At 38.0% G+C, this 72,089-nt stretch overlaps 2 pseudogenes; both read left to right on the forward strand.

The window, feature by feature from the left end:
• Positions 1–5,510: 5,510 nt before the first annotated feature.
• Positions 5,511–9,116, forward strand: LOC114086052 (dapper homolog 1-like; annotated as a pseudogene).
• Positions 9,117–9,999: 883 nt separating this feature from the next.
• LOC139701348 (dapper homolog 1-like) lies at positions 10,000–46,938 on the forward strand (annotated as a pseudogene).
• The last annotated feature ends 25,151 nt before the right edge of the window (positions 46,939–72,089 follow it).

A 72,089-nucleotide genomic window follows, 5' to 3' on the forward strand; every position in this document is an offset into this window, starting at 1 on the left:
TATTTTCATATTTTGATTTTATAAAAGTGACATTATAAATAAGTCTAGAAAAGATGAACTATTCGTTAAATGGTGGTAGATCACAAAAGAAATAATTCTGATTGATTTAAGACCTAAATGTGAAAAGTAAAATTCTGAAATGTTTTGCTGTATTAGATCATATTGCAGAAAAAACAACCTTACATATGAAAAAGACACAAAAACAATGACAAATCAAGCCACATTATGTTTTTTCAAAGGTTTTTCTTTTAAATATACAGACTGAAATTTTTATGAATGAAATGGTATGAAATCTGAAACTTAATTCAAAATAATTCAGGAAGCAAGGGGAGGAATCAATGAGGGGCAAAGTAGTGAGAAGAAGGCTGGGAATAGGTTGGGTATAAATCAAGTAAGATTGGACATAATAATTGTTAAAGCTAGGTGATGGACACACAGGGGTATACTATGCAGTTCTTTCTACTCTGGTATACATTTGAAATTCTCCATTTAAAGTTTTTAGCTGGGCACAGTGGCACATGCCTATAATCCCACCATCTTGGTAGGCTGAGGCAGGAGAACTACAAGTTCAAGACCAGCCTCAGCAATTAGCCAGGCCCTAAGCAATTTACCAAGACCCTTTCTCAAAATAAAAAAAAATGCAGGGGGGTGCTGGGGATTGGCTCAGTGGTTAAGCACCCCTAGGCTTAATCCCCAGTACCAAGGGAAAAAAAAAGATTTTTTAATATTCTTTTTTAGTTATACATGGGCACAATATCTTTATTTTGTTTATTTATTTTTATGTGGTGCTGAGGATAGAACCCACAGTCTCACACGTGCGAGGCGGGCGCTCTACTGCTGAGCCACAACCCCAGCCCAAAAAAAAGGTTTTAAACAAGAGTCAGGAAAGAAGAGATAATGCTTAAGAACAAAGTCAAAATACAGACTGGGCGAGTATTTTTGTAACACATATGACTAACAAAGGTAACTTCAACATACAAAGATCAACAATGTACTAATAAAAAATGACAATAAAACATCTGGGCATGGTGGCGCATGCCTGTAATCCCAGCGGCTCAGGAGGCTGAGACAGGAGGATAGCGAATTCAAAGCCAGCCTCATCAATGATGAGGCACTAAACAACTCAGTGAGACCCTGTCTCTAAATAAAATACAAAATAGAGCTGGGATGCGGTTCAGTGGTCAAGTGTCCCTGAGTTCAATCCCCAGTACCCCCCAAAAAATGACAATAAAACAATAACCAAAATATTTGAATAGGTAGTTCACAGAGTAAGAAATTTAAATGAGTAAAATACAAAATATGCTCAAATATCAACTGCTCTTACAATCCAGAAGTTGTAAGTTTAAATATAATTTTACCATGAAATAGTCTATATAAAGCCAACTGTAAAAATTTTATAACAAAATAAAAATAAAAAAGATTGGGGGTAGAGCTCAATGGTAGAGCACCCCTGAGTTATATCTCTACTATCACAATAATAATAATAATAATGTCTCATAAGATTAAGTGACAGTGAGGATTTGGAGCTATAATAGCCTTTGTGAGTAATTTGGAAAGCTAGTTGACCATATATAGTGAAGTTGATTGAGCGCCTATTCAATAATCCAAGATTCCACATGTTTCTATATACCCTGGCAAAACTCTCCCACATGTGCCCAAGTAAATATGTACATGTGTTTATTACAACACTGAAATCATGAAAAAATAGAAATAAATTTCATTTCTATCAATTTAGGAGTAGACAAATATCTAACAATAGTAAATCTTCAGTGGATTCAAATACATATGAGAATGATGCATACCAACTTTAGTATATTGGTTTTATCTGCAAATGGAAGTAGGGTGAAGAAGATGAAGCTTTAACTAAAGAATGTTTTATTTCATTATATTTTTAAAGAATAAAGTCACCAAGGCCAATGCTAATATGGTGCTCTTTTGTAATAAAGGATATGTGTTGGTTATTCTGTTTTTTTCATGATTTTTAATGATCTTTAACAAAACATTTTAAACCCAACAAATCCACCTTTTTTTACTTATACTACGCCAAATGATAAGTGAGACCTTTTTATCTTGTTTCTCATGAAAATAACTATTTTGGTTTTGGCAGAGAATATGTTCCAAGGTCCACAGTGGATGCCTGAAATCACGGGCAGTACTGAGCTGTATAATTTAATGCCATTCCCATCTTAACTAATAACCACTTATGTACACTGTGGCCGTAGCTTTTCCATTTGGAGGTTTGACAGTAAAATTAGCACAAATTTCTTTTTTTCCTTCCTCACAACTTCATGGATTAGAAGATCTGTTCTTAACCTTAGCAACCTCAGTATGTGATTTTTTGCTAAGTCAAGAACATATTCTCCTAAAGGAAGCACTTCACAGCTTCTCTTTGGCACATGCTAATTGTCAGCATTATTATTCTTGCATTCAGGAACCATTATCAAGAAAAATAAGGGTTACATGAACACAAGCAATGCAATATCACATTTGGTTTGATAATCAAGATAGGTACTGCCTGGCATGGTGGCTCTGCCTGTAATCCCAGTGGCTCAGGAGGCTGAGGCAGGAGGACCGCAAGTTCAAAGCTAGCCTCAGTAACTTAGCAAAGGCCATAAGCAATTCAGTGAGACCCTGTCTCAAAATAAAAAATAAAAAGGGCTGGGGATGTGGCTCAGTGGTTAAGCATCCCTGGGTTCAATCCCCGGTACCTCCCCCAAACAAAATAGCTACTGACTGACAAGTGGGTATAGCAGCACAGATATACTGTACAGAGGGGTGATCCATGTCCTGGGCAAGATGGAACAATATAGGGCAAGATTTCATCACACTACTCAGAATGACACACAAATTAAAACTTATGAGTTGTTTATTACAGCTAACTGATAGAAAATGAACCTGGATAAACAGGAATTACTTTAAATAGGACAAAAAAAATCACATATCAACTACATGACTTGAACATTGTTAAATTGTCCTTTAAAATAATTCATCTAGAAAAATAAAGCTAAAGGCAATTTTTTCTCTATCTTCATTACAATGGACTGAATGTTTATGTCCCTCCAAAATTCATACGTTGAAATTTTAATCTACAATGTGATGGTCTTAGCAGGTGGGCTTTTGGGAGGTGATGAGGTCATGAGGGTGGAGCCTCCACAAATGGGATTAGTGCCCTTAGAGAAGAAAGCCCAGAGTGCTTTACTGCCCTCTTTCTGCTCTGAGGATACAATGAGAAGTCAGCATTTTGCAGCCCAGAAAAGTGCTTTCTCTGAACCTGACCATGCTGGCCCCCTTATTTTAGACTTCTAGCTTCCAGAACTGTGAGAAATAAATTTCTGTTATTTAAGCCACCTATTCTATGGTACTTTGTTATAGACACTCAAACTAAGACATTCATCTTGACATTTGCCTTGGCATTTGTAAGAGCCTAGAGTCTCATGAATGTATAATTACAAAATAATTTTAGCATTTTAAGCCTAGACTTAGCATTTAATCCAACATTCACTCAGGAATTTTTCAAAAAAAAAAAAAATCGACCACAAGCAAAAAGACAGACTGGGAAATGTCTGGGGCAGAAGGCATGGTAGCTTCTAATTTCCTAGGGACAATCCCTTTTATTATTGCTATTGCAAGCTATTCTAATACAATGCTATTATTTTAATATTAATTTTGAGCATTGTCTTTTATGTTAATTTAAGAAAATCATTGGAATAGCTAGTACCCACTTGAAGAAAATACCAGTGGAGGTTACTGGGACCTTAATACCATGTCTTAAGAATCCTAGGGGTGGAATGAAATTAGAGATGGCCCTCTAATGCAATTACATATAAATCAGCATCCTCAAGTAGCTTTATTACATTTTACCCCAGCTGGTAAAATATTCTCTACTCCATCCCCAACAGATATAAACATATGACCTAAGCAAATTTCAGTTTTGCAATATCAGGATAAAGAACAAGTAATTGGGTCACAAAAGCATTATGCAGAGCCCCAGGAATGTCTCTACTGATGTCAGCTATTGATGTCCACTCAAGAGCTCAGACCTGGTTTCAGGCTTAAGAGGGTTGTCAGAAAATGTGAAATACAGATAGGACTGGCAAGGTATGAAATTTATCACAGGTTTCTCCTTCTCCAGAATTAAAGCTGTCAGTCAGGCAGGGGGAAGACAAATGCGACATGAGCTCTGAAATGCTCTTTTTTATTTATACACTTCAGCAGTTCATTGTTGCCTTAGCTCCTGGAGGTTAAAACTAATGAGAAGATGAATAATTTCATGTAAGTAAAGAATATGAAAATTGGATATGTTTGAAATAGTCATTATATAAAATATAGTTGTTTTATTACTTTTAACTTTTGTATGGTAGACTATCTTGCTAATTCAATAAAAAACTTTATGAAGGTGAATGAATAAGGTTTGTAAGTTTCTTTAAACTCCTTGGATGAAAGATGCTATATAAAACCAAAGCATACTATGCTGCCCAAAGTGTACTATTTTATTTCATAAACTGCAGTATAAAAAGCTGTGAATAAAATCTCTCGGTGGGTTTGAGAGGATGATCATTACCTTCCTAGACCCGGTAATAGATCTCCCAGCTTCTGTGCAAACAGCAACTCCTGTTGCTTGTTGCTGCCCAAGTTTTGAATACTCACAGGCAAATACTGACAGGACAAATTTTATTTTTTATTTTCTGGCAGTGCTGAGGATTGAACTCAGGGCTTCACACATGCTGGGCAAGCACTTTACCACTGAGGCACTTTCCAAGCCATTATTTTGTTTTTTATTGCAGTGCTAGAGACTGAACCCAGGGCTTCACACATGGTAGGCAAGTGCTTTACCACTGAGCAACATCCCCAACACAACAGGTCAAGTTTTTGGGGGGTTGTTTGGTGGGTGTGTGTGTGTGTGTGTGTGTGAGTGTGTGTATGTGTGTGTATGTATGTAAATAGGTATGTACTCAAGTGGGAAATAAGTCATGAATAAGATGAATGGATGTTTGATTAAATGTAAGCTTATGGACAACATTTATTTATGACTTGCATGTATTGCATTTCTGAAGCCAGTATATTATTTTTTTAAATAGGCAATGGCGGGGGGTGGGTAACTTATTTTCAGGGTCCAGAAATTGAAAAGAAAAATTTGTGCCTTCTCATCTTGTGACATCACTGAAATTTATATGTAATGCTCCAGAATTAAATCACTCAACAAAGATAAATTGAGTGCCTTTAAGAAATTCTCACATCCTAATCCCTGTGTTTGTTGAATTGGAAAGTTTAATACAAGTTTATTACCCTGACTGCATTCAGACAGTGATGAAGGAACATAAAACATGTTTGCATCAAAAGTTAAATAACTAGAACAGACAACAGTATATGTCACAAGATGCCAAAATGAGTAATCTGAGCTGTTAAGACTGTGTATTCAGAGGCAGGAGAAGACAAAGAATCAGGGGCAAATGGGCCAACAGAGTCATAGAACTGACTATAAAAGAGTTTTCAGTGAGGGAATCGGAGAGATGAGGTTAGAAATGTAGTTGGAGGGCTGGGGTTGTGGCTCAGTGGTAGAGCTCTCACCTCACATGTGTGAGACCCTGGGTTCGATCTTCAGCACCATATAAAAATAAATAAGTGAAATAAAGGTATTGTGTCCAACTACAACTGAAAAATAAATATTTTTTAAAAATAGAAATATAGTTGGATAATACACTAAATTGAAATAATATTATAGTTTTTCACTATCTTCCTCAAATATAATTATCTACAATTATTTAGTTTGTCTTTAGTTTAAGTCTCTAAATATGAATATGCATGCTGCCCAGGACAGAGACACACAGTTGGTCTTGCTTTTGCAATAAGTACAAAAGAACAGGTGGTGACAAGATCTTAGTTGTTGATGATGATAATTTTTAAAGTGTTATTTTACTTTACATTGGATTTTTTCCTGACTTCTCTTCATCCAACAGGCTCATATCACTGTCAGCAGCCCCCAAACACTTGAATATATTTGCTATTTGAACTTTCTCTTTCTCTCTATCTCTTCAGTACTGGGGGGTTGAACCCAGAGACACTCTACCACTGAGCCACATTCACAGCCCTTTTTATTTTTATATTTTGAGACAGAGTCTCACTAAGTTGCTAAGGCTGACCTCAAAGTTGCATTCCTCCCACATCAACCTCCCAAGTAGCTGAGATTATAGGTGTGTGCTACCGCACCCAGCTGCTATATCTCTTTCTAATTCTTTCTATCTTAGTCTAGACCACTGTAGGCAGTCTTGAAAGTTTGATTTAAAACAAAATTAAGCAGATGTGGAGAAACCAGAACCCTCATATATTACTGGTGGTAAAATAGTGCAGTAGCTATGGAAAACAATTTGGCAGTTCCTTAAAATATTAAATATAGTGTTACCCTATGACCTGGCACTTCCAATCCTAAGTATATACTTAAGAGAAATGAAAACATATGTCTACATAAAAACTTATACTTGAATGTTCCTACAGAATTATTCATAGTCACAGTAGCCAGAAAGCAAACACCACCCAAATGTCCATCAAATGGTGAATGAATAAAGAAAATGATATGATATAGCTATACAATGGAATATTATTCAACCATAAGAAGGAAGAAGTACTGATGTATGCTATACAGAGATAAACCTTAAAAACATGTTAAGTAAAAGAAGTCAGTTATAAAAGACAACATATGATTCCATTTATATAAAATGTCCAGAATAGGTAACTCTATACAGTTGGAAAGCAGATTAGTGGTTGCCAGGGACTGAGGATCAGGGGGAGTTGGGTAGAATGTGGAATGAAGTGTATGATTCCGTTTATATGAAATGTCCAGAAAAGGCAAATCTACAGAGACGGAGAGTAGATTAGTGGTTGCCAGGGCTGAGGGGCAGAGGGAGTTGGGTAGAATGGGGAGTGACTGTTGAAAGGCTTATTTTGGGAGTGATGAAAACATTCTAAAATTGCAGTAGCAATGGTTATACTCTAAATATATTGTGAATGTGAATATACTAAAAAGTATTGACTTGTACATTTTAAATGAGTAAATTGTATGTTATGAGAATTGTATCTCAATAAAACTTTTTAAAATCGAACACATTATAATGACATGAAGGAAATGCTCATGGTACAGCATAAAGGGACACCAGTTGCACAGTAGAACCAGATTTCCTTCCTTTTTTGCAACCCTTGCAGCCACAGCAGCCAGCTTGGCAAGAACTGTCTGAGAAGAGGAGATGCTGGCTTATTGAATCAACTGTAAGAACTCCACAAGCAAATAAGTAACCTCACACTGGATGTAGAAAAGACATCAGAAGAGCAACTGGAGACAGGCAGCTGGCCTAGCTCAGGGTTTTATGAGCTGAGTGATGGGGCTTCAGGATCCCTTCCCAGTTCCTCTAATCCAGTGTTCAGTATTTATCCAATTGTTATTCCAACACCAGCATTTACAGCCCGTTGAAGGCAACCTTGACTATCTCAAATGGTTGCCCCAAATCTACAGATCTCTTAAGATGGCTAAACTATAAAGAAGGCCACTGTGAACACCAGGCTTCGAGAGCAATTTACCATAACCCCCTCCATACCAAGATTTATTCTATTTTCTGTGTGTGTGATGCTGGGGATAGAACCTAGAGCTTTGGGTATGCTAGGCAAATTCTCTCCACTGAGTTATACTTCCAACCTGTACCACAATTCCCTTGATGTCACTGCATATGTAAATCCTAAGTACCAGTGTGATTTGGTATCTAAAAATGGAAATGATATATATCACCACACCAGTCCACTTCATGCTGTGGCTGTGTAGAGCCTAATGTTTCTCCTTTGTGTGATGGGGACCATAGCAATGACATTTGTGTTGGATCTGAACTAGATGCCACCAAAAGTTCCTTACCATCTTATAGAGAGCAGGCTGTGCCTAATCTGAGTTACTCCATTTTGTAAAGCAGTAGTTTGTCACAAACTACTCCATTTTGAGTACATGTACCAAGGCAAACTGACTCTAAGTCTTATTTGTGTAAGTAAACCACCATCTGCCCACCACAACCATAAGGCACAAATTGATGGATAACTCCTAAGTGCCAATTTATAAAAGTAAATCAAGGAGTACCTGAGCATGGGAGCATCCCAAATTATCAGGAACAACAGACCTGGGAGCTTATCAACCTCACCAGATACAACCCCTTCACCTAAGACCCATAAAAGGAGGAATCCTTTAAGACATTACCTGGTCACCTGAACAATCTTCAGAAGCCTTTCCCAGGAAAATCACCACAGCAACTAACCTCTGATTTACTGTCCCATGGAGCTTCAGCGGAGTCTGATTTCTCCTGTCCGTGACAATCATGCACAGCCCACTCCAAGATGACACTCTGAAACTTCCATCTGCTTGAGCCCTCTGCTTTGACAACTCTGCAGAACTGGTTCATTAAAACCCTTATCTGACCACCTACAGTTAACTCTGAATTCATCTCTATCTCCGCCTATGCTCTTGGCACAGATCCAACTTTAACTCTTTCTTAGTCTTTCTGTGACCTATTATGTGTGACTTGAGTGTTAGGATTGCAATAAAAGAACTTGTGTTTGCTTGGCTTGTTGACTATCATGTGAATAATAAGTATTCTGTGAACTGCTTCCACTGAAAGTGGTGTAGCGTGTTATTCAATAAATCCTGACATTGTAGAAAGACACAAATGTTTTTAATCTATGTTAATGGCATAGCTCACTCACAACACATCTCCAACCAGGCTAAGGTCTGCTTCCTATTCTCCATCCAGTAAGAAAATGGTACATTCTGAGCCTGATGCAGAAAACAACACACCCTTCAAAGGGTCCAACAAACCCAGGACCCAAATGATAGCTGATCCCATATAAGGGCATCTGTAGGATGGGAGCGAGTGTGTCAGGGCTACTGGGGACATCTAACAATGGCAATGGTGTGAACCCTTAAGAATTTGAAATAACTATGTTTGCTCTCTGGCAAAATATCCTCTTTGCACAATAGGGCATTCTCCCCACTGAAGCAATCCTCAAAAGAATCAAACGCAGAACAACTGAAGAGAAAGAGGTTGCCCCCACTAGAGAGCTGCTGGCCAGGTGCTGTTACCGCTGTTTAGAGTGGAAAATAGAAGGCTTTATTGAAAGACTTCTCCCGGAGGAAGAAGGGGACCCCAAAAGGGGATATCCGTGGATGGGGGAGGTCTTCCCTTTTTTATCCTAAGGTCTTCTTTTGGTCTTCCCATTCATGTCCTTTGTTTCCCTTTATCTTGCAGTGATAGAATGCAGGTAGGAAGGCCAAAAGGTGGAAGATATAGGTGGGCTGGAGAAGTAATCTGGGCAGGAAGGGCCTGGGGCGGCTTTTGATTAGCACTTCCCAGTTTGCTGGGAGCTGTTTCATTAACAGTTCCTTAGGACCCATTCTGGGCCTTGGGGACATTAATATTTCAATTCCCCAGGTGCGGCTCTGTTTTCCTGGACTCATTCTCAACAATGGTCTCCATTTTCTTTATCTTTCTTAGACCCGATTTACCTAACTACATTATACCTATCTGTAAATCTGGCTTTAGTGCTGCCTTGGAATTCAAAAGCAAGAATCTGCCCCTGCCAAGGTAGCCTCCCAATATTATTTTGCACGGTGTCCCACCACTGGGACTGGGAGGTCTCTTAAAGAAAGCAATCCATCTCAGCTGTCTCTCCAAAAGAGGATCCTGGCAAAGCACTCCAGCCCCAAGAGTACAAAGATGCGCAGCCCCTGAAAAATGAGCCGTTTAAAAACACCCTGCGGGCTGTCCCTCCACCCGCTGCTCCTCCATTGCTGCCTCCAGCTTTCCCTGTGGAGGAGAGACTTACCTTGGTTTTCCAAAGCATGGGCCCCCTTCGTCAAGCCTTGAGGAAGGGAGTCTGGTCAAAGCTCAGTTCATCCTCAGGCAGCAGCCAGGAATCAGGCAAGGCCACAGGAATGCGGGCTTTGCAAATGCTGTGCAGCCAAACCTTACTAGCATGGAGAACAATTTGCCAACAGGAAGAAACCCCGAGCAGGGAGCAAAAAGTGTTAGCTATAAATAAGAAACTCAAGAAAATCTCTTCCGTGTGTAGGAAGAGCGGTGCAGGCCGCAGACGTCTTCCCAACAGGACCTGCGCCACGGGAAGCCACAGGGCCAGAAATAAGGCACTCCATATTGCTTGAGACGGCAGCCGGTGGTGGCCAAACCTAATCATAAGCTAAAGGAAGGAGGAAGTCCTAGACTGAGATTTCCTACAAAGATGCCCCGAGGATGGTGTAGAGGGCTCGCGGGGGGCAAGTAGGCATGTACCCTGTGTTTGTGCCTTGGAACTATGCCAGCTCTACACCTACGTAGCCAGTGACAACAAGTATTTTGAGTGTAAATCTGTCTTCCAGTCCCAGGTGGTGGACACTGTTACACTATCCACGATAAATCCAGTGGGAGCGAGGGCAAGTTCATGAGCTAGAGCACCAACACCAGCAATATGAGGAAAGCAGGAGCTGGGCGCGGTGGCGCTTGCCTGTAATCCCAGAGGCTCTGGAGTCTGAGGCAGGAGGATCCTGAGTTCAAAGCCAGCCTCAGCAACAACCAGGCCCTAAGCAACTGAGTGACACCTTGTCTCTAAATAAAATACAAAATAGGGCTGGGGATGTGGCTCAGTGGTTAAGCGCCTTTAAATTCAATCCCCAGTACCAAAAACTAAAAAAAAAAAAAAAAATGAAAAATGAGGAAAGAGGGGGCTTAATTTGGTCCCAGTTTGTCCAGACTCTTCCCATTCAAATGGTCATGGCCCCAGACCTTCACAAACCGCCCCCCACAAAAACCTTTGTCAAAATTAAGGCCTTGCATAACTTTAATAAGAAAGTCCTCCATTTTTGGTCTCTCTTTTTTAAATAGTGTATTATAGTTTTACATAATAGTGGAGTTCATTTTGAGACAATTATACACACATAGAATATAATTTGCTCCACTTCTGGCCCCAGTACTTCCTTTTACCCTCCCCTCCCCCCCTTTCCCTTCCTCTATTGGTCTTCCTTTTATTTATTTAGTGTTTTTTTTAATTGGTGCTTTATAGTTGATCTGTGTCTTTGAAACTGTGACAACTCTCTGAGTAACATTGATGTAGGAAATGTTTATTTCCCTAATTTTAAGGGAAGTGGGGAGATAATATGTTAATTTTTGTATAATACTTTCATAGTATCCTTTTCTTTTATTAAGATAAAACCAAGGAAAATTGTGCCTCATCTTCATTATGTAAGGACACTAGTGCCTTTAATGGAAGGTAAAGGATATTTTACTAGTTAGATGTTCATATTGAGATATTAATAGTGGTGACAATGAATGGGTTTCATGATACCAGTTTATTTTAATTTTTCTGAGTATCTGGCAAGGTACAGGTTTTGATGTTCAAGTTTCATTTGCATGAGACCTTTTGATCCCAATGTCAGGTGGATGGAATTTTAGGACATACATTTGCCCCTTGATTCTTTATGATCGTGTCTCTGCACAGAATTTCCTGTTGAGGGGCATTAGGTACAATTGTATGAAGTATGTACAAGAGGTAGTCATTGTTCTGCAAAATTTGTTATGATATAGTCTACATTGCTCAGAACTGTTCTATTTACTAGGCTCAGAACTTGTAGGACAGATCCTAAATCCAGAGATGGAAACCTGCATAGGGATGCTGGGCATACCTTAAAAGGATTCATAAAAACTTTTGCCATACTTGGGGCCAAGGCCCTATCACAGTAACCCCTTCTTGGGCCATATAAACAACATTTTGGTGCCTTTTCCTCCATCCCTAATTTGTAGCCAATTCAAACATTTGCCTCTGAAAAAAACTTACTTTTGGGATAAAATTATGATCCTCTGATACAGAGAAATTCACTCTTAATAAAATAAGCTATGGGCATGACTCCAAGTGTAGAATTGCTCAGTGAGCATGTGCTACCTGAGCATTGGCCTGAATACTAGGACAATCCAGTCTAGATTGGACCACTGACCCTAAATGGAGGGCTTAAAAAATTGGGGGATAGCTGGGCATGGTGGTGCACTCCTGTAAACCCAGCAACTCGGGAGGCTGAGGCAGGAGAATTGTGAGTTCAAATCCAGCCTCAGCAACTTAGTAAGACTCTGAAGTAACTTAATGGAACCTTATCTCAAAATAAGAAAATAAAAAGGGCTGGGGATGTGGCTCAGTGGTTAAGCACCCCTGGGTTCAATCCCTAGTACTAAAAAAAGGGTGTTTTTTTTATAAATATTACTGTATAAAATTGCTTTTTATACCAATGTATAATTTTTATATCAATACATGCATATTTTGTTCATGAGTAGTGGATATTTTTATATTCCTGTTAAGTTCCTATATGATAGAAACAGTATGTGTTTTATACATATCATTGGGTAAATTTAATAAAACACATTATATGCTATGACAAATTATTTGTTTTACTGCTGAAAATTTTTAAAATAAACATCTAACAAAGTAAGACTTTTAAAAAGCTTCTTGCTTTAGCGTTTTTCCCCCTTCTGACAGTCTTGTTCTCTAGTTTATAGCCATGCAGTGGCTATTATTTTATGCCATGTATTTTCCTCTATATTTTCCCTGGGTCACATATTTTAATTCTAGGCACTTCTGGAATTTTCTTAACAACTATCTTAAGTTTGATTTCTCTTCTGCAGAAATGATAAAAGGGAAATAACTGTGCTGTTATAAGTTCCTCTTTATGCTTGGAAATAAAAGTTGGTTTCTTACCAAACATGATATCAGGGAAATGACATCATCTTTTTAAACTGAAAATCCAATGTTTCCAGTATAAGCTGAGACTTTATTTTTTAAGTGAAATGAGATTATAAAATATATCTGTGTTTTTTAAACAAACCTATTAGAATGTACACTTCCAAGAAGTTCTAGCATTTTCCAGGTAATCTCTTTATGAAGCCTTGCTTTAATGCCAATGTTGATGAGATCATTGTTCAAACATTTTTGAAATTCATATTGTTACGTTTGCCTCCATAACTGTGATGTGTGATTTTCAAAATATCCCAAATGTCAATATATTCTTATTCTCTAATGGTGATTAAAATTTTGGAAATAGTCACCCATGTTTGACAAATAAGTCAAAAGATCAATCTGGAGAGTATTTTTTAATGTCAAAAATGATATACTACTCTAGGGCAATGAAACTTTTCTTTCCAGGATAAATCTAAAGGTACTTTATAAAATGAGTTTCAAAAACTAATCTGATTAGTGACAGTCTTGTTGGAATAAGGCTCTAGCTTCTCACCAACAGTGCCATGGATTTTACACAGATTACTTTAATAAGTCCGTTCAATAGTTTTGCAGGGTAAAAATTATCCCCTTTCTATTGATAAGGAAACAAGACCTGAGAAGTTAAACAACATGCCCAAGAAAGCCCAGCTGCCTGAGGCAGAACTGTTCTGCAAATTTCCAATCTGCTGGTTCTCCATGAGGCCAAGTGGGTAATAAACACTGTCATTCTTAGTTTTTAAACTTAGTTACTTTGCTTTATTCTGAGCAGTTTAATTTTTTTTAATTTCCAAATTCTACCTGCTATGTGCATGTCTAAGCTTGAAATTGGGCCAAGTCTTCCTCAAAGATCTGGAACTTTTCTGCCCTTTCTAGCTTCCTTTCCCATCCCCTCATTTCAGATATAGAGCTATAATGTTAAGTCTAACCTGAAAAATTTTAAGCACAGCTCCTTTCTCCAATAATAACACCAAGGGCTTCACATTTATCCTAAGTATCACAAATTCAGTCAATGGAATCCAGATTAATGAGGGCTCATCATTTTTCTTCGCTGAGTTATTTGGAAAGCCCTCAGTGCCATGCATCATCCAACGCTATGTTTTTCAACTTATAAAATCTAAAAATACAGCCTAAGGAAGCAGGGCCAAAGAAAGGCATTAAGAAAATAATGAAACCTGTAATAAAATTAAAACCATGAATATAACTAGGGGAACTATCCATCCATAGGATGAATATATAGTGTAAATGAATTAAGAGTTAAGAAATCAATGAGGTCTATTAATTGAGTTGATTCCTATAATCTGGTAAAATTCAAATAGCATCTTTTTATTGGCCCATGGGTTGCCTGAATGAACACTGCTAGAGGTTTTGGCAAGCAAGACTCAAAATAAGCCAATACTTAAATATTTCCAGCAGGACCATGTTGAGGGTAGTGTAACTACAACTTTGCTTTAGAGCAGCGGGTTCCAAGAATTACTAAGAGTAATAATAATAGCAACCACTTACATAATACCCCCATTCCTCTGTATCCTCAAAGGATTCATCCCTGCAGATACCAAAGTTTTCCAATGCTCAAATTCCATATATAAAAATGGTGTAGTATTGGCATACAACCTATGTACATCCTCCCATATACTGCAAATCCTCCCTAGATAATTTATACCTCCCAACACAGTGTAAATGCTATGTAAATGGTTGCATACTATATTGTTGAGGGAATTAAAATGAAAAAAAGTCTATGCATATTCAGTACAAATGGAATTTCCCCTTCAAATATTTTGATTCATATTTGGTTGGAGCTGTAGATGTAGAACCTGTAAATAGGGAGGACTGTCTAATACTACCTATGTGTCAAATACTAAGTTTATCCACTTAATCTTCACAGTTGTACAGTGGGTGACATTATAATCATCAACATTTTACAGGTGAATAGATGGAGAAACAATTTAAGTGATTTGCCCAGGGTCACATAGCTAGTGAGTAATGAAAACCAGAATTTAAATATGTTCTGCCAGGTGTGGTGGTGCACAGCTGTAATCCCAGTGGCTCAGGAGGCTGAAGCAGGAGGATTGTGAGTTTGAGTTCAAAGCTAGCCTCAGCAACTTCTTCGGCCCTAAGCAACTTAGGAAGACACTGTCTCGAAAACAAAACAAATATATATATATATATATATATATATATAGTGGGGGGCCCTAGGGATGTGGCTTAGTGGGTGAGAGCCCCTCGGTTCAATCCCTGGTACATAAATAAATAAATAAATATGTTCTAAATCCTCAATCTGTAATGCCCTCCCTTAATGCTATGCTGCCTCTTGTGTGAATTTGCTTGGTTAGAGAGGACAGAGCTGGAAACTAAGGACAGTCTCTTTACCGTGAGACCAAAAGATTTTGCCCAGCAGTATATTCATAAATTCATCTGGGGAAAAACCGAAATCTTTAAACATAGATGATTGGAACCAATCACCATTTTCCTCTACTCTTAGGCACAGTATGATCTTAATGATTAAAATGACTAAATAAGTATGTTCAGGAAGAAATCACAAAGGCCAGTTTTCAAAATCCCAAAATTCACCAATTCTCTTATGAAGAAATATAAAGTGATTCTAAAGGACTATATGTGATTTCCAGCTAATCTGAATTTAATCTATCACCACCTGTCCCTTTTCAGTAAATGTGCCCATAGTGATTACTTACTTACATGTTGGTGGAAATTTAAGTCACTCTTCTAAAATTATATTATGTTTAAGTCACTTTTTCAAAAGAATTTATATTCAATTTATATTGAAATAATTTCAAACATACTCAGTTGCAAAAATAGTAGAATGAAATTCCAAACATTCTTCACCCACATTCAATAATTAACATTTTGCCACATATATGTCTGGTTTTTGTTGCTATAACAAAACACTTGATGCTGGGTAGCTTATGAAGATATCATATTTATGTTGCTTATAGTTTTGGAGGCTTAAAGTCCAAGATCAGGGGGTCCTATCTGTTTGGCCTCTAGTTAACCCCACCTTGGCTGCATCACAACATGAGATGGCCTCACTCTGAGAATGCACGTGAGAGGAATAAATGACATAGTGAAATAGGAGGCCAAAGAGCTTCAGGGGTCAGACATACTGTTTTATAATTGCTCATTATGCAAGATCAGCATTAAACCCTTCTGGAGGCAGTGTCTCCATGACCTGGCCACCTCCCCAGAGGCCCCACCTCTTAAAGCTCCCACCACCTCTAACATTGCCACACTGAGGACCAAGCTTCCAACACAGGAATCCCTGGGGGACAAACCACATTCAAATTGAAACATACATTTATGTTATCATTGTCTTTCTTTTTTTCTCTATTTTTTCTGAACCATTTGAAAATACACTATAGACATCATTCTCCTTTACATGTTAACTCTTCAATATGCATCTTCTAAGACCCAACATAATCTCTTACATGATCACTGCTCAATTATTAAAATCAGAGAACTTAATATTGATATAATGCTATTAATCTGATATAAATCTATATCCAAATTTTACTAATTGTCCTAATAATAACCTTCAAAACACTTTCTCCCGTTTGATCCAAAATTCAATTCAAGATCAGTTTGCAATTGATCAGGCATCTCTTTGGTCTCCTTTAATTTAGAACAGCTCTCTAACATTTCTTTGTTTTCATGACATCAACATTTTTTAATAGTTCAGGCCAGTTATTTGGTAGAATGTCTTTCAATTTAGTATTAGCTAAGGTTTCCCCCAGGTTATTCTTTGGGTTATTTATTTTCAGCAGGAATACCACATAGATGGCATTTATACTGTAAATTCTCTAAGGATGATAAAGACAATATGTAATGCTATTTAAGGACTCTATCAGGCAAATAATTATTTTTTGAAGGAGAGAGAAGTTCGCCATGCTACCTATATTTGAAGCCAATATTATTTCTGTATGGTGTATTCATCATGATCAAAAGAACAGTATACTTTAACAAGAGCATACTGTAATTACTGTCATGCAGTAATTACAGGAATATTTTGGTTCAACATAAAACCTATCTAAATTTAAGAGCCAAGAAAAAGATGTCTTCAATGTTGTGAACTTCCTAGCTCTGTACATCTTTTTTCTGGGGGGAGTCAGGAAGGTCACTTAGGCACAAGACAAGAACCGGACTAGATGACTTCTAAGGTACTTTCTAAGTCTGATCTGTGTTCCAGAAGGTTTATATCTGGGATCTTTCCAGCTTTCTAAGTGCAGGTCAGGATATCACTCTGAATCAATAGGAAATTTTTTAGTATATTAAGAGTCTACATGTAATCTGAAAAGATGCCTAATTTCACTGAAAATTAAAGAAATGTAAATTAAGACTATGTTGAATACCCCGGAGATTGACAAAAAACTATAAAAGTTTAAATGACAAGCTCTGTTGGTGAGAATTGCAAAAAGAGACCTTTTTGTGTTTGACCTATGGGGATGCAAATTGGTATACAACCTCTTTGTAAGATAATTTAGCAATAGCTATCAAATTTTTAAAAATTCATTTACCCTTAAATCAGCAATTAAATTTAAAAAGTTTATTCTCCAGATATACTTGCTGTTATGGTTCAATTATGGTTTGAGTGTTCCCACCACCAAGTCTTCATGTATTGAAGTTAAATCCACATTGTGAGGTATTAAGAGGATGGAAATTTATTCTGACTGTACTTTTTAGAGGTAGGGCCTTTGAGAGGTGATTAGACTTAGATAAGGGTGGAGCCCCCATGATTGCATACTGGTTGTCTTATGAGAAGAGAGAGATACCAGAAAAACACATACATAACATGTACACCCTAGGTATGTTTCTTGCCATGTGATACTCTGTGCTGCCTCAGAACTCTGCCAGCCTCTGCCAGCAAGAAGGCCTTCACCAGATGGAACCCTTGACCTTGAACTTCCAGACCTGTGAGCTAAACAACCACTTTTCTTTATAACTCACCCAGACTGTGGTATTGTGATATTAGCAACAGAAAATGGACTGATGCTCTCTTGCACATGTGTAAAATGATATAAGTAAAAGATTACTCAATGCACAGTATTTATAACTGCAAAAGATCAAAAACAATGTAAATGTCCATCATAGGGAACTGGTATATAGATATAGTTATAGATACAGATAGATAGATAGATAGATAGATAGATAACAGATATATATGTATAGATAGATATAGATATATACCAGATGTCTATATCTCCAATGAAATACCATGCAGACATTTAGAAAGAAGGAAGGAGAACTCTTTATGTACTGACTTAGAAAGAGCTCTAAAATATATTAAGCGGAAAAAATGTAACAGCTTTTATATGCAGGACAGATTTTATAGTATTCTATCTTTGATATAAAAGGGTAGGACTACATGTGTTTTGTTATTGTTTTGTTTTGCTTTTGTGGTACTGGGGATTAAGCACAGGACTGCCCTACCATGAGCTACATCCTCAGCCCTTTTTATTTTGAGACAGGGTCTTGCTAACTTGCCCAGGTTGGCCTCAAACTTGTACTCCTCCTGACTCAGTTTCCTGAGTAGCTGAGAAAACAGGTGCATAACACTACTTCTGGCTTCACATTTTCTTGTATGTCCACATATAAACTAAGATGAGTTGTAAGGGCAATCAATATCTTGGCAGATGGGGGACAAGAATTAGCAAGAGGCTTTTTACTTGCATATCCTATTGTGTTTTATGGTTTTTGAATCATATGAATATATGACCTATTCAAAAATTAAATTTTAAAATAAGTACTGTGGGGGTGAAGTTGTGGCTCAGTGGTAGCGCACTTGCCTAGCATGTGTGAGGCACTGGTTTGGATCCTCAGCAACACATAAAAATAAGTAAATTAAATAAATAAATAAATACTGTCTATAACCACCTCACTTAAGTAAATATATACACAGAATGAAAAGAAAATGGTAAAACAAACCCAAACTAAAAAGAATCTGTTTTTCTTCCTGTCTACCTGGATTTGTGAATTCTAGAGGCAACTAGCATTAAAGAGTCTTTCTCTTTTACATGTGATAGCATGAGTCACAGGTTATCAAAAGATATTCTCATTTTCAGGAGAGAGAGAAAGAGAGAGAGAGAGAGAGAGAGAGAGAGAGAGAGACACCTAATTTTTTTTTTCTGCTGATGCTTTACGCAAATTCCATTGGTTCTCTTTTATATTTTCTGTGATCCCCCACCCCCTCCAATTTCTGGGTGCTTTACTTATAATGGCCTACTCTATGGCGCTCATAGGCTTTAGAGCTACTTTGCCTACTTAGAGAGCAAGAAATGCCTGAGAGTTTGCTTCCCCTGGGGGTAGCTTTAGCCAATAACTGACTAGTACAAGAGTGTGACATCTAGCTCCTTGCCTCTGTTCCAAATAAACTTTGGAGGTGTGATTTACATTCCAGAACTCTCCACAGCATCCAGCTGAGCTGGTACTTTGTTTAAAATTACACCCTTAGTTTGCTTCTGCTTTTTCCATGCCCTACCTCTCTTGTTCCCTTAGTGGTTTCTCCCAGGGGTACTTCCTATCACTTGTGTATGAATCCCTTTCTGGAGAACCCGAGCAAAGACATACAGTTTATCAGATTTTCAATGACTATAACATGAATCAAAAAAAAATTGATTTTTCCTGTGATAGATTTGAGAAAGTGGGATATCTTTATTATAAGTTCCAACCCCACCTTTGATACATTTTAAATCCTCCACAGTATATACTTCATTATGCAATTTTTATGGTACGTAATAATTTTAGTACCTCATGCCTACAAGCAAATGGGTTTTGCTACATACCTAATCATATAACCAATTTAGTTAACATAGAAGTTCTTTCCCTAAGGTCCAATATTTTTAAAGAGCATAAATGAAAACAACAATGCTTTAGGTAGACCAAGTACAGAGGTAACAAAAGAAAAAACTCTAATATCTTTTTGGGTTATCCACTAGCCTTCTGAAACATGACACCAGATTATCCCTATCATTGGTTTTGCCTGCCTACCTAAGGATGTCATTAAAGCTCACAACAGAATGCAGCTAATTTAAGAATTGTGTATTTGCATTTCTAACTGATTTTTGCTTTTACAAAGACACAGGTTTCCCGAGAAAATTTCTCTGTTTCCCCTTTCCCTATAAACATCACCTGAGGATCTGGAATCTTCCTACAGGTAAGGGCTTTGGTCAAATGTTTGGTCATTTCAGAAGCATCCACAATTCAGCAAAAATGGGAGAGAACATTCGTGTCCTTTTTAGACTTGTAGTTGGAGACAGAAAGGATTAAGATCTAAAACAGAGGGTCTTCAAATTGCAGCCTAGAAGCCAAATCTAGCCCACTGTCTGTTTTTGTACTGTCCTGTGAGTTAAGAATAATTTTTATATTTTAAATTATTTTTTAAAAATGAAAAGAATATCATTTTGTGACATGTAAAAATTATGTGAAATTCAAATTTCACTGCCCATAAATAAAGTTTTATTGGAACACAGCTTCACTCATTTGTTTATATATTTTCTAGCACTGCTTTCATTCTACAAGGGTCCCCACTGAATAGTTGCAACAGAGATAGTGTGGCTCTCAGTGGTAGGCAGATTAATGGTCACCCATAGCCTTATCCCCAGAATTTGTAATAGCTTACTGTACTTTGGCAAAAGGGACTTTTTTTTTTTTTGGTACTGGGGAGTTTATCCAGGGACACTCAACCACGGAACAACATCACCAACCCTTTTTTTGGTTTTATTTAGAGACAGGATCTCATTGAGTTGCTCAGGGTCTTGCTAAGTTGCTGCGGCCGGCTTTGAACTAGCGATCCTCCTGCCTCAGCCTCCCAAACCACTGGGATTACAGGTGTGTGCCACAATGCTTGGTGGCAAAAGGGACTTTTCAGGTACAGTTAAGATTATAGACCTTGAGATAGAAAAAGTATCCTGGATTATCCATGTAAAACAAATCTAATCATATGAACTATTAAAAGCAGAGAACTTCCTTCAGCTAGCATCAGGATGACAAAAGGGAAAGTCAAAGAGATCCAAAGGCTGAGAAAGATTTGATATGCTGTTGCTGGTTTGAAGATGAAGGGGGCAATGTGACAAGGAACACAGGCTGCCTTAAGGAGAGGAAAGAAGCTGATAGCAAACAAGGAAATGAGGGCTTCCAGCCACATTAAAGTGGATTCTGCCAGCAAGCTGAATTATCTTGGAAGCAGATTCTCTTCTCAGAGCCTCCAGGAACATGGCCCTGCCAACATCTTGAGGTTTTTGTTTTGTTTTGTTTTTTTGATGCACTAGCCAGCTGAGCCCCAAAGAGATTAATTTCTGACCAAAAAAGTGTGAGCTTAGAAATTGTTATTATTTTAAGCCACTATGTTTGTAGGTATTCGTTATAGCAACAATAGGAAACTATTATGTCCTCAAAGCCTAAAATATAAACTGTCTGGCCCTTTTCACATAAATTTGGCAAAATCTTGATCTGGATTCTTGCCATTCAAATTGTGGGTTTGTTTGTTTGTTTGTTTGTTTAGTACCAGAGATCAAACCCAGGGATGCTTAATCATTGAACTACATCCCCAGTCCTTTTTTAAAATTTTTTATTATGAGACAGGGTCTTACTAAGTTGTTTAGGGCCTTGCTAAATTGCCAAAGCTGGCTTTGAACTTGTGAACCTCCTGCCTCGGCCTCCCTTGCTGTTGGGATTATAGCCATGTGCCACCACGCCCGGCTTAAATTGTGGATCTTCAGCACTGGTACCATCTTGGACCTTGTTAGACCTGCAGAATCTCAGACATTATCAAGATCTACTGAATCAAAATCTGCATCTTAACAAGATCCCCAGGAGATGCTTTTGTGTATTAAAATTTGAGAAGCACTGGTCTGGAGTTCACCTTGCTGTTGTCTTACCTTAGACAAGAAGTTCTTAGCTACCTGTAAGAAATGAGCAGAAATGCACACAAAAATAATAATGGCAGGGGAAAGCTGGTTATTTCTTTTTTCTTTCTTTTTTTTAAATTTTGGTACCAGGGATTGACCCAGGGGCACTTAAAAACTGAGTCACTTCCCCAGCCCTTTTAAAAATATTTTATTTCGTGGCAGGGTCTTGCTGAGTTGCTTAGGGCCTCACTAAATTGTTGAGGCTGGCTTTGAACTCACGAACCTCCTACCTCAGCCTCTCAAGTCACTGGGATTACAGGTGTATGCTACTACACCCAGCTTAGCTGGCTGTTTCTTGGTTATCCTCACAATCACAAACATCCTCATCTTCATCCTCAGCATGATCATCACCACATTCATCATGCCAAAGATGCATCAAGCACAAGCTTCTGGTCTCTCTTGCAAATGCTTGTTGAATATATACTTGAATCTGTCAACTCCCTAGAAGACCATTATGTTAGTTCCCTAGGGCTGCTGTCACAAAATAACACGACCAGGTGACTTAAAACAACAGACATTTATTCTCTCACAGTTCTGGAGGCCAGAAGTCAGAATCAAGATATCAGCTAGGTTGGTTCCTTCTGGAGGCTCTCAGGGATAATATATTCCATGCCTCTCCCTTAACTTCTTGTGGTTGTCCATGATCCTTGGGGTGCCTTGGCTTGAACAGCCATTACTCTAATCTGGGCCTGAGTCTTCTTATCAGCTTTTCCTCTGTATCTTTAATCTCTCTCTCTGCCTTTCTTTTTAAGGATACCTGTTGTTAGATTCAGGGATCACCATAAATTTGGAATAATCTCATGTTGAGATCCTTAACTTAAATACATATATTTCCAAATAAGGTCACATTCACAGGACTCAACCATATCTTTTGGAGGCTGATATTCAGCCCACTACCACCACCATAAATACCATAAGGAGATTGAGCAATGCTAAATTGATTCACTGCAGTGAGAAAGAACAGCATTTTGACATTCTTCATAGGGTCTCAAAATGGGAAGTGAGCAGAGGATAGTAAGAGAGTTTTGAGGCATGGGGTAGGTAATTTTGAGAGTAGACTTGCAAGGTAGAGTATTGATTGGGAGTAGGCAAAGCTCATGACATCATAAATCTACATTAGACAGCACAGCAAAGAAAGCCTAAGGAGCAAGCTGTTCACATATCAGTCTGGGTTTGGACAAAGATAAACCTATTCCAGGCCTCAAGCTTGGCCTCTGTACAGCAACATCCTTGCTGGAAGATAAGACCACAAGTTGTGGTCTTTCTATCACTTGTTCCCAAGCAAGAATGCGTATGTCTAAAAATTTTCTTTTCTTTTTCTTTTTTTTGTAATGCTGGGGATGGAACCTTGGGCCCATCCCTGTCTCTCATTCTTCAGTTGGCAGTATTAATATAATAGATATATCTATGAAAAAATGTATGTTCTATCCACTTATTCATAAGCATTGCTTTATACACAGGATATTCAAAGTTTTAAATGTTTTTGTAGTTGTAGATGGACAGAATTCCTTTATTTTATTTGTTTATTTTTATGTGGTGCTGAGGATTGAACCCAGTGTCTCACACATGCTAGGCAAGTGCTCAGCTGCTGAGCTACAGCTACAGCCCAGGATATTCAATTTTTTTACTTATTTATTATCCATTTTTTTTCTACTAGATGTGGTAAGTACATTTTTCTTGCTGACCACTCCATCCCTAGAACTGTGCCTGCCACAAATTCAGTGCTTGAGAAATATTTGTAGAAGAGATGAAAATAGACTATTGCCATTTGGACAAATACATTAAACTACTGTAGGATAGATAGATAGATAGATAGATAGATAGATAGATAGATAGAGATAGATAGATAGATAGATAGATAGATAGAGATATAGGCAGAAGTCTCTTGCTCATTTATATCTTGCTGGCCAAATAAGTCAATTTCTAGATAAAATCTATTAAAGTCCTAATGGTTATGATAGTAGGGGTTTATTGGAAGAGAAAAGAAGTAATAGAGGTTTGAAATCAAAATATATAATTTCGTTACTATTCTAGTCTTAAAAGATTTAAGATATGATGCACCTTAATGGCACCTAAACTGCAGGATAAAAATGAACCTCCCAGCCCAAATCACCACATTAATGATGCAGGCTATTTTTCATAACAAAAAAAATAGAAGCTGGGCTACATGATCATCTTTGCAGCAGCCAGTATGCATTAAGGCAGAGAAAATTATTGTGCTGATTGATTTTAATTTAACACAACTCTGTCTTTAATAAATGAAATTTTCTCAAAAGAAATCTAAAATATCTTAGAGAGGTTGTCAAGAGAGGAGAGAACTAAGCTTTGCAGGAAAAACCATAGAACGATGTTCTTATGAGGAATTCTGAAAAGCATTAAAATTGACTAATTCATTAGAAGAGCCTTTTGTGAGCTTATTACAGATTCTTCATTATTACAGAGCTTCCAAAAGAAATTAAAGGGCTTTTTAATGTGAAATGAGCAGTACAACTTGCTTTGATGTTTCCCAAACACCTGATTTTTGAAAATAGCATAAGTAGATATAAAAACTATACCTATTTTCAGCTTTCCCAATGATTTGAAATGTTACTTTGCTTGATTCGGATAGTTCAGCAATTTGTTCATTTCATTTTGTTCCATAAAATCTTTATCTCATACACAAAATATATTATTATTGTGTGCAAACATGCTTTATTAACTTCCAACATCCTCCAAGTTTGCAATGCAACTATATCCTTCTGTTCCATTAGCACTCATCATAATTCCCTCATTCTTTCACAGTCTTTCTTAGTTCAGTCAAACTAAGTTTTATATCTAAGCCAACCATTTCCTCCTAACATTCCTTTATGGAATTGCCTCTTTACCTTACTCCTTATTTGCTTTTCAAACCAGTCTTAATTTCCTTCTGGTTCCCACATTAATTAATGAGTTCAAATTTTTTAAAGGGTCTTCATTTTCTTCATCATTTAGTTGCTATTGGATGAACTCCATGGTTATCTGATGTTCTTAAAGATTTAAGTGTGGTAGAACCAGTCTTAGTGCAAACCTTGCATCTTCTTTTAACAAGTCTTAGCTTATAGCCTCTCAGGATGATATACATCTGCCATCCAGTCATGGTTAAGAAAAAATTATATAAAACTTGGAGATAAAGCAAAAAGGTGTACATCCTTTCAATATTGGATGGAGAAGAGGGCTCACTCAAGGGTTATCTAGGGCAATGAACCCTCTTCATTCACTTCAATATAGGTTAATCAGAAGTTACATGAAAAAGAATTTTCTCCAGGAGCAATGCAAATAATTTCTGCCCAGTAGAAAAGATAACCATAAAAGTTATACTTTTAATTATACTTTTTGCAGGGGTATTGTTTGTTTTCCTGTAGAAAAGTTTTATATCTAAGCTAACCATTTCTTTCTAACATTCTTCCTTTTTATTTATTTAATTACTTTTTCGTGGTGCTGGGGATTGAACCCAGGGCCTTGTGCATGGGAGGCAAGCACTCTACCAACTGAGCTATCTGCCCAGCCTCTCCTCCCACCATTCTTTATGAAATTGCCTGAATATACATTGCTCCTTCTTTGCTCTTCAAACCAGGCTTAATTTCTTTCCAGTTCCCACATTAATGAAAGAGTTGGATAAAATTTTTAGCATGTATTCATTTTACATATGCATAAGAGTCTGATTTTTTATAAAACATTTTTTTAGTTGTAGATGGATACAATACCTTTATTTTACTTGTTTATTTTTATGTGGTGCCAGGGATCAAACCCAGTGCCTCATAAATGCTAGGCAAGCACTCTTCCACTGAGTCATAACCCTGGCCCCTGATTCTTTTTTTTTTTTTATTAGAACTTAGTGCCCCTAACACCTTGCACCCCCTCCAAGAGGCAAGTGTTCTGGAGCCCTTTGGAAAAGAAAGCAGAGCAGAACAACTTCAATATGAAAAACAGAATGAAAAATCACTGAAGTAAGGAAACAATACCTTAAGTCTCTGGAAAGAAAAAAAATAATCACCATAGAGACCATGTGACAAAAAATGACTTCTATTTAACCCCTCTTCCCTTCTGGTTGCTGAAGAAAGGGAGGGCACCAGGTTCAAGCAGTAGAAAAGGATAAGGGAATGCACTATTTATAGACAAGAGGCGTTATGGTTTAGCTTTGAGATATCCCCCCAAATCTCATGTGTGTTACAATGCAAGAGGGTTTAGAGGTGAAATGGTTGAGTTATTAGAGTTTTCACCTAATCAGTAAATTAATCTGATAGGGATTAACTGGTGGTAATGTAGGCAGGTAGGGTGTGGCTAGAGGAGGTGTGTTATCAGGGGTATGCCTTGCAGTATATATTTTGTTCTTAGTGAGAGGAAATCTCTCTCTCCTTCTTCTCCTTCTCCTTCTCCTTCCTGTTTCAGTGTCCTGAGCTGTTTTCCTCTTACCATACTCTTCTGCCATGATGTTCTCCCTCACCTCGGGCCCCAAAGAATGGAGTCAGCTGTCTATGGACTAAGACCTCTGAAACCATGAGCCCCTAAATAAACCTTTCTTTCTCTAATAGTTCTTGTCAAGTCTTTTGGTCTCAGCAGCACAAAATTTGACTAAAACAAAAGGTATTTCATTACAACTCTTTTCTCCTTTTGTTGAAACACATGGGATCCTTTAGCTGACAAGATGGAGCATTCATTTCCTTTTATCTTACTAATGGGGGGGTCACTGCTCAATTTCCTGAGGTACACTCTGATCTTCCTGCCTATCCCCATTTTCCAAGGTTACTCAAGTCATATTTCAGGATAGAATAAGCATCTGGTTATTATCTACTAGTGTCAGACAAGTGGGGACAAGGCATGTCCTCTCCCTTTAAGGAAGTCACAGTCTTAGAGAGAGTGCAATGAAGTAAAATGGACACAGGCCAGTGGAGGACAGAGAGATGGTCTGAAAGGATCTACTGGAATTTGAATAAGACAAAAATACCTTAGATTAAAATTTAAAAAGAGGGGAGTGGGGCTAGGGTTGTGGCTCAGCGGTAGAGTGCTTGCCTAGCATGTGCGAGGCAATGGGTTGGATCCTCAGCATCACATAAAAATAAATAAATGAAATAAAGACATTGTGTCCAACTACAACTAAAAAAATATTTTTAAAAAAATGTAAAGAGGGGAGGGGATTGAAAAATTTTACTCTAAGAAATAAAAGGAGTGGGCTAAAGCCCAGTTGGATTTTCAGTTATTTTTCTAAGAAGTGAGTCAGGAATCTGTGGATCAGGCAGTCTTAGGTCCATTTTGTACCGCTATAACAATACCATAGACTGGGTGATTTATAATGAAAGGAAATTTATTATTGGCTCACAATTTTGGAGAGTAGAAAATCCAAGATTGAGTGGCTGGCATCTGGCAAGGAACTTCTCTCTGCATTATCCCATGACAGAAGAGTAAAGTGAGGAACTGAATTCATTTATAAGGAACCCACTCCTGCAATAATGGCACTAATACATTCATGAGGGTGGAGCCCACATGGCCTGATCACCTCTCATTAGGCCCATCCCTGAATACTATTGCTCTGAGCATTAACTTTCCAAAACATGCCTTTTGGGGACAACACATTCATGCCATAGCAAGTACCCTAACTTTATATAAGATCCCTTAAGCCTTTTTTTCAGATGGAGGCTCAGACAACATAGGAAGCAAGTTTCAGGGCCCCAGGAGTTGAAAGAAGACGTGAAGCACAGTTGGGATAGTAGACATGATTTATTTGGAGACAGCAATAGTTGCTAGCCAGCCCCTAGCTCCAGCTCTCAGCCTCCTGAATTTTTCCATAGGCCTTTTCTATGTGCAGGTCAGACAAAGAAGGCACAGGGCCTGCAAGTTACATAAATGGGCACATGCTCACAAGCAAATATTTATGAGCTTCAGAAATATGATGAATAAAGGTGTTCGTGACCTTGCCTACATACTAAAAATATAGCCCACCAAAGCCTCAGCCAGGGAGCCTAACTATAGCCATCTTGGGACTGCCCAACAGCCTTATACCATTTGTTCATTTGGGATATATATATATATATATATATATATATATATATATATATATATATATAATATGTACATAGTTTGAATACATATATGTGAGTGTGTGTGTGTGTGTGTGTGTGTGTGTGTATATATATATATATATATTTTTTTTTTTTGCAGGGGTTAGAAGGGATTGAACCTAGGGGTGCTTAACCACTGAGATACATCTCCAGTCCTTTTGTATTAATCCTTTTTATTTTGAGACAGGGTCTCACTAAGTTGCTTAGGGCCTTACTAAGTTGCTGAGGCTGGCTTTTGAACTTGCAATCCTCCTGCCTCAGCCTCCTGAGATCCTGGGCATGCACTATTACGCCTTAAGTGGCAAATATTTTCTGAGGGGACCAAATTTGTGTTATTTTAAATTCTTCCAATTAGTAAGAATCAAAAACACACTCTTAAATAAATTAATCTCATGTGCCAAACTTTCACTTCCTGTTCAATTTTAGGGGGTTAAGATGGGGAGCCAAGCCCTAAGGGACCTATCAGTGGGACAGCATCTTTGGAGAGAAGACAAAACCCAGACCTGATCCTATGAAGTGATTGGAAAGACTGGAATTCAGTCTGAGGCAAAGAAACATGCCCTTAGAATACAAATAATCTGCCAAATGACCCTCCATTGTATCAAGGAGCTTGCCTCTCCCTACCATATACACACTTTAGGCTGCCCAAGCCTTCTTCCTACTATTACTTTGAGGTTCATTTTAACAAACCTGTTGTTCATTTGTTCTGCTATGAAAGTATACAAACTCAGAAATAAAGAGAAATGCAAAATAGAAATCAACCATAATATCTCTCACAGAGGTAGCACTCAGTATTTTGGTGTATTTTTTATATACCTGTGTTAGTTTGCTAGGGTTACAGAAACAAAATGCTACAAACTGGGTGACTTAAACTAAAAGAAATTTGTTGTCTCTTCTGAGGCTGGAAGGCTAAAATCAAGGAGGTAGTAGAGATGGTTCCTTTTGGGGATGATCGGGGAGGGATCCATTCCAGGCTTCTCTCCTTGACTTGCAGATGGTCACCTCTCTGTGCATGTCTCATCACATTGTTTTGCCACTGTGCATGTATATCTCTCTATCCAAATTTCCTCTTTTTATAATGACGCAAGTTGTATTGGGTCAGGGTCCACCCTAATGAATTCATTTTAATCTGTTACCTTTATAAAGACCCTATCTCCCAATAAGGTGACATTCTATGTTACTAGCATTAGGATGCCGATATACATTTTTGTGTAGAACACAATTCACTTCCTAATAACACCTGCCATATTGTCTGTGCTGATTGTTCTGTTTGCCTCCAGGTTCCTATCTCTTAGCTTTTCTCTATGCTCAGAGATGCTGTTCTCTATGGATGACATCAATGGCCTCTCTCCCTCTGGCATCCAGTTGGGTTGAACCAATAGGAAGCACTGACCAAAGATTAGAGGGCAGAAGAGGGAGAGATTTGATATCCATTTGCTCCATTTCTGCCCCTCCTTGTCCCTTCAGGCCTAGGGATGGTATGGGTTTTTCTCTATTACTAGTCTCTGAAGAACTCAACATCTCTTTTGGTGTCTCTTTAACCCTATCCACACTTTAAAAAAAATAATGTTGTTGCATTTTTCTATACATTTATTTTATTTATATGTAGTGCTGAGGATTGAACCCAATGCCTCACACATGGTAGGCAAGCACTCTATCAGTGAGCTAGAGGCCCAGCCCCCCTATTCACACTTTTGAAGTAATTTTAAATGCTTCTTCGTTAAATCCTTTGGTAATTACATAAATTTTCTAATAGGATGTTTACCAATACTTTGACATGCATATTTTATGTTGTTGGTAGCATTTGTTAAGAAAACATGCACAACATTGGAAATAATGCAAAGGAAAGGCATGTTCTCTCAATGTCATAGTGGGAGTGTTGTATAACAGAATTATTGAATTCTCTAGAAGTTATCTGTGTTTGACTTGATTATTTATTATATGATTAGAGCCAAGACACTGTGAAGTTATATATTAACTTGTAGATTATTTCTGTCTGGTAGAAAAGATAACCCCAAAGGTTATGGTTTTATTTCTCTATGACTCATTAATCAGTTTTATATCTTACATAGCTCCTACTCTAACATTCTTTTTATTAATGAATATAAATATCTAGTTCATTAAATACTTTTGAACCAGACATACCAGCTCTCTCATACCCTTACTAATAAATCAAAGAAATCTTTGATATATGTTTATTCTATATTTATAAGTTTTGATTTTAATTTTTGAAAATTATGCCTTGACATACTTGACATGGTTTTACAATATATTTTTTATACCTAACATATCATAACTAATTCCACTTGACCATTCTCCAAATGCTGGGGATTTCAGTTGTTTCAAGTCTTTAGCTATTACACCTAAGCTTTGCTGATGCTATTTACTTTTAACTATATTTAACATGTAGGCAAATATCTGTGGAAAGAAGAATGATATAAAGTTTGTACTGGGCCTTCACCTCTCAGGCTCATGATGGTCCTGCTCTCCTTTATATCCCTGACCTGTATTTCATTCTACCTCATCTCCACCATAGCCACAAAATACTTCTGGGACTTAGAGCCAACCTGGGGCATTGTCACTATTTGGTTTAGATATGAGCTGTCCCCTGAAAGCTCATGTGTGAGACAATATAAGAAAGTTTAAAGGTGAAATGATTGGGTTATGAGAACTTTAACCTAATTAGTGCATGAATCCACTGATAACAGATTAACTGGGTGGTAACTGTAGGCAGGTTGGGTGTGTCTGGAGGTGGCAGGTCTCTGGGGGCATGACTTTGGGGTTTATAATTTGTCCCTGGTGAGCAGAGCTTATTCTCTCTGCTTCCTTGTTGCCATGTCCTGAGCTGCTTTCCTCCTCTGTGCCCTTTGGCATGATGTTTTGCCTCACCTCAGACTCAAAGCTGTGGAGTTGGCTGATTGTGGAATGAACCTGAAACCGTGAGCCAAAATAAATTTTTCCTTCTCAAAACTGTTCTCATCAGATTTTTGATCAGAGCAATGAAAGAGCCAAATAACACAGCCTGAGCACACTTCTTGTTAACAGTAGTACCTGACATGAGCAAGTCCTAGCTGTGTATAGTCACTGTGCTGAGTGCCACATATGCATGATCTCTTTGGGTCCTCTTGACTACCTGCCATCCAGGTCCTATTGTTATTTCTCTTTTCTCTATGTAAGGAGGCTAAGTAGGAATTTAAGCCCAGGTCTAACCATAAAGTCATGCTCTTACATGCTGAGATAGGAGTTCTTATATTGAATACCTTATGTATTGAATATCTGACTGAATGAATAAAATGAGTGGTTAAGACCCTCCTGAGAGAGCTCAGCTGGATGACCAGAGTAACAGTCTCACAAATTGGGCACAGTCCTGCCTGGGGCTGCCTTCTCAGACTTCTTAGCCTCTCTATTTACATGCTACTACATGTTCTGCTAACTTGTCTTCTGGTTCAGATAAACTTTTTCCTCAAAGTGCCAGATGGTAAAGATTTTAGACTTTGTAAACCAAATATAGTCTCTGTCATATACTCTTTTATTTTTACTCTAAAAATGTGAGAACCATTAGCTCATGTGTCATTAAAAACACACCATGAACTAGATTATTCTGTAGGTTTTAGTTTACTGACCGGTGTTCAATCTCACTGATTCTCCCTACATATTGTCTAATCTACTGTTAAATCCAACCACTGCATTCTTAATTTTGGTTATTGTCATCTTTAAGTTATGAAATTTCTATTTGGTTCTTTTGAAGAGTTGCCAGTTTTCTGCCAAAATGTTTAATTATTTTATCTCCTTGGACATAAGAAGGCTATTTATTTTAAAGTTGGCATCTCATAATTCTAAGGGCTGTAGCCAGTGTCCATCAGTTTCTATTTTCTGTAATTTCTGCCTTGTTTTTCACTTATAGCACCTTTCCTTCTTATGTGTCTCATTATTTTTCATTGAATGCTAGACATTATATTTGTAAAATTGTTTGCAGAAATAATTTGATGCATGGGTGTCCTCTTTCTCCAGAGAAGATTTATGTTTGCTCCAGTATGGTGTCTGGGCATGCCAGCAGTTTGGAATGCAAAGTAGCACTAGCACACTAGGATTTACTTAAGCCAAGATCCATGATTAAGAGATTTTAGGCTGAGCAATAGCTCAGTAGCTCTTGGGAGAGTCTATTTCTGGCTATATGACATAGCCCTTTAGGGTAAAGCCCCCAAATTCCCTTATTTTCTCTACAGGTTCCTTAGTTTGGCAAGGCTATGAAAAGTGCCACTTGCTCTTCAGCATACTTACTGGAATTAGTATTAGAATCCAAGAGAAAAGCAGTTTCATGGGTTGCCTTCTTCTCCTAGATCCTGGGCAGGTAGATCTAGTTAGCTCTCTTGTGCCTTTACAGACTTTTCCTAGTCTACCCTTCTGGAAGTAGGGGCTAGAGATAATTTTTTTTATTAGGGATTAAATCCAGAGGCACTTAATCACTGAACCACATCCCCAGCCTTTTTTGTGTTTTATTTTGAGATAGGGTTTTACTAAATTGCTTAGGGCTTTGCTAAATTGCTGAGGCTGGCCTTGAACTGGCAATCCTCCTGTTTTAGCAAGCCTAGTTGCTGGGATTACAGGCATGCACCACCACACCCAGCCTGAGATAAATTCTTTATGTGAAGGAAATTTGGACTTTATCATTGAAAGAGATATTTGAAAATAGGCTTATACTGTCCTGAAAAAAATGTCAAAGTAAATGCATCAAGCAAACAAAGAGAATCTACGAACACATGCCTACTAATTTAGTTTATATTTCCTACTATAGCACATTTCATTATACAACAACTGTTGAAATATTTAAGAAATAAGCCAGACATGGTGGTGCATGCTATAATCCCTGCAGCTTGGGAGGCTGAGGTAGAAGGTTTGCAAGTTTGAGGTCAACCTTAGCAACTTGGCTAGGCCCTAAACACTTAGCAAGACCCTGTCTCAAAATAAAAAAACTATAATAATAAAAATAAAAAAGGGCTGGGGATGTGGCTCAGTGGTAAAGTGCCCCTGGGTTCAATTCCCAGTACCAAAAAAGAAAAAGAAAAAAGAAAGTAAAATATCTGTAGGTTACTATTAATTATCTATATTGTAATATACCATAAAATCAATAAGAACTGATTATACATTTTGAGGTTCTTAAAAATTTAACATTAAACAAAACAAATAAAAATAATGTTTCTTTTGTGACACATAATCTTGAAATGGAATCTAACAGATTCTTGGATTTTTAAAAATTAAGAGTTCTTGACTTTTAAAATTTTTATACTAAAGACCTTTTTCCTCTTAGTCTGCCAAATAAGAGATGTTCACATATTCTTCAAACTTGCTATGTTGGGTGGACAGGTTTTGTTTCATTAAAGTCTTTTATATAGCATCCTGTATTCTTCCTGTACACACATGAAGTAGGCTACTCTAAGAACACAACAAAATATTAAAAATATTCTATTATCTAGTGTTACTGGGAGACAAATGAGAAATACTCCTCACTCAGAAGTCAGAGTGAGGGCTGAGGTTGTAGCTCAGTGGTAGAGTGCTTGCCTAGCATGTTTGAGGCCCTGGGTTCGATTCCCCAGGACTGCCAAAAATTAAATAAAGGAAGTCAGGGGGAGACCCTGACTAGGGAGCGGTCTTAACCATATGAATATTGATTACTCTCCAGCTTGGGAGGAAGAAATATCATAACAAAGTCATCCCAGAGGACATGGAAGGTGAAAGGTTATGAAAAATAATATTGCTACAAGACAGCTCCCAGGAAAGACAGTGTTACTCAGGAGGAAGAAGGGAAATTAGCCAAACATTAAACTTCTCCTGGTAAATTTTTTCTCAGTAACAATGGGCCCCAAGGGAAGAAAGCAAACTTTTATCCCTTCCTGGGTTCATCCCCAGCATCTCCACCAAAGCAAACATTCACCCCTTCCCAACCACAATGGGCCCTCAAGGGAGGAGGCAGATACTGAAATGCTGGGCCCTAAACTTTGACCTTCACCCACTGCCAATTAGTCCTGAACAAACTGCACAGTAAATTGGGAAACAATGAATCCCAGAAGAAGTAGGAAAGCAGTGGGTGGAATATGAGATTTCATCCCTCAGGATCTGAGCTCCTATCTCCTCCCCTTAACAATGAGTTTCAAACTTTTTACAACTGCCTTCCTGAGTTAAAGTTTTAATCTGCACAGCTAGTTCCCTGACTGTCCATTTGGCATATCTGCAGTTTCCAATGATTAATTCACCCTCATTGTAAACTATAAAATTCAGACTCCTTCTGTAACCCACAGGCCATTTTCATACCCAGAAAATGAGCTCTTCCCGTGCCTGATTGACAAACTCCACTGCAGAATAAAGGAAAGCTTGCTGATCCATTTGAGGTCCACTTCTGTCCCAGTTATTTGTATTTTCATTATGGTGCTGAACCCATGTTGGTTATTTTTGCTTACAGAAGGAATCCACACAGTATTTGCCCAGCAACTGTTTATTCTCCCCCTGCCCTGAACTTATCTTTGAGGGACACATGCCAACTGTGCTCTTCATCATTGTCTGGAAGAAAATCTCTTTGTTTATGAGAATAAAGGCAAAGGTCTTTTAAAACTTGTTCTTTGGAGTTCCTTCTCCTCACCTAGACCAGTGATTGGAGTGAAAGATATGAACAAGATCCTTCCAATCTTCATAGGGACAATTTCCAGTCCTGTGACTATCATCTTCTTGATTCTCCACTACCTATGCGATCTTTTTCTGACACTAACACAGTTTGTGTTAGTCAACTTTTCACTGCTGTGACCAAAATAACTGACAAGAATAACTAAGAGGAGGAAAAGTTTATTTTGGCTCACCATTTCAGAGATTCAGTCCATGGTCAGCTGACTCTATAATCTGGGCCTGAGGTGAGATCATGGTCGAAGGGCATGGCAGAAGAAAACTGCTTAGCTCATGGCACCAAGAAAGCAGAGAGAGAACATGTATGGATCCAGGGACAAGATATAATCCTCAAGAGTGTACCCCCACCCAGTGATTTATGTCCTCCAGCCACACTCCACCTGTCTACAGTTATCACCAGTAATCTATTCAAATGGATTAATCCATTGATTAGTTTACAGCTCTCATGATTTAATCATTTCACCTCTGAACATTTCTGCAATGCCTAACCCATGAGCTTTTTGGGAACACTTCATATCCAAACCATAATACATACCTAGCAGCCAAAGTCTGGATCTTGCCACATGACTCTAATATGTTAAGCCTCCCTTGTCATGCCTAATCTACTTCCTCATCACTTTTTTAAAATATATTTTTTATTTGTTCTAATGAGTTACACATGACAGTAGAATGCATTTTGACACATCATACATAAATGGAGTATAACTCCTCATTCATCTGTTTGTACATGATGTAGAGTTACGCAGGTCATATAATCATATATGCACACAGGGTACTAATGTCCAGTTCATTCTGCTATCATTCCTACCCTCATGCCCTCTCTCCTCCCTTCACTCCCCTCTGTCAAGTCAAAAATACGTCTATTCTTCCCCGATATCCCATCACTTTTTGACAGGTACTGGTCTGATATTTCATTATTTTTTTCTCTACTGGGCATTCTTTCTCCTGGCCTATATTTGCCTGGTCATTTTAAGGTGAACAAATAAGATGGGCAGACATTTTCTAAAAATTTCCTTCTTTCCCAGCATCTCCCTGATGTTGGGCATACCATCTGTCATGTGACAGAGCTATCTTGTGTGTGAATGAAGTGGATTTGCATCTGTTAGACAAGAGGCAAGAACTTGAAGTAATGTTTCAAGTATTCTTTCAATTTTTAGCATTACTTAGAATCTGGTGATTTTTTTCCCATTTTTACAGGTATAATTTACATGCATCAAATTCATTTTTTAGTGTACAGTTCTGTGAGTTTTGAAAAATGCATAGAGTCATAAAGTTACTACTATATGACTGAAACATAGAAGAGTTCTAAGACCCCAAAGATCCCTGGGACCCTATCATAGTCAGCCTCTCTCCCAATTCCTAGCCCTTGACAACTACTAATATGTTTACCATTCCTATATTTTTGTCTCTTGCAGATTGTCATATAAATAGAATCATAAATTATATAAATATTTGTGTCTTGGTTCCTCCATTAACCATGATACACTTGAGATTGCTCCACATTTTTTGCAAGTATTGTAGTATTTTTTAAATTACTGAATAGTGTTCTATTATATTTACGTGCCTCAGTTAGTATAAATATTCACTCATTGTGGGACATTTGAGTTGCTTCTAGTTGTTAACAATTATGAATAAAGTCTAGGTTCATTAATGAAAAGGTTTTGGGGTGAACATAAAATTTTATCATAAAGAAATGACCCAGCAATATTTAATATCTAGAAAGTATATTGTTGGGTCACATACCTATTTAATCTTTTTTTATTTGTTCTTATTACTTAGATGACAGTAGAATGTATTTTGACATATTATACATAAATGGAGTATAACTTATCATTCTTCTGGTTGTACATGATATAGAATTACATTGGTTTTGTAATCACATATACACATAGGAAAGTAATGTCCAATTAATTCTACCATCTTTTCTGTTCCCATTCCCCCTCCCTTCTTCTTTAGCTGCATCCCCTTATTGTGAGTTAGCATCCACATATCAGAGAGAACATTCAGCCTTTGGGTTTTTTTGTTTTGTTTTGTTTGTATTGGCTTATTTCATTTAGCATGATAGTCTCCAGTTCCATCCATTTACAGGTAAATGCCATAAATTCATTTCTCTTTGTGGCTGACTAGTGTTCTATTATGTATATATACCACATTTTATTTATTCATTCATTTGTTGAAGGGCACCTAAGGTTGTTTCCATAGCTTGGCTATTGTGAATTGAGCTGCTATAAATATTGATGTGGCCGCATCACTATAGTATGCTAATTTTAAGACATTTGAGTATATACTGAGGAGTGGGATAACTGGGTCAAATGGTGGTTCCATTCCAAGTTTTCTGAAGAATGTCCAAAATGCTTCCCAGAGTGGTTGCACCAATTTACAATCCCACCAGCAATGTCTGAGTATAACTTTTCCCCCACATCCTTGCCAACATCTATTGTTATTTGGGAAATACCTGTTTAATATTATGAGAAATTACCAAACCACATTCCAGGGTGGCTATATCATTTTGCATTCCCATCATCACATTATGAGAGTTTCAGTTGCTCCTCATCCTCATCAGCACTTGTCATTGTCATTATTTTTTAAATGGTTATTCATTATAATAGGAATATGGTGATATTTCCTCATGAGTTTCATATAAATTTCCCCAGTAACTAATGATACTGAGCTACTTTTCATGTGCTTATTTGCCATCAGTATGTCTTCTTTAAGGAAATGTCTCTTCTGATTCTTTTTCCCCCTTTGGTACAGCAATTGAACCCAGGTGTACTTGACCCCTGAGTCACATTCCCAGTCCTTTTTTATATTTTATTTAGAGACAGGGTCTCACTGAGTTGCTTAGGGCCTCGCTAAGTTGCTGAGTGGCTTTGAACGTACAATCCTCCTGCCTCAGCCTCCAGAGCTACTGGGATTGCAGGTATGCACCGCTGTGCCCGGCCTAATTCTTTTTTTTTTTTTTTTATTATTCTGATTTGTTATATATGACAACAGAATGCATTACAATTCATATTACATATATAGAGCACAATTTTTCATATCTCTGGTTGTATACAAAGTATATTCACACCAATTCGTGTCTTCATACATGTACTTTGGATAATCATGTTCATCACATTCCACCATCATTTCTAACCCCATCCCCCTCCCTTTCCCTCCCACCCCTTTGCCCTATCTAGAGTTTGTCTATTCCTCCCATGCTCCTCCTCCCTGCCCCACTATGAAATAGCTTGATGCTGGTTGTTTTAATGAATCATAATAATAGCCATTGTTTATTGGGTGGTTAGTATGTGCCCAATATTGTTAAAACACTTCATGAACTAGATTTCTTTTTAAAGTCATGTTTGTTGAGATATAATTTATATATGGTACAATTTATCCCATTTATTTTTATAGTTATATGAATTTTGATAACCCAAATATAAAAAATGACAACAAATACATATGGATATATAGTACTACCATCAAGATACAGAATATATTGCCTTGTTCTCCTTTACTTCTTTTTTTAACAAATAGAGAAATTAATTTTAATATATTTTCATCTAACCCAATGGATTATCAACATAATTTGTAAAGAAAGTAATTATTAGTAAGATATTTCATGTTCATTCTCTTTGTCCTAATAATTCTTTGGAATCTAGCACACCTCGATTCAGACTAGACACAATTTCAATACTCAGTGACCTCATGTAACCAATGGCTGCCATATTGGCTCCTTTCTCCATCTTTCAACTTTTGGTGAGACATATGCTGTAGGCTGCATGATAAGTCCCCTTGATATGTGGTTTCTTGTTGAGTTCCATCAGAAAGGGACACCAAAGAGATGAACTTAGAATATACAAGAGTAGAGTGAGGTGTTTTATTCCTCCCTATAAGACTCTATTAGACTGTGAGTTGGTTTCTACATCTTTTGGTGGGAATAATTTCACTTAGGTCACCTTCTCCTACAAGTTTTTCATAATGGCTCTTTTTTATTTCACCTCCTACCTCTCCAAGTTTACAGAAGGAAAGGTGCTTCACAAAATTTATTAGTTACCCTCAACCTTGCCCTTACCTTTATAAATACCTTATTAAACAACTTTTATTCTGATTGATCTTTTTCATCCTTGAATCTTGAATAATGGATTTTAAATTATAAGAGAGTAAAATATACCTCATCTCATATCACAGGAAGTGTATATGCACATGCCAGATTAATTCTATATTAAAATATAACATAAAATGCTAAAACTTTTAAAGCACATATTTGTATAAATTTGTGAAGAGAAATGGAAAATGAAAAAATATGAAATAAACAAAAACTTTTAAAATTAGATGTTATTGTAGTTAATTTATCAAAAAGAGATGAAAGAGACATGAATTGTATTACAGGTCATTTTTGTTTATTTTTGATATTTAGCTTGACTTGGTTTCTCCTTTGGTTGGCTTTTCCTTTATTGTAGTTCTTCCCCTTGCAGATTTTCATTGTTGTTTTCTATTTCCTCCTTGTGGAATATTTTGCCAAGAATGTTCTGTAGTGCAGGCTTTCTTGCTGTAAATTCTTTTATCTTTTGTTTATCATGGAAGGTTTTTATTTCATCATCAGATTCGAAGCTTAATTTTGCTGAATATAAGATTCTTGGTTGGCATCCATTATCTTTTAAAGCTTGGTATATGTTGTTCCAGGATCTCCTAGCTTTGAGAGTCTGGTTTGAAAAATCTACTGAGATCCGAATAGGTCTTCCCTTAGAAGACCTTAGAAGACCTATTCTAATTTTTCTCTCTTGGGGCCTTTAAAATTCTATCCTTATTCTGTATGCTAGGCATCTTTATTATAATGTGTGTTGATGTAGATCTGTTGTAATTTTGTACATTTGGTGTCCTATAGGTTTCTTGTATTTGATTTTTCCAGTTCATTCTTCATGCTTGGGAAATTTTCTGCTATTATTTCATTGAAGAGATTGTGCATTCCTTTGGTTTGAATCTCTGAACCTTCATCTATCCCAATAAATCTTAAATTTGGTCTTTTAATGGTATGCCATAATTTTTTAATATTCTGTTTATAGTTTCTTACTATCTTCACTATGAGGCCAACTTTCTTTTCTTTTTTTTTTGTTTTTTTTTTCTTCTTTTTTTTTATTGGTTGTTCAAAACATTACAAAGCTCTTGACATATCATATTTCATACATTTGATTCAAGTGGGTTTTGAACTCCCAATTTTACCCCAAATACAGATTGCAGAATCACGTCGGTTATACATCCACATTTTTACATAATGCCCTATTAGTAACTGTTGTATTCTGCTACCTTTCCTATCCTCTACTATCTCCGCTCCCCTCACCTCCCATCTTCTCTCTCTACCCCATCTACTATAATTCATTTCTCTCCTTGTTTATTTTCCCATTCCCCTCACAACCTCTTATATGTAATTTTGTATAACCATGCGGGTCTCCCTCCATTACCATGCAATTTCCCTTTTCTCTCCCTTTCCCTCCCACCTCATGTATCTGTTTAATGTTAATCTTTTCTTCCTGCTCTTCCTCCCTGCTCTGTTCTTAGTTGCCCTCATTATATCAAAGAAGACATTTGGTATTTGTTTTTTAGGGATTGGCTAGCTTCACTAAGCATAATCTGTTCTAGTGCCATCCATTTCCCTGCAAATTCCATGATTTTGTCATTTTTTAGTGCTGTATAATACTCCATTGTGTATAAATGCCACATTTTTTTATCCATTCATCTATTGAAGGGCATCTGGGTTGGTTCCACAGTCTAGCAATTGTGAATTGTGCTGCTATGAACATCAATGTAGCAGTATCCCTGTAGTACGCTCTTTTAAGGTCTTCAGGGAATAGTCGGAGAAGGGCAATAGCTGGGTCAAATGGTGGTTCCATTCCCAGCTTTCCCAGGAATCTCCATACTGCTTTCCAAATTGGCCGCACCAGTTTGCAGTCCCACCAGCAATGTACAAGAGTAGCCTTTTCGCCACATCCTCACCAGCACTTGTTGTTGTTTGACTTCATAATGGCTGCCAATCTTACTGGAGTGAGATGGTATCTTAGGGTGGTTTTGATTTGCATTTCTCTGACTGCTAGTGATGGTGAGCATTTTTTCATGTACTTGTTGATTGATTGTATGTCCTCCTCTGAGAAGTGTCTGTTCAGGTCTTTGGCCCATTTGTTGATTGGGTTATTTGTTTTCTTATTGTCTATTTTTTTGAGTTCTTTGTATACTCTGGATATTAGGGCTCTATCTGAAGTGTGAGGAGTAAAAATTTGTTCCCATGATGTAGGCTCCCTATTTACCTCTCTTATTGTTTCTCTTGCTGAGAAAAAACTTTTCAGTTTAAGTAAGTCCCATTTGTTGATTCTTGTTATTAACTTTTGTGCTATGGGTGTCCTATTAAGGAATTTGGAGCCCGACCCCACAATATGTAGATCGGAGCCAACTTTTTCTTCTATCAGATGCAGAGTCTCTGATTTGATATCTAGGTCCTTGATCCACTTTGAGTTAACTTTTGTGCATGGCCAGAGGAGGGGATTCAGTTTCATTTTGTTGCATATGGATTTCCAGTTTTCCCAGCACCATTTGTTGAAGATGCTATCCTTCCTCCATTGCATGCTTTTAGCTCCTTTATCAAATATAAGATAGTTGTAGCTTTGTGGATTAGTCTCTGTGTCCTCTATTCTGTACCATTGGTCCACCTGCCTGTTTTGGTACAAGTACCATGCTGTTTTTGTTACTATTGCTCTGTAATATAGTTTTAAATCCGGTACCGCTATACCACCTGATTCACACTTCCTGCTTAGAATTGCTTTTGCTATTCTGGGTCTTTTATTTTTCCATATGAATTTCATGATTACTTTCTCTATTTCTACAAGAAATGCCATTGGGATTTTGATTGGCATTGCATTAAACCTATAGAGAACTTTTGGTAATATTGCCATTTTGATGATGTTAGTTCTGCCTATCCATGAACAGGGTATATTTTTCCATCTTCTAAGATCTTCTTCTACTTCTCTTTTTAGGGTTTTGTAGTTTTCATTGTATAAATCCTTCACCTCTTTTGTTAGGTTGATTCCCAAGTATTTTATTTTTTTTTTGAGGATATTGTGAATGGAGTGTTTTTCCTCATTTTCGTTTCAGAAGTTTTGTCGCTGATATACAGAAATGCCTTTGATTTATGCGTGTTGATTTTATATCCTGCCACTTTGCTGAATTCATTTATTAGTTCTAGTAGTTTTTTTGTAGACCCTTTTGGGTCTTCTAGGTATAGAATCATGTCTTCTGCAAATAGTGATAATTTAAGTTCTTCCTTTCCTATTTTTATGCCTTTAATTTCTTTAGTCTGTCTAATTTCTCTGGCCAGTGTTTCGAGAACTATATTGAATAGAAGTGGTGATAGAGGGCATCCCTGTCTTGTTCCAGATTTTAGGGGGAATGCCTTCAATTTTTCTCCATTGAGAATGATGCTAGCCTGAGGCTTAGCATAGATAGCTTTTACAATGTTGAGGTAAGTTCCTGTTATCCCTAGATTTTCTAATGTTTTGAACATAAAGGGATGCTGTACTTTGTCGAATGCTTTTTCTGCGTCTATTGAGATGATCATATGGTTCTTATCTTTAAGTCTATTGATGTGGTGAATAACATTTATTGATTTCCGTATATTGAACCATCCTTGCATCCCAGGGATGAATCCTACTTGATCATGGTGCACAATTTTTTTGATGTGCCTTTGTATCCGATTTGCCAGAATTTTATTGAGGATTTTTGCATCTAGGTTCATCAGAGATATTGGTCTGTAGTTTTCTTTCTTTGAGGTGTCTTTGTCTGGTTTCGGAATCAGGGTGATGTTGGCCTCATAGAATGAATTTGGCAGAGCTCCCTCTTTTTCTATTTCCTGAAATAGCTTGAAAAGTATTGGTATTAATTCTTCCTTAAAGGTTTTGTAAAACTCCGCTGTATACCCATCCGGTCCTGGGCTTTTCTTGGTTGGAAGTCTTTTGATTGCTTCTTCTATTTCATCTATTGATATTGGTCTGTTTAAGTTGTGAGTATCCTCCTGACTCAGTCTGGGCAAATCATATGACTTAAGGAATTTATCGATGTCTTCACTATCTTCTATTTTATTGGAATATAGGTTTTCAAAATAATTTCTAATTGTCTTCTGTATTTCCGTAGCGTCTGTTGTGATATTGCCTTTTTCATCCCGTATGTTAGTAATTTGAGTTCTCTCTCTTCTTCTCTTCGTTAGCATGGCTAAGGGTCTGTCGATCTTATTTATTTTTTCAAAGAACCAACTTTTAGTTTTTTTTAATTTTTTCAATAGTTTCTTTTGTTTCAATTTCGTTGATTTCCGCTCTGATTTTAATTATTTCTTGCCTTCTGCTACATTTGCTGTTGTTTTGCTCTTCCTTTTCTAGGGCTTTGAGATGAATTGTGAGCTCATTTATTTGTTGGTTTTTCGTTTTTTTGAGGAATGACCTCCAGGCGATGAATTTCCCTCTTAAAACTGCTTTCATTGTGTCCCATAGATTCTGATATGTTGTGTCTGTATTTTCATTTATCTCTAAGAATTTTTTGATTTCCTCCTTTATGTCTTCTGTAACCCATTGATCATTCAGTAACATATTGTTCATTTTCCATGTGATGTAGGATTTTTCCTTCCTTCTTTTATCATTGATTTCCAGTTTCATTCCATTATGATCAGATAAAATGCATGGGATTATCTCCACCCCTGTATATTTACTGAGGGTTGCCCTATGGCATAATATATGGTCTATTTTTGAGAAGGATCCATGTGCTGCTGAGAAAAAAGTATATCCACTTGATGATGGTTGATATATTCTATATATGTCAGTTAAGTCTAGGTTGTTGATTGTGATATTGAGTTCTATAGTTTCTTTATTCAACTTTTGTTTGGAGGATCTGTCAAATGGTGAGAGAGGTGTGTTGAAGTCACCCATAATTATTGTGTTGTGGTCTATTTGATTCTTGAACTTGAGGAGAATTTGTTTTATGAACGTTGCAGCACTATTATTTGGTGCATAAATATTGATAATTGTTATGTCTTGTTGGTGAATGGTTCCTTTTAACAGTATATAATGTCCTTCCTTATCCCTTTTGATTAACTTAGTCTTGAAGTCGATTTTATTCGATATGAGGATGGCCACCCCTGCTTGCTTACGAGGACCGTGTGCGTGGCATATTTTTTCCCAACCTTTCACCTTCAGCCTGTGTATGTCTTTTGCAATCAGATGTGTCTCCTGGAGGCAGCATATTGTTGGATTTGTTTTTCTAATCCATGTTACCAGCCTATGTCGCTTTATTGGAGAGTTTAAGCCATTAACGTTTAGAGTTACTATTGATATATGGTTTGTACTTCCAGCCATGTTTGATTATTTATCTTCTTTTTTTTAATTTAATTTAGTTTGTTTCTCCATGGTTAGCTTTCCCCCCACCCTCTGTTTTTATAGAGGCACTTCCCACTGATGGTTTTGGTTATTGTTTTTCATTTCTTCCTCGTGTAGTGTTTTGCTCAAGATGCTTTGCAATGCTGGTTTTCTGGCTGCAAATTCTTTTAGCTTTTGTTTATCATGAAAGATTTTTATTTCGTTGTCGTACCTGAAGCTTAATTTTGCTGGATACAGAATTCTTGGTTGGCATCCATTGTCTTTCAGTGTTTGAAATACGTTGTTCCAGGATCTTCTCGCTTTCAGCGTCTGTGATGAAAAATCCGTTGTTAACCTTATTGGTTTACCCCTGAATGTAATCTGCCTCCTTTCTTTTGTAGCTTTTAAAATTTTCTCTTTGTTCTGTATATTGGATATCTTCATAACAATGTGTCTTGGCGTTGGTCTACTGTGATTTTGTGTGCTCGGTGTCCTGTATGCATCTACAATTTGTATATCCGTTTCCTTTTTTATTTCTGGAAAGTTTTCTGTAATTATTTCATTCAGCAGGCTACTCATTCCCTTGGTTTGAATCTCTGTACCTTCTTCTATCCCGATGACTCGTAGGTTTGTTTTTTTTTATGTTATCCCATATCTCTTGGATGTTTCTCTCGTGATTTTTAACCAGCCTTTCTGAGTTGGCTAGGCTCTTTTCAAGATGATATATTTTGTCTTCATTATCTGACGTTCTGGCTTCTACTTGCTCCACTCTGTTAGTGATACTCTCAATTGAGTTTTTAATTTGGTTTATCATTTCCTTCATTTCTAGAATTATTGTTTGATTTTTTTTATAATCTCTATCTCCTGATAAAGATGCTTAACTTCTTCTTTTATCTGTTTATGTAATTCATTTTCAAAGTGTTCTTTCACTGTTTGGATTTGCTGTCTCATATCCTCTTTAAGGTTCCATTCCATCTGTCTAAGGTATTCCTTGAGTTCTTTATATGACCATTTTTCTGCTGACTCTAGGTCCTCCTGAGTATTTAGGCTGTCCTTCATTGTTTGTACCCCTATTCTTCCTTGCTTTTTTATGCTGCTCATGTTACTTCTTGTTCTGTTTGACTGCTGAGTTACTGTTTACTCTTATAAATTTATTTGATGCTTGGGAGGAAAGATATTCGAAGGGAAGGGAAGAAGTCACTAAAGAGAATGAGAGTAGGCAGGTAGAATTCAAGGAAGGGGGAATAAGAAAATTGAAAAGACAAAAGAAACAAAAACAAAACACACACAAAAAAAGTTAGAAAATAAAGAAAGAAAGAAAAGAAAAAAAATTTTTTACAAAAATAATAATGATAATGAAAATTAAAATAATAATAATAATAATAATAAAATAAAAAAATTTAAAAAAAATTAAAAACTTTTTTAAAAAGTTAAAGAACAACAACAAATAAAAAATTGAAAGTGAAAGAAAAAAAAGAAAAAGAAAAAAAATGATAATAATAATAATAATAAATGCAGTCATAGAGTTCGATTAATTTCTCTTCCAGTAGGTGGAGCTGTGCCCACTGGGTCAAGCTTCTCCTCTCACTAGGTGGGAACCAATCACTGTGCAGCAGCTCTTCCTCACAGACTGGACGGGTCTCCAATCCTGAGTGCCTAGGGCCTTCTCTTGTGTTTCCTCAAGCCAGGCCACGCTCACCTGTGACGCTCACCACAATACTGGCTACACGCCATGTCTGCTGCTCCTGGGAGCCCTGTCGCGCTGGTTTCAATGCAGTTATCTCCTCCGCCCATGACGTCAGTTCTCTGCCAAGGTGGTATCCCATGCAAATGGTGACCGTTCGTTCCCTTTGCCGGGTGACCAATGCAATGGGTGGGTCCTGACTGTCTCTCCCAATCCCCGTTTCAGTCCTGTGGCCACTGCCTATGAAGGCTCGGTTGGTTTTTACCTCTGAAAGTTCATAAGGGCCAAACAGTTATTTCAGCGGGATCGTTAGTGCTGAGTCACGAGAAGCAGGCGAACCGGAGCTTGAATGCAGCTGATCCGGGCTCAGTGTGTGTGTTCTGAGGGGCCCAGACTGTACGCCCCAGATCCACGTCAGCTCAGAATTGCCTAGTGATCCTGAGCAACCAGCATTTATACAATTTACAGCTCCCTATGCCCGCGCAGTTGAAGAGGTCAGAGACTTGATCTCTCCCCGCCCGCTGCCATGTTAGATCTCCTCAATGATATTCATGTTGCCCTTACAGCTTCCTGGCATAAGCAAGTTCTTGGGATTATACAAACTGCTGCTTCTGTTTCCAGTCCAGATTTCTAGAAATTAAACCCTGCCGCCATCGCCTCTTCCCCGGAGCCACGCTCAGGGGCGCCGCGCTCGTCCGCGACCGTAGCTGCACCGGTGCCCGGCCCCCGGGGCCCAAGCGGCTGCCGCTGCGGCTCTCAGGCCCCCTCCTCTGGAGCACGGGTCCCCTCGCAGGGGGATGCAGAACGACCCCAGAGCAGGCTCTGCCCGAGGGTGCAGCGGCGAACAGGCGACCCAGGCGCTCAAGGCTGCGGTCCAGCCTTCAGAGGACAGGGCTCAGCACGCAGCCCAGCTCAAACCTCTAGGTGCGGCTGCCGGACACTGTAGACATAGCCATCAAGACAGCAAGCAGAGAGCATATGGCGGCTCCCGCGGAGTGGATTTTCGGCACAGAAACCGCAGCCCAGCCAACAATCCCAATCCACAAACTCTCCCTGTATAAAAAATATTCAAAAAAAAAAAAAAAGGCGGGGCGCACTGAGCTTTCTTTGCCTAGGGTACTTACAATCCACTGCTGATTACACATTCACCTTCTCTGCCCGGAGCGAAGCGAAAGAGGAAGCAGATGGGAGCAAAGCGCCCGTGGCTCTGGGCGGCAAAGCGTCCGGGAGCCAAGCGTCTGTTTTTCGATCTCTTTGTTCTTCCTGCTGCTTGGCAAAGTGGTCCGCTACACATTAACGGTGAAAGGAGCTCTTACACGCTGCACGAAAACGCGATTAAAGCCGCTGCTCTGAGCACCACGCTCAGCACTTCAGCAACCCCCGTGCACAGCGGCCATCTTCCCAACTTTATTTTCAAGATTGTATATTTTGTCTCCATTGTCTGAGGTCCTGACTTCCAAGTGATCTAGTCTGTTGGTGATGCTATATCTATTGAGTTTTTTAATTGGCTTATTGTTTCTTTCATTTTGAGGATTTCTATAAGTTTTTTTTTTTCCAGTATCTCTATCACTTTCTTTAAGTAATCTCTTGAAACTTGTATTTGCTCTCTTAACTCTTTGATAGAGTAATCAATTTTTGCCTGTATCTGCTCACTTAGGTTGTTCTTTAATTCCCAAATCATTTTAGTTATGTATATTCTGAACTCCTTCTCTGACATTTTGCTACTTTGCTATCTATGGATTCTATTGTTGTAGTATCTTGGTTTGTTTGGGACACTTTCCTCCCTTGTCTTTTCATGATGTCTATGAGTCTTCCTCTCTTGCAGTGTAGATCTGAGGTATGACAACTTCTGCCCTATTGTCTTATAGTGTCCCTATAGGTTACCGATACCTCACTTTTAAGGGAAAGATCAATATTACAACACTTAATGTACCCAACATGCAGCCATATATCAGTTAGCTTCTATTTTTACATTTACAGTTTTGTCACTATAATCAGAAATGATGAGTCCAGTTATCTTCTACCTTATAGCCAATAAGTTTGCGTAATGATTTACAGTTTCTAATGGCAGAAGGCAGGCCTGGGGAATTGGTTGAGATGTTCATGAGGTAGGATGTTAGAATAGGGAGGTTTAGATTATATGACACGTGAGAGGGTAATCATAAGAAGTAGGCTGTTAGTAGGAGAAATAAGAGATAGGCAATCCCATGCAAGACTCCCTCTTACCTCAGCAACAGGATAACTGTTAGCACCCCTAGTAGAGAAATCTTTGGTACAGCCAGGCCCACAGGGACCTTGATGTTATCTTACCGGCTCCTTATTGTCCCTTGATCACAAGTGGTGATATCCCGGTTTTGTGGTGGTGGCAGCCTCAAGCCTATATGTACCCTGGTGTTGGGCTATGGAGCCATGCTTTGGTGAATAAGGAACCCCAGCGCAGGGTGGCTCACCATGTATCTCTGGGCCTGGGACAGGCCTCTCCTCTGGATCTCCGGGTGCTGTGTGCGGCAGGTGGGACTCTCCTCCGGATCTCTGGGCCTCTACTTCTTAACCATTTGTTATTGGATTGTTTATTTTTTTCTTGGGTTTTGAGAAATCTTTTTTTCTTTTTCTTTTTTTTTTTTTTGTACTAGGGATTGAACCCAGGGCGCTTAACTACTGGGCCACATCTTCAATCCTTTTTATTTTTTATATTTTTAATTGTAGATGGACACAATACCTCTATTTATTATTTATTTATTTATTTATTTACTTTTATTGGGTGCTGAAGATCGAGCCCAATGCCTTATATGTGTGAGGCAAGTGTTCTACCACTGAGCTACAGTCCCAGCCCTCTATTTTTTTATTTTGAGACAAGGTCTCGGTAAGTTGCTGAGGCTAGTTCGAACTTGTGATCCTCCTGCCTCACCCTCCAGAGCTGCTGGGATTACAGGCATCTGCCACCACACCTGGCAAGAATTCTTTTTTTAATTGAGAGATAACTCACATACCCCCAAATTTGCCCTTTTAGTATGCAATTCAGTGGTTTTTAGCATATTTACAAAGCTAAACAACTATTCCCATTGTTGAATTTTAGAACATTTTCAACATCTCAACAAGAAACCCCTTTTGCTTTGGTGGTCACTTCCAGTTCTCCCTTCCCTAGCTCCTGGCAACCACTATTCTAACTTCTGTCTGTACAGATTTGCCTATTCTGATATATATATATGTATGTATATATATATATATATATATATATATATATATATATGAAATCAAAAGGTATATAGCCTATTGTGTCTGAATTTATTCACTTCTGCAGTGTTTTCATGGTTCAGAGGTGTTTAGTATATATTAGTACTTCATTTTTTTGTACAGCAGAATGACATTCCACTGTGTGGTATACTGAATTCTTATAACTTTATGTTGCCTTAGCATCCATTTAGAATACTTCCTTATATGAACAAGCAGGGCTCAATCACTCCTGATATAGTCTCTATACTCAATTCAGTGACCAGAAATAAGAACTTAGGGATGGGAACATTGCTCAGGGATAGAACACTTGCCTAGCATGAACAAGGTCCTGGGTTCAATCTCTAGTATCTAGGGAAAAAAAGAAAGAAAAGAAAAGAAAGAACTTACAGGCATCTCTTCTCCTGCCTAGCAGATTGAGCTCCCTACTTTCCCATTGCTTCCTTTAACTGGGCCAGTTGGGCATTTTCCCTTAAACATCAAATGGACCATACCTTATTCCCTTGTATATACTGCTAGTTACCTTTCTGTCTCTGTCTCTCTTTTTCTATCTCTCTTCCTCTGTCTCTCTGCCTGATGAGAGACCATAAACAGAACTGCCCTCCCAACTCATAACACCCTCCCTGTCCAGGATCTGTAAGTAAACATCTATGAACTTGTTTTCTATCGTGCTGATGTACTGAATTTGTGCCATCCATCTGAAGAACTAGGAGCTGCCCCAGACTGAGTTTTCCCTGGGATGCCAGGGAGAATGTAGGATGAGCTCCCAGCAGTGGACTGATGGTTGGGCAGACACAAACTGGACATGGGTCAGACAAGAGTCACAAGGCATCACCCAGTATGAACAGTTTCCCATACGGGACCTCCTGGTCACAGGTTGGACATTTAAGCATTAGAGCAACTTCCAAGAAAAAGAAGTGTCCCTTGCACGGCATGCTGTAAACACCCACATATAACTCCTCTTCATTTTCCATTAGGGTAACATTGCTAGCCATTCTAGTTCTGGAACCCCAATTTAGCTGCTGGCTCTGAAAACATATGGATATACCACATTTTGTTTATACATTCACAACATAAAAGCCGTTTGGATTGTTTCCACTTTTGGGGGGGAGAGGGTACTGGGGATTGAACTCAGGGGCAGTCAACCACTGAGCCACACCCTCAATCCTATTTTGTATTTTCTTTAGAGACAGGGTCTCACTGAGTTGCTTAGGGCCTCACTAAGTTGCTGAGGCTGGCTTTGAACTCATGATCCTCCTGCCTCAGCCACCCCAGCCACTGGGATTACAGGCATGCGCCACCACGCCCGGCTCTACTTTTTAACTACTATGAAGAATTATGCTATCAAAATTCATGCACAAATTGTTGTGTGGACATGTTTTCATCTCTCTTGGGTATATACTTAGGAGGAGAATTACTGAGTCACATAGTAAGTCTGTGTTTAACTTTTTGAGGAACTGACAAACTTTTTTCCAAATGGCTACACCATTTTTTCATTCTCACCAGCAATGTATGAAGGTTCCAATTTTCCCCATCCTTGCCAGCACTCATTATTGTCTGTCTTTTTAATTATAGTCACCTTAGTAGGTATAAAGTTATGTTTCATGGTTTTGATTTTCATTTCCATAAAGACTAATGATTTGGGGCATCTTTTCAGGTCCTTCTTTGCCATTTGTACATCTTACTTGAAAAAAATATCTACTGAAATCCTTTCTTATTTTCTTCATTGAGTTGTTTGTTTTTATTGCTGGGTTTCAGATTTCTTTGTGTATTCTGAATATATGTCACTATCAGATGTGTGATTTGCATATATTTTTCATATTATGTGGATTATCATTTCACTTTCTTGAAGGTTTTCTTTGAAGCATAGATACAGAATAATTTATCTTTTTTTCTCAAGATATATTTAGGAAACTATTACATAATCCAAGATCATGAAAAATACACATTTTTTCTACCAGTTTTATAGTATCAGCTCTCATAATTTAGATTTTTGAAATATTGAGTTTCATATGTTGAACTAACCTTGCAGACTGGGGAATCATATTTGGTCATCTTTGTGTGTTGCTGGATTTGGTTTGCAGGTATTTTTTGATGAAAATTCATAAATTCATACTTATAAGAAATGTGGGTCTGTAATTTTCTTTTCTTATGATGTCTTTGTATGGATTTTGTATCAGAAAAATTCTGGGCTCATGGAATGTGTTAGGAAGTGTTTCCACCTCTTCTATTTTTTTTCAGAGTTTGTGAAATATTAGTATTAATTCTTCTTTAAATGTTTGGTAGACATTGATCTGTGAAGTCACTCAGGCCTGGGATTTTCTTGGTGGAGTATTTTTTGATTACTAATTCAATTGTTTTGCTTGTTACAGATCTATTCAGATTTTCTATTTCCTCTTGAGGTGGTTTCGATAGTTTATATTTTTCTAAGAATTTGCTCATTCCATCTAGGTTATCTAGCTTGGTGGCATACAACTGCTCATAGAATTCCCTTATAATTCTTTTTATTTCTACAAGGTCTATAGTGATGTCCTCTTTTGTTCCTGATTTTAGTAATTTGGATCTTCTCTCTTCTTTCTTGGTCAGTCTAGTCGAGGTTTCTCAATTTGTTGATCTTTCCAAAGGATCTACTTTTGGTTCTATTGTTTATTTCCCTATGTTTTTCCACTCTCTACTTCATTTCCTTCAAAAGTGCCAATTTTTCTACATGTGTTTTAGATCACTGTTGTTAGATTCATACATATTTATAATTGTTATATCTTCTTGATGGATTTTTTATTATAGTAAAATGATTTGTTTGTTGCTAGTAAAAATGTTTCCTAAAGTCTATTTTGTTTGATAGCAGTATAGCCACTCTAGCCCTTTAGGTTAGTGTTTGTATGGTATATATTTTTCCCATCCTTTGATTTTCAGTGTATGTGTGACTTTAAAACTAATGCATGTCTCTGTAGAGTTGGGTCACCTTTACTTCCATTCTGCCAGTCTCTGTTCTTTGATTGGTGTGTTTCTAGGGAACTGCGAGAAAAGGTCAGATGATGGCAGATCTCTTGAGATGGGACTTTTGGGGTGCTTCAATCCTTTTCTGCCCCCAATGGTTGCTAGGTTGCTGTTTTCACAGCCACTTTTGGTGTGTAACTGTTGAATTGAAGGCTTCCATAGAACTGGGGAAAGGAAGATGTTATAAGGAAAGTCAAAGCACTTCATAAGACTATATTCTTATTGATATTTAGCTGGTTTTTTTCTTAAATAACATTCCTTAGATAGTCACAAGCCTTTGGTTACTTTCCAGAGTTCTGATAAAGTGATAACAATTTTTTTTTAATTTTTTATTGTTGGCTGTTCAAAACATTACATAGTTCTTGATATATCATATTTCACACTTTGATTCAAGTGGGTCATGAGCTCCCATTTTTACCCCATATACAGATTGCAGAATCACATCAGTTACACATCCATTGATTTACATATTGCCATACTAGTGTCTGTTGTGTTCTGCTGCCTTTCCTATCCTCTACTACCCCCCCTCCCCTCCCCTCACCTCCCCTCCCCTCTTCTCTCTCTGCCCCCTCTACTGACATTCATTTGTCCCCCTTGTATTATTTTTCCCTTTCCCCTCACTTCCTCTTGTATGTACTTTTGTATAACTCTGAGGGTCTTTTTTTTTTGTTTGTTTTCTTATTGTCTAATTTTTTGAGTTCTTTGTATACTCTGGATATTAGGGCTCTATCTGAAGTGTGAGGAGTAAAGATTTGTTCCCAGGGTGTAGGCTCCCTATTTACCTCTCTTATTGTTTCTTTTGCTGAGAAAAAAACTTTTTAGTTTGAGTAAGTCCCATTTGTTGATTCTAGTTATTAACTTTTGTGCTATGGGTGTTCTATTGAGGAATTTGGAGCCCGACCCCACAGTATGTAGATCGGAGCCAACTTTTTCTTCTATCAGACGGCGTGTCTCTGATTTGATATCAAGCTCCTTGATCCATTTTGAATTCACTTTTGTGCATGGTGAGAGAAAGGGATTCAGTTTCATTTTGTTGCATATGGATTTCCAGTTTTCCCAGCACCATTTGTTGAAGATGCTATCCTTCCTCCATTGCATGCTTTTAGCCCCTTTATCAAATATAAGGTAGTTGTAGTTTTGTGGATTGGTTTCTGTGTCCTCTATTCTGTACCATTGGTCCACCCGCCTGTTTTGGTACCAGTACCATGCTGTTTTTGTTACTATTGCTCTGTAGTATAGTTTGAAGTCTGGTATCGCTATACCGCCTGATTCACACTTCCTGCTTAGCATTGTTTTTGCTATTCTGGGTCGTTTATTTTTCCATATGAATTTCATGATTGCTTTCTCTATTTCTACAAGAAATGCCATTGGGATTTTGATTGGCATTGCATTAAACCTATAGAGAACTTTTGGTAATATCGCCATTTTGATGATGTTAGTTCTGCCTATCCATGAACAGGGTATATTTTTCCATCTTCTAAGATCTTCTTCTATTTCTCTCTTTAGGGTTCTGTAGTTTTCATTGTATAAGTCTTTCACCTCTTTTGTTAGGTTGATTCCCAAGTATTTTATTTTTTTTGAAGATATTGTGAATGGAGTGGTTGTCCTCATTTCCATTTCAGATGATTTGTCGCTGATATACAGGAATGCCTTTGATTTATGCGTGTTGATTTTATATCCTGCCACTTTGCTGAATTCATTTATTAGCTCTAATAGGATTTTAACAATTTTTGTCAGTGTTTTCATTGTTCTTATGTAGGAACAGATTTGTGGAGGTCCTTATTCCGCCATTCCTGCTGATATCACTTTTTCAAATCTCCTTTTATGTCTAACTGTCTATGAAGAGAAATCTGTCACATGTTTATTTTTTATGAAGTTAAAAAGTGGTTATATATGGTTTTCTGTACTAGAAAAATAAAAAATAAAAAAATAAAAAGTTCTTAGCAGGCAGGCACATTTAGGAGATACACAAAAAATAGGAGGAAAAGAAGAAATTTGAGCTTGGGGTGGTGGCACATGCTTGTAATCCCAGCAATGTGGGAGGCTGAAGCAGGAGGATTGCCAGTTCAAGGCCAGGGTCAGCAAATTAGCAAGGCACTAAGCTACTCAGAGAGACCCTGTCTCAAAATAAAAAATAAAAATGGATGGAGATGTAGCTCAGTGGTTAATCACCCAGTGTAATGTCAGGCAATGGCGGCAACCAAGAGGAGGTAGATTTTGAAAGGCTGCTGAATGAGGCTTTATTGAGACTCACTCCCAGGTGGAACTCGATCAGACCGACAAAGTGGACATGAGAAGGGTCTGAGGAGAAATTCGCATGGGAGCTTGACAGGACTGGAGTTTTATGGGGCTTACAGCAGGAAGGGAGGGTTTGGGGCAGGAAAAGGGTTTTTAGAGTCCCTTGTCCCACTGGAGTTGGTCAGGGGAACTGGCTGAGATCCAGGATTGGCCAGGAGACCCTGCTGATTGACAGGCAGTTCCCTTGTGCCTGATTGATGTTTTTTTCCCGCACAGGCGGGCTGCTTGGTGCTTTGTTCCTAAGTCACCTCCACCAACCTGACACCCAGTACCCCCCCCCAAAAAATGTGATATAATTCAGAAAGACAAGGTACAATTTGCAACAGTAGAGCACAGCAACCCAGGTTTTAATTCCATACTTTATAGACTTCAACAAGTTAATGTTATCAAACTCCCAACTCCCTAAACATTTTCCTCCTAGCACCTGAAGGTAAATCTTCCTAAGATATTATTTTAGCTTTCTCTTACTGCCATAACAAATTACCACAACCCTAGTGGCTTAAAGCAACCCCATTTATTCAACTGTAGTTCAAGATGTCAGAAGTCTAAGCATCCCAAGAAGTTTTTCTCTTCTGGGCCTCACTACATGGACATTTTTAAGTGTCAATCAGATTGTGTTTCTCTCTGGAAATTCTGGAGAAGATTCCTCCTCCAAGACCATTGAAATTGTTGGCAGAATCCAGTTCCTTACAGTTGCAGGGCTGGCGTCACTGCTTCGTCACTGGCTTTCATCTGGGGGCTAATTTCTCTTTCTATAGACCATCCATTTTTCTTAGCTGTTGGTCCCTTTTCTTTTGTCTTCAAAGCCAGCATCAAGGAATCAAATTGTATTCATGCTTTGAATCTAAATTCCTTTTTTTTTCACAAACCATAAAAACTCTGTTTTTAAAGAGGTGATTATATTAGGCTCACTGGGATAATCTCCCTATTTTAAGGTCAACTGTTATGTAACATACTTTAGGGGAATAATATCATATTCACAGGATCTGGGATTAAGGTATCGACTCTTCAGAGAGCCATTTTTAGAATTCCACTACCACAGGTATCTAAGTGAAAGCCAGTTTGTAAAATGATTGGCCTAACTGCAAATTTGAAAAGAAGATACATTCCTACATGGAGAAATTTTGGGTCAAAATTTTTACTTTGGAAATTTGCAAACATATAAAAAATGGGAAGAATGGTATAATGTGTACATATATATTTACCAACTGGATTCAAGAGTTGTTAAAATTTTGCCTTATTTACTTTATCTATTCATCTACATATACATTGAACCATCTGAAAATGACAAATATAGTGATTTCACATCCCTGAATAGTTCAATATGCATTTCCTAAGAATATGAACATTTCCTTATATAATCACAATGCCATCATGGTACCTAAGAAACTTAATTATAATGTCCTTATGGCATCTACTATATTGTTCATGGTCAAAATTGTCTGTCCACAAATGTTTTTTAAAACTGCTTTTTTTGAAAAATGATCTAGTGTCTATGAAAGGCATTTGTCATAATATTTATTTGTGTTCTTTAATCTAAAACTCTCCCACATCTTTCAGTTTATTTGCCTTTCATATACTTTGAAAAAACAAGATCAATTTGTAGTCATTTAGAATGTTCTATATCATACTGGATTTGACTGTTTCCTGGTGGTATCATTTAACTTGTTCTCCTAGCTACTGTATTCCATACAGAGTTGACCCCTATATCCTTGGGTTCTGCATTCTCAAATTCAACCAACCATAGATCAAAAATATTTATGTCATGCATAGGGGTGCATGCCTGTAATCCCAGCAACTCAGGAGGCTGAGGCAGGAGGGTTTCAAGTTTGAGTCCAACTGCAGCAACTTAGTAAGATCCTGTCTAAAAATGAAAAAATAAATTAAAAAGTAATGGGGGGATGTAGCTCAGTGACAAAGTGCCCCTGGATTCAATTCCCAGAACAAAAAAAAAATTGTATGCATAAGTACTGAACATGTCTATTTTTTCTTGTCATAATTCCCCAAACAATATAGCATAACAACTATTTATGTAACATTTGCATTGTATTAGGTAATACAAGTAATTTGGAGATGACTTAAAGTATACCAGAGAATGTGGGTAGGTTTGATGCAAATACTAGTTAATTTAATATCAGGAGCATCCAAGCCTCCAAGGATTTTGGAGTCCACAGGATGCCCTGCAATGCATCCCGCATGTAAACTGAGGAATTACAGTAAAAGATTGAAAGGCAATAATATTTTATGGGATCTGGGCACAATGACTTATGTCTATAATCTCAGCAACTTGGGAGACTGAGGCAAGAGGATCACAAGTTTGAGGCTAGCCTTAGCAACTTAGCAAGACACTGTCTCAGAATTTAAAAAAAATCTTTTAACAAGGGGCTGGGATTATGGCTCAGAGGAAGAGCGCTTCTCTCGCATGCATGAGGCACTGGGTTCAATCCTCAGCACCACATAAAAAATAAAATAAAGATATTGTGTCCACCTATAACTAAAAAAATATAAATATTAAAAAAATCTTTTAACAAAGCTGGGAATGTAGCTCAATGGTAAAGTGCCCCTGGGTTAAATCCCCAATACCAAATAATAATAATAATAATTCATAGGTTATATTGTTTACATCATATTATATCATACCTGGTGTACATAATATCAGACTATCCCACTCTTAGGGCTATTGAGTTTGATCCTTCAGTTACAGTGATAACTACCTTTTTTCTCTACTACAAAGGTATGATTTTCCCTTTATAATGAACAAATTATCTATGGGAAGATAATTTGCACTTAGCCTATTTCCCCACAGCCTGCCACGTAATGGTTTTACCACCCGTTGATAATCCCTGCCTGAATCAATTGTGTCACTAGGGTTTGTACAATAATAGAACAGTTTTCTAGTTCTAGCATCCATCTACATTTATTAGTTGTGATTCTTCTGTGAAAAAGAGTTTTCTCTCAGAGCAGAAGAAATAATTATTTTTTTCTCTTTTTTAATATTTTTTAGTTGTAGATGGACACAATACATTTATTTTATTTGTTTACTTATTTTTTATGTGGTGCTGAGGATGGAATCCAGTGACTCACACATTCTAGGAAAGAGCTCTACCACTGAGCCCCAACCCCAGCCCTTATTTTTTTCTCCTAATTACAAAATTTCAGAGAAAAACTTGATGAACAAGTCATCTTCAATGGTGGCAAATAGGGTTTTTTTTTCTTTTTTAGAATGATTATAAGCTCATGAATTTTTACTTATTAAAGTTTTATAATCAATTACATGGATCAGCATCAGTGTTATCATTATTGGAAACTCAAATTTCTCCATTTGGTTAGTGGAGCCCCTTCATTGTGATGCTAACATCCTTTTGAAATGACTCCATTAATCTTGGAGTGGTTTTTGTTTGTCTATGTTGCTTTCTGACAATCCAGGCCCATCTTGAATTTTTCCTGCCCTAGATCTGGAAATAGTTCTCTCTCCCAGAAGCCCTGATTCCTTTTGTTGAAGAATGGTATTTAGAACCCAAGATGTAAAGGTGCTAAATGTATTCACTGCTGTTGGAAGCAAGGACTTGGATTCTAGAGCTTTTACAGTATAAAACCGGGAACCAGCAAACTATGGCCCTTAAGCCAAATATATCCCACTGCTTGTTTTTACAAATAAGTTTGATTTTGTTTGTTTGTTTGTCTTTGGTACCAGGGATTGAACCCAGGGGTGTTTAAACCACTTAGCCCCATCCCAAGCCCAATTTTGTATTTTTTATTTAAAGACAAAGTCTCACTGAATTGCTTAGCACCTCACTTTTGCTAAGTCTGAGTTGGAATTGGCAATCCTCCTGCCTCAGCCTCCAAAGCCACTGAGATTACAGGCATGAACCACGGTGCCCAGTTTACAAATTAGGTTTCATTGCAACACAACAATACTCTTTTGTTTCCATCTATCTGTGGTTACTTTCAGGCAATGACAGAAGAGGTAAATAGTTGCAACTGTATGGTTTGGCCTGCAAAGCCTAAGTTATTTACTGTCTGTGCATTTTCAGAAAAAAATTGGCCAGCCCCTGGTGTTACCAACTAGGGTTTCTATTCTGTAACAATAATATTGTATGTTTATGTTTTCAATTCAAATTGGACCTCAAGTGTTTTTCTTAACTTCTTGATTTTTATATTTGTATCTCTATTTTGTTAATTGAAAATCTTAATTTGTAATAATATGGACCTAGTTACACATTTTGCTTTACTCTGTAATGCGTAAAAACTGTTTCAAAATAGCAGCATCAGTATTACTTCTAATAATAAAATAACTGAAAAAAGTAAGTTATTTTGTAATTGTTTATGTCTTCATAATATATTCCACTAAAAACATACAATCAAGTGTCATGATCAAGTCAGTTAAAATAAATACTTTTCTGTAAGTAATGTTACTGATTTGATATAGTTAGTTTCATTTGTTTCACTTTTTTATTTGTTCTAAGTAGTTATACATGCCAGTAGAATACGCTTTGATACATCATATATAGATGGAGTATAATTTCTCATTCTTCTGGTTGTACATGATGAAGAATCCCACCAGTCATATAGTTTATATATGTACATAGAGTCTGATTCATTCTACTATCCTTTCTACTCCCATACCCCTTCCCTTCCCTTCACTCCCCTTTATCTAATTTAAAGTAACTCTATCATTCTAAGGAAAATAAGCCAATCCCAAAAAACCAAAGGCTGAATGTTTTCTCTGATATGCGGATGCTAATTCACAATGGTGGTGGAGGGGACTAGAGAAGAATAGAGTTGTTTCACTTTATTTTAATTTTGAAGTAAGCTTTGTATTCCCTTTTATATTAATACTATTTTGAAATATGCAAAACAATACTAATGCAGGATTTTAACAGGCCTATTAAGAAATGCATAAATCAAGACTACAAAATACCAGTAAGAACATAAAAAAATGGACAATACAATTAAAAGCTCGAGAAAGCTACTCAGCTCATTTTATAAAGTTAATTTAATCTTGATATCAATAACAGAAAAAGGAGACTACAGGAAAAGAAAAATATAGGCCAGTCACTGTTTACAAGCAGGTACACAAATTCTAAATATATAAAGAAAAGTAGTAAACCAAATCCAGTAGTATTTGCCTAAAGAGACAAGATATTTGATAGATTGAAAGATATAGATGCATCTAGAGGCAGTATGGCAGTCAGTGGACGCTGAAACCAGAATGCGTAAGTTTGTATCACAGCTTCACCACTTACTATTTGTATAAACTTGGACAAGTCATTTAACTTCTCTATGCCTCAATTTCCTCATCTGAAAAATGGGGATAATAATAATACCTATCTCAAAACTTCATTATGAGGCATCAATCAATCCACAGAGCAGTTATGGCTCATGGCTCCTAACCAGAATTGGCCAAACTTGAGGTTAAGGGCATAGTTCGTATTTTCAAGCCTGCCCAAGATTTCTGACACCAAGTGCAAAGATTTTGACCTTCTGCCTAGTCAATAGAAATAATCCCAGAAGACTGATTTCACTTAAGACACTTAGATGCAAGTTTGGAACTCCCCAAAGTCACTCTTACTTCAGAGTAGCTGGCTATAAATTCTGAGGTCTCAGTTTCAGTCATTTGCTGGAATAACTCTTAGAAATTTAAGTAGAAGATAACACTCTACTTAGGATTACAGTCTTAACAATCGTAAAAGGATACAAATTAGAGTGAACCAAAGGAAGAATGCAGAGGGTGAAATCTGAGTGTCTCAAACACAAGTTTCTGGCATCCTCAAGGATGCATTACCCTCACACAATTGAAGTGTGACAATATTCAATGAATATTGCCAACCAGGGAAGCTTGCCTGAGCCTTTGGTGTCCAGAGTTTTTATCGAGACTCCATTAAATATTGGCCAAGTGCTTGACCTTTAGCCTCCAGTCTTTTGGGGAGGTCAGATTAATGCATTCAATCTTTGGGTCAGAAGTGATATGGCATGGTTCAAATCTTTCATTATAAATCACATAGTTAGACTATCCCATAACCAAAGCTCCAGACAAACAAAATCATTCTTAACAGACAGAATATTCCAGAGGCTTAGCTATCACCTCCTCCTAACCAAGAATAAAAACTAGACTTCTCTTTGGATAAAGTTAAAGTCTTCATTCCACAGCTCCCAAATTCTTTTTAGTCTTGGTTGCAATTTCTTACCACTTTTGGTTGGTGGGCATAATAATGGCCCCCTATGAATCATCCATCTCTCTATAACCTGGCCATACACTTTGCCATGAGATGTTCTCATTGCTTCCACCAGAAGGTAATATCTATTTCTCCACCTCCTTGAACCTCAGTTACTCTTGTGACTTGTATTGACCAATAGAAGGTTCTGGGAGTAACACTGTGCAACCTCTGATACCAAACCTTCAGTTTCCCCCTCCTCCCTGCTAGTATGCCACCCTGACAGTGCCATGCTGAAAAGAAGCTGGTTCGGATCCTGGAGGATGAGAGGCCATATGGAGGAGAAACAAGGCTACCACCAAGGCCCTTGATGTTTGAGTGAAACCATCTTGGCCCTAATTGAGTTCCCAGCTGATAGCTATCACATGAATGTGCCCTGGAAAAACCAGCAGAACTATTCCACCAACCTACAGAATCATGAGAAATAACAAACCATTGTTCGTTTAAGCTACCAAGTTGGGGCAATTTGTCACACAGCAATAGATAACTGATACACCTTATGTTGAATTAGTGTTTCTGTGGGAAAATGAGAGTGAATCTGTTCCTTCCAACTCTAAAATCTATAAAACTGAAGATTTTTTAAACTTTTTTTTTGGGGGGGGTATTGTACCTTTATTTTTTACTTATTTTTATGTGGTGCTGAGGATTGAACCCAGGGCCTCACACGTGCTAGGCTAGCACTCTACCGCTGAGCCACAACCCGAGCCCCTCAAACTTTAAATTATACAAAAGAACCATGTGGAATACCAGTGTGCGTAATGTTTAGCCTTCATTTTTAATTATCTCCTTGGGAATACTTCCCTAGTCAAGGTGCATGGATTTTTCTAGAGCTCTTTCTACATACTTTCAAATGGGTTTCCAGATAATTGTATTGAGTTATGTTCTCACCAGCAGTATGTGAAGGATATGAGAGTTTGTTACAACTTAAATAATGCATAAATGATGGAAATTCCCATAATGTGTGAAGTGGTAAGACCCCATTTCTCCAAATCTGACTTTCAGAAGGCATCCTCTGGGGAATCTTCCATCTTGTGCAAACCATGACCTACTTCAAGCTTCTTAACCTTCTAAGCCTCAATTTGTTCATCTTTAAAATGGGAATAATATTAGTGCCTACCTCATATGAGTTAGGATGCCTAAATGAAATAATACATGAGATCATTTTACAATTCTGTGCGGCACTTGTCACCATATAGACAGGATTGTTTTACTGCTGTACTGAGGATTGAACCCAGGGCCTCTTGCACTATGGGTAAGCCCCCTACCACTGAGATACATTCCCAGCTTTTTTTTTTTTAAATAAATTTTCTTTTGAAACAGAGTCCTATTAAATTGTCCAGGCTAGCCTTGAACTTGCAATCCTCCTACCTCAGGCTACCGAGTAGCTAGGATTACAGGCATGCACCACTGTGCCCAGCCGAGGGAGGCTTTCAACAGTGAGGACCATTTTTTTCTCTCTCCTGGTCATGAGGAAATGCCAGTGGTGGAGAAAAGGAACAATTTAAAATGCCTCGCTGATTCAGAAAGTCAGAACTGAAAGAATCCATAGACTGCTGCCTTCCATGATCTCCTTGAATTAAGATGGTACATGGGCAGTTGACTCTCAGGGCTCAGGGTGGGGGTGGGGAGTCAGGCTGAGCATTTGGCTTGAATTACTTAGGAAAGGGAAATCTGATCAGGTGGATTGCTGTATGAACTCCTGCTACAGCCTTCACTGACTTTTCTTCCTTCAGCTCGGCAGCAGCATTTCCTTTCAGTCACATGGCTTGAGAGATACCAACTCCTCATTAGCTACACAAACAAGTTGCTTCCAGTTTTCTTCTCGCAGCATCCATGTCAGACCTTCAGTATTGCAGTGAGCAGCTCAGAGGGGCCTCACACAGTTTCCAGAGTTTCATGTACTCCACAGGAGTCTTTTAGCTACAGATGATGAAAAGCCAAATGGAGTTGTTTATGCAACAGAGGATTTGCCGAAAGGACAATTTGGGTAGCTATTGGAATTAAAAGATTTACTAAAAAACAGGAATCACAGAGGTAAAATCAGGACAGCTCTTGGGACCTCATAGGTTGGAGTGAGTTCCTCAGGAGTAGGAACTCTGCATCTGCAGGGTAGGCTCTCCTGCATGTCCTCTGTGCTGTCCACTGCATTTCTCTCTGGGCATCTGTGACATGTTCTCCAACCAGCTTTTTCCCAGAAGCTGGGGCTGACACCTTGGCAGCTGAGTCCCACATCTGCTTAGTTTCACTACCCAACAGGAAAATGGCTTCTTTCCTTTGTTCTAAATAAAATTATAAAGGATGCAACCTGTCTTGGATCACAAACTGATCCTTATTTGAGTCCCATCACTGTTGCCAGGGGTCAGTCCAGCACAGTTAGATGTCACCTCTGGCCCATCACTGTAGTCAAATGGTAGAATCTATAAGAAGATGACAATTCTCCTTTAACCTTATGGTCAAGGGGCACCTTGTAGAAGAAAGTAGTGTCTTGCACCCAAAAGAAAGGAGAGGTGCTGGACAAAATGAACAAATAGATAAACTTACAGTCTCATTAAAGACAAAATCTAACCATAAAGACCACATACTGATCAATATGACTTCCAGTTATTTCAGCAGAATAGTCATAACATAGCAGACACCGACTTAATCAATATATGAGAAAATGTTTCCACATGAGTGATTTTTCTAGGTAACTGAACTTGATCCCTTTAAATGTCAAAGCATGCTTTCTTTAGATTGTTTTCCATGAATTCTCTCTAAAATATGTGAAAAACTAATTTTTCTGCTTTTATGAGAAGAGTGTACTGAACAAATTTAACCATTATAATAGTCCCCTCCTTATCTGTGGTTTAACTTTTCACAATTTTATTTACCCACAATCATCCTCATTTGGAAAATGTTAAGCAGAAAGTTCCAGGAATAAGAAATTCATAAGTTTTTTTTTTTTTTTTTTTTTAGTTCTACTAAAAAGAACAAGAAAAAAAAGAAATTTGTAAGTTTTTAATTGTGTGACATTCTGAGCAGTGTGATGAAATCTTGTGCCATCCTGTTACATCCCACTCAAAACATGAATCATCCCTTTTTCCAGTGTATCCACATTGTATATGCTACCTGCCTGTTAGTTACTTAGTAGTTATCTTGGTTATCAGATTGATTGTCATGGTATCACAGTACTTATGCTCAACTAACCTTTATTTTGCTTAATAATAGCTCCAAAGCATAAGAGTAGTTATGTAAAGGAGGGACTAGGGCATAAAACGTGGGAGGACAGATTAACTATGATACTATGTGGCAATGCTGCCCGGCATATAGAAAAAAAAACTATAAAGTTTGGTACTATCTGTGGTTTCAGGCATCCTCTGGGGTCTTGAAATGTATGTCCTGTGGATAAAGTTGAGGAGACGCATTGTATTTATCTTATGGGCTATCAATGATGTTCTTCTGGACTACTGAGGTGTACAGAGCTATTTACTCCTATGGCAAGGCATCAGATTATATATGTTTTGATCTCTGATGTCATGTTTAAGTTTTTGGTCTCATGACCTCAAATGTTGTTTCCCACTGCTGTTACTGTGCCTATCTTCTAACACGTCTTAAGCATTTTCTCTCTTTGTTTATTAGCTAATTCTAATCTACCATGAACTGGGAAGTCAGATGATGAAAAATGTTACATATTGTGTAAAATTTGCAAATTCTGAAGCTATACTTTAATGCTCTATGAAGAAATAGTCACTGAATGAAAGCTAAGGACTTGTCTATGAATAAATTAGGAGAGATCTTTAGCACTTACCCAGGTATTCTAGACACTCATGCTATAGTTTGGATCTCCAAGACCCATGTGTTAAAGACTGGGTTCCCAGGATGGCACTTTAGAAGGTGCTATGAATCTTGAAGTGGTGGAGCTTAGTGGGAGATTCTTATCTCATTGGCAGCATGCTTTTGAAGGGGATTGTGGAACCTCACCCTCTTTTGTTCTTTTGCTTCCTGGCCATGAATTGAAAAGTTTGCTCGGCTACCATGCTCCCATCATTGCCATCCAGCACCCTCATCAGATGCCCAAAGCAATGAATTCACACAATTTTGGATTGGAATCTCCAAAACCACAAGCCAAAATAAAACTTTTCTCTTTATAAGTTAATTATCTCAGCTATTTCATTACAGTGACAGAAAACTGACTTGTCTTTTTCTTTCCTATGTTCAACTGTCTCAGTTTACAGATGTGTTCTAGAGAATCAACCTAAAATATAATTTTGTAATAACAGAGGTATTGCTTTACTTCTTATTTATCTTTACTAGACTTTAGTCTCTTTCTTTTGCTACTGGGGTTTGAACCCAGGGGCACTTAACCACTGAACAAGATCACCAGCCTTTTTTTTTTTTTTTGTATTTTCTTACAAAAAGTATCTTGCTAAGTTGCTTAGCACCTCACTAAATTGCTGAGGCTGGCTTTGAACTCAAGATCCACCTGCCTCCGCCTCCTGAGCTGCTGGGATTACAGGCATGCACCACCACACTGGGCCTAATCTCTTCATTTTTAAGCATCCATTTGTCTGTGAAACTTGGCTAACTATTTCAGGCCATTTCCAGTAAGTCAAAAACCTGGATTCCCTTTCAATCAGTAAATGAATACACACAGAGAGGGGGATGGGATTAAAACTCACACTGACCCAGCAGCTTTGGGCCATGGAAAGAGAAAATTAGAGACAATTCTTTCTGTAAATAAATAATTATTAAAGGCTGTGATTTTAAAATGCAATGCTAGATTTGGGGAACTGATTAAAATATTTCCTTGTAAGGAAGAAAGCATGCAACAAAACCCAACATGGAACTGAGAAAAGATCTGAATTGAAACACAGAGGCCCAGTTTTTGCTATAGATAATAATAACGAAAAAAAATAACCAGCCCAGTCCTCTGCTATGAAATGAATAGATTAAAATGTACATGTCTGAGGAAGCCCCACTCTAGAAACTTAATCTCCAAATGTAATAAGTCTCACTCTGTTTCCTCCTGGTTAAACAACAGTCCAATTGGTCTACTCAGGGGAAAATAAAACTGATTATATGGCAAAATTATATAGGTATTGCAGTGACTTTGGCTACATGATAAAATGCCTAAAAACTTAATGGCTTAAAACAATAGCATTCATTTTGCTCACATATCTGTATTTGTAGGCAAGGCTCATTAGGATAATTCATCTCTGCTCCACTGTGTCAGCTAGGATAATACAAAGGCCAGCTTCACTTGGTATTAGCAAACTTGGCTTAAAGACTGGAATCATCCAATGCTTGCTCACTCAGGTTTGGCAGCTGGTGCTGAGAAGACTCAAAAAAGCTGGTGGCTGGACAACTGGAGCTCCTTGGGCATGTCTTTCTATCTCTGTGTGATCCCTCCATATAGTCTCTATAGCATGATGGCCTCCAGATAGCCAGACTTCTTACCTGAAGGATCCCAAGACAAGTGTCCCAAGAGAACAAGAGGCATGCAGAAGCTGTATTACCTCTTATGATCCAGCTTCATTGGTCACTGGCTGGCCCGTAGGAGGAAAGAGGAGGAAATTGACTATATCTCAAGGGCTGTAGTGTCCAAAAGTTTGTGTGAACATTTCAAAACACCACAGTTGGTGACTTTTCCAGTCTAAGGAGTGGACAACAGATACTGCCATATCAAGCTTCTTAATGTGGCCATTCCAGACCTAGCCAGGTACTAACTCCTCCTGGCATCTCCGCCAAGTACATCAAGTTTCATGAGTAGGCTGACTAGGTACTTATTTTCAGGTGCATCTGAAACAGGAAGAGAAGGAAAAAAAGAAGTGACTGGGCTTAATTAGTGACTGTCCTTTCCCAGAAGCCCTGCGATGAGGAAGCTCTGGCGAGGTTGCCTTGCAGCAGGTTCGTTCTTTCATCAGCTCAAGATCCCCAGAGCCAAGACCAAGGTGGAAGCTGCCACAGTGATAGCTTTAGAGAACTCAGAATGAGCAAGGAAGTGAGAGCACTCGGGGTTCACTAGAAGTACCTCAAATGGTCACCCAGTGGTCCATTCAGATTCATTTATACTAAAAATATAGAAGTTACTAAAAAATAAGAGCAAGCATAACAGACATTTTAGAGTCATAAATCACTTTGGGCTTTGTAAATTATATCCACAGATATTCTCTCATTTTCTGCTCTATTAATACAACTTTTGATAACTTCTCTACTGAATGATGACAGAGGTCACTACCAAATTCACCTTTAAGAAGAAAATTGGGGGCTGGGGATCTAGCTCAGTTGGTAGAGTGCTTGCCTTGCATGCACAAGGCCCTGGATTCAATGCCCAGCACTACAAAAAAAAAAAAAAAAGAGGAGGAGGAGGAGGAAATTGGAACAGTACAGTATTGGAAAAGATGGCTTTCTATGTTGGAAGAGGCTGGATAGCTGCTTGCATGGTGATTTTTGTTGATCAGGAAGACTTACCAGTATTTTCATGAAGTTTTCTCCAGTACAATAGTTTGGCATAATTGTTCCCTTTTTCTTCACTCTCATACCACAATGATCACAAGTTTATTTTACATTTATTCCCTTGGGTGCTATAGTTTGGCTAGTTCTTTTAATGTCCTCACCCTATTCCCCACTCCTTCAATTGTGAACTTCAGAGAATTATGAATTATTTTGTTGAATATTTTATTCCCTAAAGCATCTAGCATGGGGCCTTCCATGTCTGTTTATTGAAGAATGAATGTATAAAAACACATCATATAGAAATTTCAACATAAAAAATGGGAAGACATATGAACATCACAGGCACAAACACAAAGGATGTCTCTCATCATAGAAGAAGACTAAGAAAAAAATAAAAGCATATAATCTTATTTATGTGTAGTTTAAGGAAATAGTTCAATATCATCATCTATCCATTTTGATGAGTATGTGTGTAGTGGTGTATCTTGGGGAGCCCACATCAATATTTGCTTCATTATCATCAGCAGAGAATAGACTTTTAATATTTTATAGCAATTTTATGACCATCTCATTTGGAAATTGCATAAATATTATGAGACACTCATTGTATTAATAAGCTAGATTTATGGAGGATGCTTCTAGTACCAAATGAAGAGAAGCCTCATCATACTTTGTTTTTAAATGACTTTTCATATTGCCAAGTCAATTATTATGGTTCTGAGACACTGAACCCAGAAAATCATTTCAGAGTCAGGAATGCTTGATTTGTAAGATGTGAAGTAAATGGATGTCTTTACTTTGAATTATTATCAAAACCAAAGAGAGTCAACATATTAACTTTGGAGGCATGTGGACTCCAAGGCCTATGAAGTGAGACTAATTTTTTTGCCTCTTGATGCAAGGAGCTGATTGTCCATGTAAGAAAGCGAATCACAGGTTCCATGAAAGGGACAATGCCACTCACTTCAGGAGCAGAAGATGTATGGTTTAGCTTATTCAAGACAATGGGGCACTGATTGCATGGTGGTATAGCCTGGAGCAGGAAGAAAAAGGGTGGGTCTCCATGTGCCAGGATCATGGTGATGGCCATTATAGCTCAGTGCAGGGAGGGCCACACTGCTTCCATCCCCCTCTCCTAAAGCCAGCCTGTCTGCCCTCTGGTTTTCCATGAACAATAACATTCTCACTCAATTACCATTAAAATAAAAGAAACCTACCTGACAAAAAAGACAAATACTTTTGTTCAAGGGTTAAGTGCTCTAAGAGAAAGAAAGAGGGCAACCAGATGTAATTTCTCTCCATCCCTGTGAGATGGGCCCTGAACAGATAGAAGGGGAGACTGGGGAACTCATATAGGATTTGAGTGTTGGTTCTACATGTTACTTGCATTGGTGTATGTTTCCCAAAGGAAGAAACAAGGTTCTTTATAGTAATGAATAAAGCTCACACTTCAGACCCTCAAAATTCATTGGACTTCAGAACTACTTTCCCTCCCTGATGATTTGAGGGACCCTGGAAACTTTGCCCACATCCCCTAAGCTTCCTTTTTCTCTCCACCTTGTGCTGTCTTCTCATGGCTTGTCCACTGACATTTATCAAACCAAGTCCCAGTTACTCCTCCCAGCCTTCAGGTACTTGCTTTCTTAACTTTGCTTGTATTGAATCTTTACCTGAAACATGGACAAAGGGCCCTTTTTCAGGGACACAGGACAAGGCCCAGAACCCCTATGCCAAAGCCTAGAGGCAGATGTCTACCATCTCAATCAACCCCTTCATTTATCACAAGCACCTTTTCTCTAGGAACCTAGATCAAGCCCTTTGGTTAGTTCCATCATGAAACAATGCAAGGGGAATTGCTCAGTGTAAGCAGACAATGTGCCCCATTACTCAGGCTGTGCTAACTCTTGCCACTCAGTGTGAACTCCTAATCCAAACATTTCTGTTCAGGACATTAAGGTGTGCTTGGTGGTCTCTAGTTTTGGGGTCTCTTTACACTGGCGAAAAGTGTGTGTGGGGGGGTCAGGTTCCAACAGACATTAGCATAAAGTTCAGTTTAATTATGGAGCCCTTAGCATGAGTGACTATTTCATTTCTGGTTTGATCTGGTCTCTTGGGACTGAGGAACCAGAGGTATGATGGTGAGGGTAGTAGTAGTGGTATAAGTCCCCAAATCTGAAATCTGAAAATCAGCCTCACCCCAATGTCAAAGTGGAAGAGAAGTTGGATGTCTCTGTTCAAGAAAAGAAAAAGAGGGGGCTGGGGATGTGGCTCAAGTGGTAGCACGCTTGCCTAGCATGCATGAGGCACTGGGTTCAATTCTCAGCACCACATAAAAATAAATTAAGATATTGTGTCCACCTAAAACTAAAAAATAAATATTAAAAAAAAGAAAAAGAGGGCTGGAGTTGTATGTAGCTCAGTGGTGGAGCATTTGACTAGCATGTGTGAGGCACTGGGTTTGATCCTCAGCGCCACATAAAAATGAGTAATAAAATAAAGGTATTGTGTACATTTACAACTAAAAATATTTTTTAAAAAAATATGTAGGGGCTGGGGTTGTAGCTCAGAGGTAGAGTGCTTGCCTAGCATATGCGAGGCACTGGGTTCAATTCTCAGCACCACATAAAAAAATGAATAAATAAAATATTGTGTCCATCTACAACTAAAAATATTTTTTAGAAAAAAAGAAAGAGAATTTACCCTTTCTCCACCTTTTTGTTCTATGAACCCTCCATAGATTGGATGATGCCCCCCCACCACCACCACAATGATGAGGAAGAATCTTCTTTATTTTGATTAAAATGCTAATGTGTTCCAGAAACATCCCCATAGACATACCCAAAAATAATGTCTGCTAGTTATCTGGGTATCCCTTAACCCAGTCAAGCTGACATATAAAATTAACTATGACCGATGCCTTAGAGTTTAATTCTCTCATAGGACTCCAATTGAGAAAATCTGGTCTATACTAAGATTTTCTTTTTAGTAATAGACAGTACCTTCTCACCTTTCCAAATGTGATGGACATAGCTATCTTTATAACAAGGTAACCTTATTGAGATTGAACAGATCAATTTTGTCACACAATATTGTTGTAGGGACAAACGAGGCAAAGCACCGAAGATAGCAGGAAACAGTTTTATTTGGCTGCAGCCAGGTTCAGAGGGCACAACTTTTGCTGTAATCAATTAATCCCCTGAACCCCGAGTTCAGGGAGTTTCAGAGTTTTATACCCAACATGTAAGGGGAGGGGCTCAGAAGTTCACAGTCTGCAGAAGTTCACACAAAAGCAGCTTTTTCTTTCACTGTTCTGGGCAAGTTAACCCTTCAAGGACAACACCTGAGAAGGGGAGAGCTTCTTCTCTTCTTTGTATCCTCCCCCTGCCAGCTGTGACCATGGGCCCATTTGTAACTTATCTTAGAAATGTAGACATCTCTGTGAAGCCCAGCTCAAGGCCAGAGGCCTTGTTTGCACATTTCTTCAAAGTACTATACTGGATACATTTGTGAAAAACTAGTAAGGGGGTGTCCAGCACCTGGAGTGCTGGTATCTTCTCAGCCAGTGGCCAAGTAAACAGGGTGACATGAAAGTAGGAAGTTTATCTACATTGAACTCTTTTGCAGAGACTCTTTTGCTGACAGTCCTAAAAGCAGCCATAGAGAAAGGGCGTGCCACTTCAATACCAAATCATGACCATTCAAAAGGTCCTTCAATGACTACATGGCCTTCAACAGCTATAAACACACTATCACATAGCTGAACCAAAGTGTCCCCAACTATTTTCCTGATGTTGGACATTGTGGCAGCAGCTGCTACTTCTTCTCCTCCTTTTCCTCTTCCTCCTCCTCCCCTCCCCCTTCTTGACTCTGGCAGCCAGTTAGAATTTGGACTGGATGAAGGAGAGACTCAAGACAAATGAGCCAGCTAGTGCAATGGCTCAGAATAAGGTCACAAGATCCAGATGGAGGCAGAAAGAATAGAAGGGAATAAACCAAGTCACATTTTCAAGGGGGAAAAAAAAGACATTTGAGACATTCTGATGTCTGTTTTACTCCATATTCATGATTTTCAAAATTTATGCCATGGTCATTTAACCAAGTTCTTAATTCTCTTTTTAAAATGACTTTATTATTTTACAGCAGTTTTCAGTTCGTGACAAAATTAAGAGGAAGGCACAGAGTTCCCACATACCTCTTTGCCTCCACACATACATAGTCACTTCCAATATGAAAATCTCTCACCAGAGTGGTACATTTGTTACAACAGATGAACCTATACTAATACATCATTGTCACTCAAAGACCATAGAGTTCATTCTTAGTGTTGTACAATCTGTTATTCTATCAATGTACAATCTATATTTATCATTATAGTATCATACAGAGTAGTTCTGCTGTCTTAGAAATCTTCTGTGCTCTGCCTTTTCATCCTTTCCCCCCAACAACCACTGACAATCACTGATTGTTTTACTGTCTCCATACTTTTGCCTTTTCCAGAACATCATAGAGTTGAAATCATATGATATATAGCCTTTTCAGATTGGCTTCTTTCACTTAATAATATTAATTTAATATTTTTCCATGTCTTTTCATGGCTTAGTACTTCATTTCTTTCTAGTACTGAATAATATTCCATTGTCTGGATTACCAGTTTATTTATCCACTCACCTACTGAAGGACATATTGGTTGCTTCCAAGCTTTGGCAATTATGAATAAAGATGTTATGAATGTCTGTGTGCAGGCTTTCATATAGACATAAGTTTTCAACTCCTTTGGGTAAACACCGAAGAGTGTGATTGTTAAATCATATGGTAAGAGTATGTTTAGTTTTATAAAATCCTGCCAAACTGTCTGAAAGTGACTGTACCATTTTCCATTCCCATCAGTTCCTGTTGCTCCACATCCTCACCAGCATTTGGCATTATCAGTGTTCCAGATTTTGGCCATTGTAATAGATGTATAGTGGTATCTCATTGTTATTTGAATTTGCATTTCCCTAATGACGCATGTTGTGGAACATCTTTTCATATGTTCATTTGCTATTCTCAATTCTTTAAATCATGCCTTCCTGAAGCTTAGCAGGGCATTCTGATTTCTGCAAGAGACTGTTTCTTCTCCAATTTCCCCTTGAGCAAATGGTAACCCTCACAGGGTGTTTGCTGTCAGTGGCTATGCCCATTGCATATCTGCAGTGAAGAAAGATAAAGAGTTGAAGGCTGCCGAAGGAATCCTCTTCCCCCGGGGTGTCTGCTCTAAGAATAAATAGCAGGCTTTATACCTCTGTTGGAAGCCAAAGAATACTAAATGCAAAAGCTCCCCATTCCTAGCAGATTTTTTTCACATTAAATTGAAAGGAAGAAAAGTTAAATTATCTTAGACTTTTGTGATTTTTCTATACAAAAAGACATTACTTTTACCA

This window comes from Marmota flaviventris, chromosome X (genome assembly GCF_047511675.1).
Source record: "Marmota flaviventris isolate mMarFla1 chromosome X, mMarFla1.hap1, whole genome shotgun sequence".
Lineage (NCBI taxonomy): Eukaryota > Metazoa > Chordata > Mammalia > Rodentia > Sciuridae > Marmota > Marmota flaviventris.